The sequence below is a fragment of the Oryza brachyantha genome, chromosome 8 (assembly GCF_000231095.2).
Source record: "Oryza brachyantha chromosome 8, ObraRS2, whole genome shotgun sequence".
Taxonomy (NCBI): domain Eukaryota; kingdom Viridiplantae; phylum Streptophyta; class Magnoliopsida; order Poales; family Poaceae; genus Oryza; species Oryza brachyantha.
Genome location: NC_023170.2, coordinates 8,816,525 through 8,877,472, shown reverse-complemented (window position 1 = coordinate 8,877,472; position 60,948 = coordinate 8,816,525). Strand labels below are relative to the sequence as shown.

General features: G+C 43.4%; 4 long non-coding RNA genes across 8 annotated transcripts; all 4 read left to right on the top strand.

The window, feature by feature from the left end:
* The first annotated feature begins 18,608 nt into the window (after positions 1 to 18,608).
* On the top strand, positions 18,609 to 20,878 carry LOC107304767. The gene is made up of 7 exons (XR_001550800.2): positions 18,609 to 18,671; positions 18,778 to 18,848; positions 18,953 to 19,064; positions 19,146 to 19,388; positions 19,468 to 20,167; positions 20,250 to 20,343; positions 20,616 to 20,878. It is a non-coding gene; the product is annotated as an uncharacterized LOC107304767 (long non-coding RNA).
* A 314-nt stretch (positions 20,879 to 21,192) lies between these two features.
* LOC102708274 lies at positions 21,193 to 23,311 on the top strand. Its single transcript, XR_001550799.2, has 5 exons — positions 21,193 to 21,463; positions 21,548 to 21,650; positions 21,866 to 21,967; positions 22,465 to 23,133; positions 23,232 to 23,311. It is a non-coding gene; the product is annotated as an uncharacterized LOC102708274 (long non-coding RNA).
* A 4,290-nt stretch (positions 23,312 to 27,601) lies between these two features.
* LOC107303449 lies at positions 27,602 to 31,970 on the top strand. 4 transcript variants are annotated; one of them, XR_005812336.1, is made up of 9 exons: positions 27,602 to 27,949; positions 28,033 to 28,078; positions 28,199 to 28,276; positions 28,363 to 28,405; positions 28,505 to 29,062; positions 29,140 to 29,189; positions 29,284 to 29,357; positions 29,444 to 29,879; positions 30,000 to 31,970. It is a non-coding gene; the product is annotated as an uncharacterized LOC107303449 (long non-coding RNA). The 4 variants fall into 4 exon arrangements; XR_005812338.1 differs by having other exon boundaries at positions 29,444 to 30,094; positions 30,525 to 31,970; XR_005812335.1 differs by having other exon boundaries at positions 29,444 to 31,970.
* Positions 31,971 to 31,997: 27 nt separating this feature from the next.
* Positions 31,998 to 33,496, top strand: LOC107304777. Of its 2 annotated transcripts, none has more exons than XR_005812334.1 (4): positions 31,998 to 32,052; positions 32,134 to 32,936; positions 33,055 to 33,157; positions 33,240 to 33,496. It is a non-coding gene; the product is annotated as an uncharacterized LOC107304777 (long non-coding RNA). The 2 variants fall into 2 exon arrangements; XR_001550830.2 differs by having other exon boundaries at positions 33,046 to 33,157.
* Positions 33,497 to 60,948: the final 27,452 nt, after the last annotated feature.

The window sequence follows — 60,948 nt, the reverse complement described above, 5'->3', positions numbered from 1 at the left end:
AAGTCTAATTAATCCATAATTAGCGCATGTTTAACATAGCATCACATAGGCTAATCATGGATTAATTAGGCTCATTTGATTCGTCTCGCGAATTTGTAACATACTCAAGCCTGTAAACCTGAATTTAATTTAAATGCATCTTGTGGTTGTGGAGTGATTTTAATTGTTTTTGATCTTAATCATCTCATCATCACATGCAATGATAGGCCTAGAGTCAAAAAACAATTAATTTGGTAGTTATATGCATCCAAAAATTCTACAAAAATTCCGAAAAATACCTTGATATGTCAGAAATCAACCCTCAAATTTTCAAAATTGTTCTTTAAGGTTTGCTAACTCGTTGATCTATTTTAATCTCTCCAAAAATCTAAAAAACTGCTTAACACATTCAAACTTGCTCTCTCTGTAAAAGTTATTTCAAAACCTCTTTTTGAAGTTTGGTTTCAGCCAAAGTCTTCTACTAACTTTCTTCTAACACCACGAGGAGTGGCACAACCTGGATCGCTCTCTAACCATTTCTTCTCTCCCTCCAAAAATCTAATCAGCTGCTAACTGCACTGTCAACGGCTGCTAACTATGCTGTCAACTCATATTTATCACTTCATTAAGCCTAACCCAGAGACTTCTAACCCAAACCACTACAGCACTTTTACTCTCTACATCACCCCTGACCAAGAGAATCACTAGGCCATGTTCCTTGCTGCACGAAATCTCTCTTCAATCCCCTTAAAAGATCCTTGGCAGACAACCTTACTTGACTTAGCCTCCAAGCCCGTTTCGAATTTCTTTCACTTACAAGTGGGCTCCATGAAAGAGTATATCAAGGCCTAGAGGGGGGTGAATAGGCGATTTAAAAAATAATTCTAAAAAGCGGAAGCTAAGACTTTTAAAAGTTCGGTTAGAGGCTTCAGAACTTCCGGCCTTCGGAAGTTCCGTTGATCTTCGGAACATCCGACAGCACCAGATCTAGAACGAGAAATGAGTAGATCTAGCCAACCAAACCTCAAATAAGCAAACCACCTCCAAGCTTTGCACAAACAGCAACTAGAGTATGCGCGGCAACCAAAAGCAAAGCTCAAATCACAAGTTAGAGAGATTTCACCACAAGTGTAGACGGAGACTTTTTACCGAAGTTTTAATCCTTGAGGAGATTGTACTCTCCGTTGAGGAGCTCAAACTTGAGCCGGGTTCCACAACCCTTTCCTCGGGGTTGCACTCGTGCACTCCCCCTCACTCGAGGTGTCTCTTCCATTTCGGAGGAGAGACCCAACCTTTACAAATCTTTCCCGGCGCACCACAAGAACTTTGGCGGCTCTAGGAACGACGCCTAGCTGTCTAGGTGTCCTCAACCACCAAGAGTAATAAGCTAGCAAAGAGATCTTAGGGATGAATCTAGTGCTCAAGAAATTTCTCACGAAGTCAACACCAAGCACTCAAACCAACCAACTCTCACACACACAAAATCCAAATCACTTAGATCCGTGGAAAGGAGGAGGTGAGAAAGCAAGGCTCAAAGTAAATCTCAAGAAATCAAGCCAAGGGCCAAGAGAATGAACAATAGGAGCAGCAGCCCTAGCTTGAGGGCTTGGGGGTATTTATACCCCCTCTCAAAAGATTCTCGCTTCGGAACTTCCGGAGGTCTCCTTCAGAACTTCCGGTCAGTCAAAAATAATAGCCCCCAAGACTTAGAGAATTCAAAGTCAACTGCGAAAAGTCAAGTCAACGGAAGTTTCGGTCAAGACCTTCGGAACTTCCGTGAATCGTGAATCATACAGAACCGATTCTGACTCCTTCGAAACTTCCGAAGGTCTCCTTCGGAACTTTCGTCAATCATACAGAACCGATTCTGACCCCTTCGGAAGTTTCGACAGTACCTTCGGAACTTCCGTAAATTCTAGCACAACTTCAAAAAGATAGCAAAAGATGCACTTCAAAAATATTTCCGAGCACCGGATTCATTCCTAGATTTCACTTGCGCACCCCTCTTTATAGTACGGCATTCCTAGTTGACTCAAATTCAAGGTAAATACACACGCCAGCACAAATATATCGATTTTACTTCTGTTTTCACGTGGGTGGCGCATCGACAGCTTTTTCATGAGAACTATTTATACCTTCACATTCTCGTACATAGCATTAGTCCTCATCATTTGATTGTCATTAATCACCAAAACAAATTAGGGGCCTAGATGCACTTTCACTCCACACCCCCTAGGGCCCACATGGCAGCCTCCCACTCTCTCCTCAAAGCAACCACCGCCCTCCATGCCTAATGGAAGCCCAAGAAAAACCATGATTGCACCAGCCACCTTCTCTCCCTCTCCCTGTCCTTGTAAGCATTTCGTCGAACACCTGGCGGGCGTCTTCTTTGGAGTAGAGAACAGCAGCCCCTAGCTTCCCACCACGCCAAACTGGGCCTTGTCCGCGAAGCAATGACATTAGTAGTCGTTGCAGGTGGGTCTAAACACCGTGTCCCTGTACCCATCGTCCACCTCGTGCCATTCTCCCCAATCGCCACCTGAGTACCACTCCATTGAGGGTAGACGAAGCCGTTCCGACCAAATCTTCACGTCCAGACCAAATCTCTTCCTCCATTACTCTTCCACGACACGAAGCAAAGCTCCTGACATGGCCAACCGTCCCATTACATCGTCGCACTGCTCAAGAACGGAGGAACAGAGTTAATGCCATAGACCGAGCTCACGGGCACCGCGTCCAAGCTCCACCTTTAAACCTGCCCTTGCACCAACAGGCTCTCCTACCTCGCCTCTTCACGTTCCAAGCGAACTCAGGGAAGGAAGCCCCTTGGGATGGCCGGAACGTGAGCGCCCATATCGGCGCCGGCGAGCTCACACCACCATTAATCTCCCTCTAGTGAGTCTCGCGAGAAACCGTTCATGTCATCTTTCTTATCATCCCTTAGAGAACCTATTTTACCCTTGTGCTCAGACGAAACACCACCGTGCACTGTCGCCTCTCCGACGTCCTTCGCGTTGAGCACAACACCGTCGCCACTACCCTCACCATCGTCGATGCTTTTCCTCCTCGGTTCGCCGTGTTGTAAGCTTCCTGGAACCCCTAGATACCCATTTCATGCATCATACTAGCCGAACCAATCAAAAATAGCGACATGCAGCGCCGCCTAACCAAAAGTCGCCGCTCGCTGCCGTCGTTAGTGCTGCACAGGCCACCGTCGTCGTCACCACGACCACCTATGCATTCGCCTTGACCTCCTCTACATTTTCTCTATTGACCTCGACCTCATCCGAGCTTTGGTTCACCGCTGGCGACCCCTAGATCGAGCCAGGCATGACTGCTCCTTGTTTAAGCCCGACCAATGAACTTTGTGGAGAATTTGACTAAAGCTAGGGCCCATTTTGTAAAAGAACCAAGACTTAGGCTGCTGTAGATTGGACTGTTTTGTAATTTCTAAGAAGTCCTAGGGCTCTTAATGAAAATTGTTTTCGACGTGCTAAAATTGAGCAGAACTTCAACAATTTGTAGAAAATTCATTTTAACTCCAAAAATTGTAAACCAGTTTTGTCAGATCCATAAAACTGTGAACTATTTTTGGAAAATATAAAACTTGGTTCTTTCTATACAAACTTTTCCTTTATTTTTGTTTTGCCTAAATGTTGCCTAGAACTTGTTATATCCATAACAAATTGAATATAACTCTGAAAATTGTGAAACCAATTTTGTTGACTTTGTAAAATCATTCTCTATAACTTTGTAAAAGGAATTTTGTTCACTTCTGTACAAAAATGTTGCTTAATAAAACATAGCCCTTTTAAAACCTTTTTAATTATAAAATGCATATCTCCGTAAAACAAAGTGATAAAATAAAAATTTCTTCACTAGAGACCACCTAAGACCAGCACACACTCATTGCATAAGTTTCATGCATTTTCATGCATTTTTGGTTTTATGCATTTTTGTATTTATCGTATACGTGTATTTTTTTGCATAGAAGAAGAATACGTCAAAGAAGAAGAGGGTGAGTTTGTTGATGACCAGGTTCACGGGTTTGCAGACAAAGGCAAGTCTACTCCTCCTTTGACCATATTGATACTATGTTTTATTGGGCTAAATGATTCTGTTGCAAACATATATACATTAGCTACTATTAATTTTGGTAAAAAGAAATTATATAAATCTGGGAATGGTAGATATGACCTAATTGTTGCATGACCCACCTTGAAATATTGAATCCTTGCTGGTTGTAACCATAGTGTGCATTTGAATACAATTATTGTGTTGTTTGGGATTATGCTATGCTTATATTGTCGCTATATGCTTATTTACCGTCTAGCAAATTACTCATTTTGATAAATGTTATATGTGAAAAATGTTATTTTGATGCTGCTAGACAAAATTTTAAATGTGTGAGTATTGTGAACTGAAAATAGAGATAACTTGTTTTAGACTTGAGCGGCGAGTGGTGTACATATAGTGGTAGTTGTGCATCGATAGGGGGAGCGTTCGCCCGGGTCGATTAAGGACCTCACTCTATGTCATCAACTAATGAAAATAGTATAAACCACTGTGCTAAGTATGGGCTGGACTTAACCTATTAAGTTGTTTAGAGTTTAGCCTTGCATCTTGGTAGACCAAAGAGTATGGGTTACCAGATTTTGGTAACTTATCGAAACTTCCTATGGTTTGTGATATGATGAAATTAATTAATGACATGTGGTATGTGATGATTTGAGAGGACAGTCTATCTAATACCACGGTGTTGTGCCTCGTGAGGGATTCTGGGCTGGGTTCCTTATGGCGCTAGGTTAAAGCGTGGGCCCGCTGTCTAGTGGCGCTACTTTGCTAGTAGCGTGGGTAAAACACATATCGTGCTGATGCAAGGCTAGACAATAAACAATGTAATGGTTTTGTTATGACCTCTAGATCACACTCAATGTGTAGAGTGTGGTGATACCGATGAGTATCGGACCAACTAGAGCGATCCATATTATATGGGCTTAAAATTTGTACAAACTCTGCAGAGTCTAAAACTAATCAATTAGCCGTGCTCACGGTCATGAGCGGCATGGTGAAGTGTCATGAGTATAGTTGTTGATTTTGATAAACTCTTGTGAACTTGAGAAAAGATTGGAATGTTTTGTTGGTGAACTTGGATAAAGTTCGGTGAATGGCGATGAGATGATGGTAAGTAGTGATGATCTACCTTGAGGGGTAGATATGTGTTATTTATTCATTTACATTACAAATTTTACTTACTCTATACTATTGTTATAAAATTCCGTTGCAAAACATGTTGTGAATTAAAACTGATATTTATGCAAATTAACCTATACACAGCTTATCATTGAATATGGCCAACATGTAGTATGCTAGGGTTGTTCCTAACTCACCAGTACATTAATTTGATTAATGTACTGATTCCTTGCTTCCTTTTACTTGTTTTTCTCAGACCCTCCTACAGGTAATGACTGTTTGGATGAGGAGTTTGATGCAGCTTGTGATGTTACAGATTTTCAGGATGGTTCTAACTAGGGATTTACCCTAGCCGATTTGCCTATAGGTTTTTGGGTAGCACGCTTACCGCATGAATCAATATGTATGGCTTGTCGCCAAGTATTACTTAGAACCTTATTAAGACTATTTATGCTTTATACTTAGTACCACTTATTATTTGAATATCATGCTTGAGATGATTTATGTGAGACTATGTTGCATTCCTAAGCGACCAGTGCCACATGAGGATGGTTTTGAAATGGTTGAGATAACCGGGGAATATGCCTTTGTTGAGATCGAGTCGCTGGGGTACGCTTTTGGTCGCCACCATCGAGTGGTTGACGAGCGTATGACGTAGATGACTGGTGTGGCTATTTCAATGATTATGCCTTCTATTTCATATCCGATGGCTTAGAGTCTTTCTAGTGCCCTCTTCAAGACATGTCGGGGTCTACGATGAAGTTAGATAGTTACTGTAACTATTTGGGTTTTATTTGAGACCCATCCATCCAGATATTTCTCGCTGATATGCCTCGGAGCATTGCACCACCTAGGCTTTGGGACGTCCTCACAAATTAGTCTAAGATTATAGATGCGTTTTATTAATAGTCTATGTTTACTATTTGTAATAAGTGTCCAAACATTTGATGTAACTAGGAACTAATCTTTAGTCCCTAGAAACAAACACCCCTTGTTAAGTTCTAACTTATGACTGAAAGATTCGGTTTCAAGTCTGGTTAATTCGGTTCAGTTTTTCCGCCAACCCCGAGACATTAAAAATAAAATTTTACTATCTTTATTTTCTTTTTATTTAATTAGAGTCAACTCAAAGAGTAGGTACGAATACACTAGCATGGAAAACAAAATCAACTAAATCTAAGTGAAAAGATAAACGATTATATTTCGGTATAGAGCCAGAGTGTGTTCTTTTATTAGTGAATAATAACAAATTATCTAATTTTATGATAACTATTTAATAATATAAACTGTAGAATTAAGTACCATATGCTTAATATACCGTTTAACTATTTAGGACATGTAAAATAACGATTATTATGTGACTCTTGTTACTATCACATAAGTGACATAGAGGAAAAAAGTGAGCAAATGCGAGGGTGCACCTGAAATAAACAGAAATCCCACGAGCCACAACTGCCCAGGATGCAGTTGCGCACAGAAAAGGTATAAAAGCACAAGCCTAGCGAAATATACTTACTTAGCAGCGGAAATATGGCACATCGGCCTAACTTTTCAAAAAAACCAACCAGACAGCAAGCAGAAGACCAAACAACACCACAGGCAAGCTCGAGTGAAGGAAGCGACCCTAACACGAACAACCTTGACGAATACCTGTTCTTCTGAACCACATTTTATGCAAGGAGTACAAAAGTACTTACCCAACAAGCCATAACCATAAATAACCATAAATAACCATATATATGCGAGTATAAAGGAGTAGGGTTCATCAAAGGGGGTTTGATAACAAGCTATCATAAATAGTTTTGCCCTACTTTTATAAACATTTAATCATAAAAATGTAAAACGATATTTTAAAACAAGAAATATTAAATCACCATTATTCTCAACATTATCAAATCCTCATTTTAATTATAAAAGAGTACCCATACCATGAGAATAGGAATCACCCTATAACGTATCTCCATTAACCGGGAGCACGGCGTATTTGAATACTTTACAACTCTGCAGCGTCTGCCCAGCTTTACTCACACGATATCCACAGTTTGCAAGGCTATAAATAACATAACGTAATACTGCCCCAAGATCATCTAAGATCCACCTAACGGGTTAAAGGATATGTTGTGGCTATTGGCCCCGTCCCGAACGCGGAGGGGGTGTGTCCCAACCCCGCCACAACTTCCACCCACTATTGAGCGTCTTCAGAGGCACATCAGCTCCTCCTGACCTCATAGACGTTGGGAGGCAAACCAGATCCTCCAGACTTTCATTAGTCATATACAATGCCATAGGTACCTGTAGTACCCTCACTCATACAATTCTCACCAACACTCAGTGGCCAGTACACACCTAAGGCCGATATTGCCATATACACGGATAGGCTGCAGATCATCAACTCACTGGAGCAATATACGCTAAGTTCGAATACCTCGATCATGCGGATGGGCGCAATTACATCATTTCACATGGCATAATAAAATTATCCAAAACATCATGTTTACTCAAAACTAGCCTCCAATTTACTCAAAACGAGCGATTCATATTAAAACATATTTAATTCGAGGTTTTGGTTTTATTACCCACTATAATATTAATCTAATAAAATATACAACCTATACCTAGGCTATCAGGGAACATAATATGGTAGTTTGTGGTATCGGCAATAATAATAAATTAAGTACAGGGCAATAACTAATGTAACAAGATTATTTGAAAATAATGGTATGCCAAAATAACTTTGCAAATAAATAATGCATAAAATAACTAAGTGGTTCTCTACTTAGGTTCTCAAGTTGATCAAGGATAGATTAATGGCTTGCCTTGCGATATGTGGTTTTCTAAGAGCTTCAACGTAGTCGTCTGGATCCACGTTAGCTCCCGCGGTGGCTTGATAGACTTTTCTTTTATACGATCTAACACACGCATACAAGAATAAGCATTAAACAAAACTATAAAACTAAAAGCTAAAAAATAAATGATAAAATAACAACTCAAGTTGGAGCTAGAAAGAGATAATAGTTGAATGGGTGATTGGAGGAATTTGGAAGGCTTTTAGACTGATATAGGATTAAAATCATAATTGTATAGCTAGATGGTTATGTTCTAGAATTAGAGTGGTGGATGATAGATATCAAAAGGGATATCGAAAAATTGTGACATGATTTTATGTGGCTTTGCATAATGCAAGATTAATTTAAATACCACATAATAAAGATCGAGTATAACTCGAGGCAAGGGTTGATTAAGATAAAACAGGGATACAAATAGATAATGGATAAAGGTTACAACTTACTAAACTATTGAATAGAGATGATAGATTGAATAGAGATGACACTTTAAACTATATATGAAACAAGCTATATTAATGTGTCGAAAAAGAAGACGATAAGCCAAATGAGGTTATTTTGTGGTAAATAAAGTAAACTTGGATTCAGGAGGATGTTAGCAATTGGGTTAATATATGAGCTGTAATTACGTGGTCGTACGATAGTTTGAAGCGGTGGTTCAAAAGAATATTGTAACAAATTGAAGAATAGGTGTATCTGCATAGGCTTTAGCTGGTTCAAAGAATAAGATTTAGGTTGGAGGTCCGGATGGATATAGTTTAGGGCTTATTGTAGCATATGATAATAGTGAAATCTAAAATTATGCGGTGGGATGGTCATGCTATGAACATATATGGTTTTATAAGATGAGTGGATGATTTTATATGTTAAACAACGAGAAGACTAGGTGTTTAACCCAAGATATTATCATGGACGTAGAAATTGATATAGATAAAGAAGTATAAATGGGTTCATAGTCGGTAACTGGTCACACATGATTAGATTAGGAATGAGAGTGACCGATTGAATTCTATACGCATTTAAGATTAAATTATGCGTATCGAAAAAGAGTGTAAGGATCAGGTGTGGATAACTTAAATCAAAGGAATGGCTAGATAATGATGGTAGATTACTCAGTTATTGAATTAAATCAATAACTTGAATTGTGTATGGTTTAACGTATAAGAATAAAATAATTTAGGAATTAAATGAGGTCAGGTCGAAAGAAATAATAAGAAATCAATGCTTCAAATATTGTCGATATATTAGAATAAACTCTAGATTTGACTGCATAATTATCCAGTATAGCAGAGTGGCTAACTAAATAATTATACATTGATACATTGAGTCAAAGGTTAAGTTGATTTTCAATGGTTTCGCCGGTATTAGTGAATAGTAAACTCTAATATCAAAATTAGGGCTATGACTTTGGAGTTTCGGATGACGATGAAACCGATGCCATTGGATCCGGAATAATAAGAGAAGCTTGGTATAGGTCTTGGATTTAAAATCGGAGGTCAAATGAATAGTTAAATGGGTTTAAAGTGAAAAAGGGAATTTTTGAATTATTTTTAAAAGGATAATCGTAATTTTCTCTCTCTTCTCTCTTTTGCCGTTCGTTTCTTTCTCTCTCTCGTTTTCTTCTTTCTCTTTCTCGTGCACAGGAGCGGCGGCCATGGAGGATGGGCGCCGGCGGTGAGGAAGGCCGGCTCCGGCCGGGGAGGCGAGATCCGGCGGCAGGAGGCCGAGGGGAACCGATTCCCCTCGGTAGCGGCGGCTAGGAGACAGTAGGCAAAGGCGGCGACGACGGCCATGAGCAGGCGGCGGAGACAGCCGCGGCGGCAGCGCTCCGGCGGACTCCGGCGAGGGCGCGGTGTCCTGGGTGGTTCAGTAGAGGGCGGCGATTTCATGGGCGCCGGCAGCCGGGCGGGAGGAAGCGCAAGGCAGCAGGGCGTCGTGCAAGCAGATGGCGGCTGAACAGAAGAAAAACAGAGCAGTGCGCCGGTGGTGGCTCCGGTACAATTCCGGCAACGATTTCGCCGGGGAAAGAGAGGGGAAAGGAGTATAAAGATGTGAGAGTTCCATTTTTACCTTTAGTTTTAGAGATGGAGTAGAGGAGACAACGAATTTTTGTAGTAGCACGCCGGCGGTGGAAACTCCAACCATGGCTTGGCCAAGCTCGACGGCAGCCAGAATAGTTATTAGAGGCGGTGCAGACTTCACGGGGAATGAAGTAGAGGGCTGCAGCGACCTTCTTCGTGGTCGGCGGCAACAACACCGGCGACGGCTCGGCCGGCAATAACTAACAGATTGAGAGCAACGAGCAGTACTCAGCATTGGCTTGCTTCTGCTAAATTTTTGGTAAGAGTCACGTCAAATCAAACGTCGAAAGGTGGTTTTCGTATACGAATAAAAAAACGAAAATCGCGAGACGAATTTTTGAGCTTAATTAATTCGTCATTAGCATAGGTACTGTAGCATTTATGGCTAATCATAAACTAATTAATTAGACTTAAAAGATTCATCTCAACATTTCTTCCGTAATTGTGTAATTAGTTTTTGGTTTATGTATGTTTAATGTTTTATTTAGGTGTCCCAGGTGATGTTTTTGAAAATTTTTTTCGAAAACTAAGCCGAAGACAATGTCGGCGAAGTCGGTTCGCTGGAAAAGCAGAATCAAAACAACGGCGCGTTGGCTTGTGATAATAACAGAACGAGCAACAATAAGTCGGTTGACTGGATGGACTGCTTGGCTAGCTGTATTAATCTACTTAGAGAAATTAGTGATGTTATGTTTCGGCTAAAAACAAATAATAAGGGTCTTGGGATAATATTTGTGGGAAATTCCAATAGGAATTTGATAAAAGAAAATTTGAATAATGCTTGATGAGCGCATTGAATGAGAGGGTATTTCAGAATTTGGATAGAAGTAATACAAATAGAAATTTGATGTGAAATTTTGGATAAGATTTGAATGGAACTATTTCAAATAAATGAAATTGGGAACTCAAAATGTTGGCATGGCTTGAGAAGATTGCGATGGATAGGAAAAGATAAACAAGATAGAATTGATTTAAGAGCTCCAACTTAAAAAAACAAAGAAACACAACTTAAAATATTTTTATTAACATCCTCGAAATTTTAGGATAAAATTTTTGCGAAAATATTTTAAGGAAAAAATTGCCATGTGAGGTAGATTAAATGAAAAGAAAAGTAATAAAAACAATATTTTTATTAACGAACCAACCAAACCCGACTCTACAAATACTTATAAATTTTTTTAGTGTTGCTAATGTAGAGGAGGATGAATCGAACATGTCCTTAAAGCAAACCCACCCAATAAATCATCTATCTTATCATTTATCCTGAAAATATGATGATGTGAAAGAAAAAAAAGTTACAAGAGATAGTCCATCCTATCATTTAAAAATAAAACGTAGTACCTCCATATATATCAACATTTAATCATAATTAAAGAGAGAAATATTGATATAAATTATAAGATATTAATAAAATATACATGGATGATAAATCATGAATGTTTTATTGAAGTGATATATAATATAATTAGAAAAATGTATTTTAAATAGTTATTTAAATAATATCATAAAATTTGGATGATACTGTACCGATAAACCGCTGCTTAGAACCGAACATGCAGAACGCGAGCAAAAAAGTTAACGCACCCCGCTGTAGCGCTGCTCCCCTGTGCTCTAGTCAAGCGTAGACCATCATGGCCCACGTCAAATCCGTTGCCAGTCTCTGCCACGACGCTCTGGCTGACTGGCGGACTTGACGCCCCCGATCAAATCAAATAAGTGCCTTAAAAACTTTTTTAAGTTTCTGGTTATACGTGTAGACGTTAATTATAAATATTAAATAATAGATTAAAAATAAAAAAAAAACTATTTCATTAAATAAAATTTTTAAGTCTAATTAATCCATAATTAACAAACGTTTACTGTAAAATTACATTTAGATCAGTAGATTTATATTCTAGAATACCAGATAAATTTTATTAATAATATATATTTAATACTTTTTAATATTCAAACATACGAGATAACGTGTATTTAAAAAAAAACCTGGACCAAACACCCCTAAAGTCGAGGACTCAAAGAGGCGGTGCAGAAGCAGCCGCCTTCTTTTCTTCCGTCCCTTCAGCCTCACCTCGCCTTCTCCTTCTCGTGTGAGGGGGGCCCTCCCCGTTGCCTGCTGCTTGCTCCGAGAAGCTGGGTTCCACCGCCGGGTAGGATTCTTGCTCCCTTCTTCTTCTTCTTCTTCTTCTTCTTCTTGTGCTTCGATTCGATAATTCCGCCCCCGATGCCTCTGTTGCATTTCTTTTTTCATCATCATCATCTTCTGTATAATAATCTGCGGGCTGGTACCAATGCAGCGGTGTTCTTGGTTTCGGGATGCGATTCTTGGCTACCTTGTACCGCGGTTCTAGGTAGTGGGAGGGCGGGGGGTGGTTTTGGACTTTTTGCGGTTCTGGTGAGGTTTTGGTTCTCGGCGATCAAATGTAGGAGAAACTTGTTGTGGTGATGCGGTGCTGCTCCTTCCACTGCTTGATTCGTGTAGGGTTCTTCCCGTCGTTCGCTACGATTCTTCTACCACTGGTTGGCTGCCCAATGATTCTTGCGTTGAGGGTTTCGGTGGTTTTGCTGCTGTGTTTCTGCAGCGATTTTGGTTCTGGTTCATGGCTGCCGTGTTTATGTACCGCCGGTAGGGTTCTTGCTCCCTTCTTCTTCTTGTGCTTCGATTCCGCCCCCGATGCCTCCGTTGCATTTATTTTCTCATCATCATCTTCTGTATAATAATCTGCGGGCTGGTACCAATGCAGCGGTGTTCTTGGGTGGAGGTGGGTGGGTTTCGGGATGCGATTCTTGGCTACCTTGTACCGCGGTTCTAGGTAGTCGGAGGGGGGTTTTGGGGACTCTTTCTGGTGAGGTTTTGGCTGCTCGGCGATCAAATGTAGGAGAAACTTGTTGTGATGATACGGTGCTGCTCCTTCCACTGCTTGATTCGTGTAGGGTTCTTCCCGTCGTTCGCTACGATTCTTCTACCACTGGTTGGCTGCCCAATGATTCTTGCGTTGAGGGTTTCGGTGGTTTTGCTACCGTGTTTCTGCAGCGATTTTGGTTCTGGTTCATGGCTGCGGCTCTTGCGCTCCATGCAGGCGAAACGGTTGTTTTTTCCACGAGATTTCTCCCCCCCCCCCCCCAAAACGCTGGAGCGATCCTGGTGGGATTTGTTTTTTATTTCTTGCGCTATTTTTAACATTTGTAAAATCTTTCGTTTTCTTCTGTTTCGAATGCAAGCGGATCGTAAGAGGAATTCGTTCTTGCACGATCTCACCTGCCTTTTAGGAACTCGTTTTCTTCTTCTGATTTGCTTCTTGGGTTCAACGAGCAAGGATTTCAGCCGCTTTGCCTTTTAGGTTTTGACGAGATTTTATCCTTGCATTTTTTTTAATTTCTTCGACAATACATTGCTATGTTCATTGACAGTTTCATCTATATGACTTTAAACAATGGCTTTCATGGGCATAAATTGCAGAAGATGTGTCATTTCTTGGTGCTTTCTTGGACCGTTGGATATATTTGATGCTTCCTCGTTCTTTTATCAGGCATGCATTTTTGTCAGCATTCATTAAGGCTGGAGATTTAAACTTCACTAATCCAGTATTTTTTTTACTGTTGAGGTCCTTTCAATATTTATGATAATCAGGAAATGACGTTGTTTGATGACGATGATGATGTCCTTTCAGTATTTTTTTTTACTTCTTTAAGGCTGGCGATGAATTTGTTTCTTTCAGCATTCTGTCATTTCGGTTTGATGAAAATCATGAGCTACCCAGTTCTGAGGGCGGTGATGAGAAGGGTGTCTACATATTTGGATCTGACCCTGAAGGTCTTCAGCATGTGTGTAAGCATGTCATAGCTTGGAGGGTTCATCTTGACTGTAAGAAGCCTAAGATCTCAGTGCTTCCAAGTGAGGACAAGGACAAATGGATAAGGTTGTTCAAACTACACAAAGGGTATGCAGAAGATATTGCACGGTCAGTATTGATCACAGTGCAGATGATCCACTTTGTTAGAAGCCATCCTGCTCACAATGAGAGAGCTCTTCCGAATAATCTCAGCGGAGTTTTCAGGTATCTGGCCCATATATATCCCTTTGTTCGTCCATTTCCATGGTTATGTATCTCACCCACATCCCTTGTGTTTGTCATTTTCTAAAGTGACTTGACTATCAGGTCATAGGTGACATAAGTTTGACAATCTGGCTGTTTCTGAATAGGTCATTTGTTACTAAACCACCTGAGGTAGATGACTTACGGAAGCAATATCCTGTGATCATGTATTTTGTAGAAAAGGATCCAACGCTATTGAAATCAAAGGTATTAACAATTTCTGGGGGGCAAATCTAGTCTAGACAGATTATATCTTAATATCTAGATTCACTTGGATTTTCCTGGAAATGGACGGGGTATTGATGAGCTCTTCTAGCTGCAATTGTAAAGTCTAAATTATGTTTTCATGCTCTGTTTTACAAATATGAAATTCCATTTTAACAGTGTTATATGGTAATTTAACTGTGGTGTTGAGAGGCCACCTTTTTGTGCTTATGCTGAACTTCTTTATAGAATATTAAGATATGGTCGATCACTTACACCTTGTTTAGAAGTTGGTTGGCTGGCGTAGCCTTGAAAGTTAATAAAGTAATGGGTTCTTAATGCAACTAGTAGCACCATGGTAGTTCATCTTAGCGTATCCCCACTAAATATACTACAAACTGAAAATATTAATACATACGATAATTGTCCCTAAATCTAAAATTTGTATACATGATAATATGAGACAATTGACCACCTATGTTTACTCTTATTATTGAAAGATGCCATCTCACCATTGTCACTTCAGATTTTATAAATTCCCCTCAATATTTTTGAATTTCAATGAAAAGGGGTTTCCATATATATGATCAACGTGGGTACTCCCTCGTAAACATATAATTTTTTGCAAAAAATATATATTTTTAATTCTTGTACTCTTTTTAAAAGACCACATTGGTTGTGTACTTGTGTGTATCTGCCACCCCACCTTTTTGCACTGTAGTTTTTAGAAATTTCACTCTTAACATTTTTAAATATATTACAGAACAATTCAATAAATCTGTTGCAAATGTATGATCAAGTACAACACTCCCTATTGCAAACTATTGGATAACATTTTTTATGGAATTTTTTATTTATTTTAAGCAATATGATGACATAATTCTTTTGCCAATAGTGGCATTTAGCTAGTTTTCTATGGAAGTCCTACAAATAATAAGTGCATGATTTCATATTTGCCACCATAAAACATCTGGGTTGGGTTTGGTGTAAAACCTACCATTAGGATTTCACACTCTTTTATGTCAGTTTTATACTCTAATGAGTAATGAAACCAATGACCAACTTGTAACAAAGATGATATTTTCGTATACAGATTTACTGGAAGCTTGAAAGGCTGAAACAAATAAGCAATGGAGTATTTTTATCATGACCTACACTGGGCATGTCTTTTGTTACTCTATCTAGGTGCCGTCTTCTAGGTCGTGGAGTATGCATGCCGATCATTCCATGGAGGGATACAATATTTTAGCCTTTTGTATGACCAATGGTAAAATAACTAATCCTGCAGGCCATGGAGAACATTACTTCTTTATAGGCCATCGAGGACATACAAGTCCTACAGTGACAACCGAGGTTGATTCCACATTTTTCAGCTGATTCAATTCCCTGCTACCTTGTACTGAATTAAACTGACTCACATAGCTGATTAATTACAAGTTGCCTCACTTTTTTGATTGAATTGGTTGTGCATGCAAGAAGTTAAATCTGATTCACAGTTCTATAGATACCAAACGTTGATCATTGATTTTTTCTTTGCACTTTTCTTCACTTCCTCAGTATGGCAGCAAAATATTGTTGATTTCTTCTATTAATCTGGACCACTATGTGTTACTAGAGGCCTAGAGCCTTATAGTTAGCTTCTATTGGTTAGAATGGTTGATTTGTATGTATGATACTTTGTTGGTATTTTTGCACATTTTATGTTTTCGAAGATGTAGAATGGAGGCATGCATATGGAATACCCTATGGATCCATATCTCAACCCCCTATGGCCATATTTTTGCAGAGGTAGAATAAGTTGAAGGGGGCCTGGCTTAATATTTTTTATGGTTTCTTTGCTGCTACCTCAATTCCCAGCAAGCTCTACCGGGTTAGTACAGTTTGGACCTGCTACTAATACTTATTCTATTTTCTTAATTATGATTTGTGTAAGGGCTCCTCTAGGAGATGTCACAAATTAATTGGTGGCTGCTAAACAAAATACAACCCATGGCAAGGAAAATTATGTCATTTCCTTCGGTGCTACCCAAGCATTTTCAGGAACCACTAAAAGGATATGTAATATTTCTGTCCCTAAAAGTTATGAATGTATACCTCCTTTGGTGCTGCTCAAAAGAAGCCATGTTTACAAACCATGGCATGGGCACTATGTTGTTCACATTCCTAAGGATTAGGGATTGTGCTTGTTTATATCCACCATGTCATGGGCATTATGTTTGTTCAGATTCAGAAATTTTAGGGATCATGTTTGTTTAGAGTCATCATGACAGGGGCATTGTGTTTGTTCAGGATCAGAAGTTTTGAGAATCTTCTTTGTTCAGATTTAGAAATTTTATTGATCATGTTTGTTTATAGTCACCATGACATGGACATTGTGTTTATTTAAAATCAGAAATTTTATGAATCATGCCTGTTTAGATTTAGAAATTTATGGGTTTTAGAAACAAATTGTGGAATTGAGTAGGGATTTTTATATTAAAAATGTCCAGAATATTGATGTACAAATGACCATAATATAATTTATATTAAAAGTTATATTATGCCTTCCTACCATGTAGATGACAACTTTAATTTTTTATGTGTTGGGGACCTTAAACCCGATATTCATTGCGTAGTGTTCAGTTCTCTGACATGCTACAATTAAACTGATGCTCAACTGCTAAATTTAGTTTGTATTTTGTGCCTTAACCTGGTGTTGCAATGGACCAATGTGAACATGGTCTTATTGTCTGAACATTTTCCAAATTAGTGTATGAACGATTCGTAGATTACTAGGCCTGACTTTGGCCATGCTGTTTATTTGTACAAACAGTATATTAGAAAACATTAAGGCGCGCGCTGGGCGCCCGCTCGCGCATGCCACGTCGGCAGTCGGCAGTCTATAGTGTTTTGGCTGATTTTTTTGCCCCTTCCACGTTGCTCCCGCTGCTTGCTCGGGTGGGGGGCCTCGCTTGTTGCGTCACTTGTTTGGGTGGGCCTCGGTTTGGCTCCGCCTTTTTTCCCTCTCGTGGTGTCGCTGCTGCCTGGGGCCCTCCTGCGCGGGTGCTGCTGCCCAGCGATGTGGCGCTTTTTCTTGAAGGCCGCTGGCATAGGCGATTTCACTGTTCCTAGAACAGTGCACTTTTATCTTGTGGCAGTGGTCGTCGTGTCTTCGGATCTCCACTGAGTGGGTGGGGGCTCCTGTGCTACTGTTCTATCTGTTCCTGTGCTTGTCAGTCCCTCAAGGCGTTTCTTTTCTTCTTTCTTGTCGGTTCGCGTTCAGGCTCTCTATGTGCGGTGGCCCCTCCTACCTCTCGATTCTGATATTGTTGCCGCCCTGTGCTGCCTGCCCCCTTTCCGGCGGAGATGGTGAGGCCGCGCCGTGGTTGTGCGGGCTGGCTGTCTCGGTTCGTCCCCCTCCCTCACGACGCGCTCTGCTTTTTCTCTCTACGCAGCGGCCTCTGTCGGTGAGGGGATGGTTGCCTGGTGAGGCCCATCGCGGCGGCCTCGGCAAGGCAGCCCTCTGTCCTTGGGGGTCTCTCTTTGTCTCCCTCCGGTGCGCTGTCTGTCGCCGCAGGATTTGCTGCCGACGTCGGGTTGTACGTGCTTCGGGTCGGCTGGGCCCCGCTGCCGCACGCCACGTTGTCCGATTGCGTTTTCTCGAGTTCCCCCTCTCTGTTCTTCCGCCTCCGACTGCGCTCGCTGCAGTCGTCGGCCTGGTTGCGCTTCGCTTCGCCTAGCCCTCTCCGTCTGCGTCTCTGACGGCTGGGCCCGCTTGGGCTTTGCTATTGCTGGCAGAGGCCGGGGCGACGGAGGCGGCCCTAACGACGACGGCTGATGGCGGCCACAGCAGGCGACGGTTGACGGCAGAGCCTGGGGTGGCGAAGGCAGTGGCGGCAGGTGCCAGCCATGAGGCTCGGGGCGGGGAAGGTGGGCGCTGCGATGGATCCGGCCGAGGCGGCGACGGATCCGGCCTGCCGGGGAGGCTGTGGATCTGGCCGGCGCGGCAGTGGATCTGGGAGCTATCGGTGGTTCCTTGCGTCAATGACCTCGGCTGGAGCTTCCTCACCCAAATCGTTGGTTCATCTTCCTTTTTTGAGTTTGTTTTTAGTTCAACTCAGTTGGAAAAAAAGATGGGTTTCACTCTAAACGAAGCGAAAGCTAATATCATCTCTTTTGTAATTGAGCGATTTATGCATATCTTGGTATATTTGCAATTAATTTTGTTTGATCAGGTGTCGCAATGGGTGGCGGCGGAATGCTGATATCTGTTTGTCCCGTCAAGTTCACTTTCCTATGTAAGTTCAGAGGAGTTCTTCAGATTATCTTAGGTTCTTAGCATTTATGAATGGTTAGCTGTAACCATCTGTGCGGTTCTTCTCTCCGGTAAATTCTCGTGTGTAGTTGAGCTGGATAAACCGTGCTATTGCAATCTCAAGGTGGCGATCAACAGCAAGCATCATGTTGCATTCAAGGTCCATGGCCTTCCATTTTTGGGAGAAAACCTCCAGATTTTCTATCAATGTTTGCTGAAACTTGGCAAGAATGTTTGATGAAAAATTGTTTCTTTTCCTTTCAGGTGAAGACACATCACCGAGGAAGTATTTCGTCCGGCTGAACATGACCATAGTCCAACCATGGAATTCTTGCACTGTAAGAAGTAAACACCTGCTTCCAGTTTGGCCATTATGGTATTTCACGCCATTGTTCTTTTCAGGCTCCTCCTTTCATACTAATGTTTGGGGTATCTGAATTCTTGTTCGGCGATGTAGTTACGCTGCAGGCGCAGAAAGAGTACCCTCCACATATGCCATGCAAAGATAAGTTCTTCATTCAGAGCACTAAGGTAGCTGTCAGTACTAACATGGACGAGATTCCCCTTGGTACAGTGAGCATAAAATGCAAATATATCATCTACAAGCTTTAGTGACGCATTATTGTTGCGAACAGACGACTACTGACCCACCACAATAATTCATTTTGTATTGGCCCAGTTCAACAAAGAAGTTGATAAGGTGATTGAGGAAATAAAGCCTAGGGTTGTTTATACACTACCCAGTGGAAGTTCTGACGACTCTGGTATTACATCTTCAGAAAGCAGGAGCTTCAGATCAGGGTCTGATGATCTTGCGGTGAGAATATATACTATAATGGAAACTTGTGTCACGCTGATTAACCTTCTGCACAGAGGACTCATATGTTTTACACTGTGCTTTGCTGAAAAATGCAAGCATGGAGGAGGTAATGCATTTGATCTTAAAGGCATTTCTCATTCTACTGGGGAACTGCAACAAAATAATACGACAGCAAATAGATCTGTGATAAACTCTGACAAGAAAGTATCATGCTATTTTAGGCATTACCATAATTCATGGCATCGTAAAGTTGCCTTTTGCATAAATATTCTGTTACCCTACATTTTTACTTTTAGTGAGAAAAATAATCATAATTTGCCATTGCTCCATAAGAGTTCAAATGCAACACACCTGCAAAGTGGTATTGAGATACTCCTATTGATTTGTTCATGCAAGTCTTAACACTAGGAAGATAGTGAAGCAACAACATATGGTGGCTAAAATAACTGTTGGACTTGAGAAAAGCTTCCTACACTTACTGAGGTCATAATTGAGGGCAGGAGTGAGGTCCCAGAGGTCTATGAGCAGGTTGCGTTTGCACTTGTTAAGTGTGCACTGGGACCAGAATTTGAATTTATTTTCGTTTTGACCATTGCTGCAAAGGACTCACAAAAGAATCAGTCTATGAATGAAATATTACCTGCAATGGATACAATCAAGTATGCTTACATTAACTTAAGTCTTTAGTACCTGTAATACTCAACTTTTGTTTTAAGCTGTCTCAAACATTTCTGTGCTTAGATGTTGTGGTTGGGAGCAAAGTTTTTAGTCAAAAGTGCAGTACATCCGTGATGATGAGCTTTCATGGTTCCGCAGTGCTCAGCTGTTTGCTGCGGTATGTTTAATTTGTATTTTAACAAGATGTTGTATATAGTTGTATTTCAGTTTTATTATGCTATATGTGTTATTTTCTTTGATTTGAATTCTCTGCATCGATCAATGAGAGTCAGAGTTGCACACTATAGTGTACACTGTATTGGTGCTCTCTGCTCCTATTGAGTTCGTTTACAATAGTGCGGTTATTTAAATTAAGGTATATATGAGAGAGTCGTTATATTTCTTCAAGTTGGCTAATTATCATCTCCTATTTTTTCTTGCCTGTTGCAGCTGACTAGCTTCCTCCTCAACAGTATCCCGACCATTGTTACTGTGGTATCATTTGGCCCTTTTGTTTGGTACTCAATAGTCACTTTACCTGTTTTTTCAATTTAAATTCGACAGGTTGTTAATTGTAAGGTGTTGTTGAAACGTCTGCAAGATCTCCTGGCTGAAGAGAATACTTCTGGCCAATCCACCTATTCATCCCAAGCTTCTGGCAATTTCTATTAAGAACAGATATTTTGCATGTGGAATCACAGCTACATCAGTGTTTCGGGTAGTTCTTGTTATTTAATTGGTATTGAAATATATTCTATGTGAGCTCTTGTATCTCTGGCTCTTACCAGTTATTGGTACTTTAACACATACAGTCCAGAGTACAGAAAATAAAAAAACCAATTAACAGTGTTCATAGGCTAGCTTGCTGAATATTCAATTTGTAGATAGAAGTTGTCTATAACTATATATGAGAGATGTCTCCAGATCATATTGAATTGGTGAGTTGGTGGTAGGTTCAGAATGTTGTTCTGGTCAGTTCTTGTTGTTTCCATTTTCATCACACGATTTTGTTCAGTTGTTAGCATTGTCATGTTTCCTCTAATCTTTAGGTGATGCTTAAAAGGTAATTTCGCAAATATTGCCAGGCTGAGATACCAACTTTATGAAATGTCAATCTCTTGATATACTTATTGGCAATTTGGTTGCAATTGTACAAAGCAGTGGGGAAGGGAAGACTTCTCTTATTTCTACAATGCCGGGTGAAATATATACCACCAGTGTCAGGATCGAATACCGTAGTGGTCCTTCGTGGATCAGTGGCTTATGTTTCTCAAGTTTCATGGACCTTCAATGCTGCTGTGAGACATGATACTCCATCATTGTTGTTTTGCTAGATTAAGCCCTTTGTGTTTTCTGTACATATAATGATGTTATCATTGCAGGTCTGGGACAACATGTATATTGCTTGGTCCTCCCATCCAACCTTCACTCTACCAGAAAGCAATAGGTGTCACTTCATTAGGGCATGACCTTGGCCTACTACCAGTAAGTTCTAATCATTTCAGTCTTTACAGATCAATCTAGAAAATTTTGACCGTATAGCTTTCATTTGATGAAGTGAACTTGGTGGGGAGTGTTTTTTTTTCCCATTTGTCCTGTTGTGAATCTGTTTCCTATGCCATACTATTTTGATTTGGTGTGATTTATTCCTTGTCCCTGCAAAATGACATAACCCCATGACTCCTTGTGCTTGTTGTCAGGGTGGTGCCCTAACAGAGATTGGAGAAAGAGGAGTTAACATTACCAGGGGTCAAAAGCAAAAAGTCTCAATGGCAAGAGCGGATGCCCATGTTGGTCGACAGGTGCATTCATTGCCACCACATTTCTTCATGCTTATTACAACTCTGTACGTGATCAAAACTGCCACATTGGCAGCTGGTAATGCTGCAACTTTTGTGGATATCAGCATTGTTTTGTCCATGTTTCTTTTTACAGACATTACTTGTCCCTATTTTGCCTCCTAGGACTTGCTATATCAGGTTATATGCCATTGTTTTGACATGTGTCAACCATATGCCATTGGTTGCCATTCCTATGCATTTTTTCCTTCTGCCTGTTTACTGCAGACAGGCACATCTTTCTGGTTGTGCTAGAGTAATTGCATCCATATTATATGGTAAACCATTATCATGGTAGATGTTTAAATATGTTGTGTGATCAAACTAATGCGGTGCTCTGTGGATGTCTCTATATATAGTGCTTGAGGAGTTTGGTGCAACTGATGGTATTTCAGTTCGACTAAATCTTATTTCTTTTAGATTCGAGCCCATAGCTGATGATACAACTGATGGTATTTCAGTGGGAGGAACAACCTGAAGGGAACCAGCATGAAAGCGAAACACATGATGGCATAAGACATGCTGAAAGTGGGGATAGCGTAATAATTGATGGTGGTCCACAGAAGAGCCAGGATCCTAACAGAACAAAACCAGGAAAAATCTATTCTTATTAAACAAGAAGAAGACAAACTGGAGTTATAAGTGTGAAGGTCCTTTCATCGTAAGATTATATTGGATCGTAGTGCGATAGTATATTTAATGTATGATGCAGATACAAGGAAGATACAGGATGTGGCGGATAAGGAGCCAGTACTACAAGGGGTTTTAGTAAAATTAATGTTGGGCTGAAATTACTTTGATGCTCTTGGAAGTTTACTTGGTTCAGAAACATCACACCCAACGGTGCAGAAATAGATGTGGAGAATTTGAGGTGTGCTTAGATTGGGAAAGTGGTACTCTAGAAAGGCTTATATTTGTGAACAGAGGGAGTAATGCCTTAACCTTTGCATCTATAAAAATGCATTGGGAAGAATCTGGGTTGTGTTTGTTCTCTTCTTTTGCTACGTACTCATCTATGTTCTTCGCATTTCAAGTAGCACATGGTTGAGTGGCTGAACAGATCAAGGTTCTGTCAAAACCCATGGCGTTGATTACTACAATTTAATATATGGCTTTCTTTGTTTGGGCAGGTGCTTATACCATTATTCTTCTTTTTTTGATGGGTGTTTAAATTTGCTTGTTTGACAACGTTCTGGATGAAAAAAAAACCTCCATATTTATTGTTTAGGTGGCGGCGCCGCTTCGCGGGGAGGAACTCAACCGACACTCAAGCACCGTGCTTACATTAAGCTATAGCCAGGCGGCGCGCCAAGGTGCGCCCCAACCTCTAGTTATTGTTCATTGTTAGGATCTGGTCTTTACAAGTTCATATTGTAGAACATTGTAACCAAACTATTTATATTAATAATGGACTTGAGATGTCTTTATTTAATTTAATATATAGATTAAACATAAACTTGAGTTGTATCTGAATGGCAGTGTGTAAACATGCATGCCCTTGCAATTGCTTGTTGCGAATCTACTACTATAAAAGGGAGTAGGGAGTTTGAAATAAAAAATAACTTAGACATATATATCAAACCATTTTATTAACTCTACTTTAATAACATGCTAATAATATTTTTAATAAGATCCTGTTGCAACGCATGGGTAATATGCTAGTTTAGTTTATGAAGTACAAACCTAGACTAAATTAAAATGTTTTTAGTTTCATTTATTAATGCTCTTTTGGTAAATATTACAAAAACGTGCCTTGCACGTGCACGGTTACTAGTATTTATTGTTATTAGAATCCCTATAGGGGGTATGGGATTATTCAATGTCAAGGATCTGTCTAGCCTTTGCTTATTATTTCGCCTTATGCTACCTTCATTTTCATTAGCACCGGAAGAGGGCGGAGCTGGGGTTCGAGGTGTTGGAGCTGGAGGCTGTGCTTGAGAGGGAGAAGCGCCTCAGCAGGATCCTCCGCTGCCTCTCCACGCTTGTTCCCACCAAGGTATCTCTTGATTTAATTAACCTCTCTTCACCTGAATTTTCTGCACATTTATCATGCATGTATCGTCAGTTCTTTACAGTGTCAACTGCTAGCTTCAAAAGTATTCTTTTGCAGTTTTTGGTGAAATTTTCGAGCGGTTTCTGTTTTTGCTTTTTTTTTTTAATCTTTTCCATTGAGAGATTTTACTGTACTTGACGAGGTATCGGTAAAACAGTGGGAAAATGTCATATTTTTCAACGACAGTAAAATCACTCTTTCATGTTTGAAGAAAAACTTTGCTGTCCATCTCATTACTGGGACTGTTGAGTCTGAAGAAGTCCAATCCGCGCTTGAGAAAACATGATTACAAGTGAAACATTTCAGTACAGTCCAAGAAGGAGTTGTCATTATAAGATTTGGCACCTGATACTGATACTGTCCAGTTTATGCCTGGTACTGTCTGCAATGAGCATTGAGTAGACACCAGGAGAGAAGATCTCTTATCATAACTGTGTGTGACAGATGATTGAAAGCATGGGGAATTTTCATAGGTTTCAGAAATTCAGTCTCAGTGAATGAGGATGTACCCCCCCCCCCCCCAACTATGAATGGCCTAACTTGTCGATCGCTTGCAAGGTGGAGTCATAGATTCATAGTACAATTTTTAGTTTTTTTAATTGTATTCCTTTTAATTCACCTTCTGGTAATAGGCACTGTAAAATTTCTGATGTATTTCATACTCTCCCGAGTAATCTGAGCACGTGAGCAACATATCTATCTGTTGTATTCCTATCAATTGTCACTGCATGTTTGTTCACATGAACTATCAGGGCACGAGAAAGGTATATCACTCAACATTTTGGTAGACCATTATATGATTACACCCTGGTAGGTCAATAATTCGTTACCATTGTTGCAGATCAGGGGCCTCCTTGCAGAGCTAGCAATATTCTACCTCGAGAAGAAGGTGGACGACTTGCGGCTGCGGCTTCACCGGGAGCGCAAGTGGACTGATCAGTGTATCCTTCAGCAGCAACAGCAGAATTGGCCGCAAAATCGCAATCAGAGGCACTCCATCTGCAGTCTGGGTGGCCGGAGGGAGCTCGAGGGAGCTGAATTGATCCCAAGGCTGCCTTGTCCAGGCAGTGATGAAACTATTGAATGTGTAAGCAAGGATTCTGTTGGATCTCTCTGTAGCAAAGGTACACAATTCTCATCATTTGCAATCCAAAAGTTTTCAGGAATATAGGTTCAAACAAAGTTGCAAGTTGGTAGGTTCTTGGTCAAGTATTCAGAGGATTTGAACACATACTGAACCTATCTGTAGGAAGTTGAGTGCCTTTTTAAAAATAAGTTTATGTGCTGATAAATAAAGATCTTTTAGTACGCTGTGCATCAGTTGTACCCAGGCAGCGTGCCAAAGCGTGTCCCTGCCATTAGTGGTTACTATGATTGTAAATATGCATGCTTTACAATTTGGTTAGGGCTTTTGATTCTACCTTCCTGTTCTCATTTGGAATCCTTCTTTTTTCATTCATCTTCTGATAATCCTTTTTATTTGGGCATACATTGAAATTGCTACACATTTCATACTGTACTGTTGTTTTATTGCAGCATTTATGTTGGAGCATTTTCGTTCATGCTTACCTAAGATATTGATGTGGATGAAATGAAGAATGTATTTGTCAAGTTACCTCTTCCTATCCATACCCCCATTCTTTCTTCATGCTTTGCATGTAAACATGTATCATTTGTTAAAGAATCCATTGCATTAGTTGCTTTTGAACTTCCTTTATGCTCCATGGCAACACTATTTGGTATACTGTATAAAATTCTGAGTGCACCCAATCCTCAGCATAGTGGTATCATGCAGCTGTAAAGGTGAATGCAAAAGGTCTTTCCATCCCAAGCGGAAAGATGGTGTGCAATCATTTTGCGAAACTCTTGGCTACACTTCTCATGAAGTAAAAGGTAGATTTCCAAAGTATTCATGACTTAGGCTGCACCTTTTTGTTATTTCCATGTCCTAATTCAAATTATGATAATGGTATTTATGCATATTACTAGGAAATACCTACTTTCATTTGCTTGAACTGCCAGTACAAGCAACACGAGTGTTTCAAATGTGGCAAGCTTGATTCTTCGCATGAGACAAATCCTAAGGTGACATACTGCAGCCTTGCATGACTGTTGAACTGTGTAATTAATATTGAACCTCTTGGGCTCTTGTAGCAAATGCTGTTCCCATTTGGAAGCAGTGCTCGTCTTTCATCCAGGATTTTTAGCCGATTATTTTGTGTTTCCTCTCTTACTACAGTATCCGTTTCTTCATGCCTTGAGGTTCCCTAGATGATATGCGTATTTCCTTAATTCAAATATTAGATCCATCGTTGCCTTGTTAATTAAAAAAGAATTTAAAATCTCATTCCTCCATGACGCTCCATCTTCCCTAGCTTGAGGGGTGGATGTGGCATTTATAGCCCCCTCTAAATCTGTCCATTGGGGGCAAAAGATGCTCTCTTCGGAACTTTCGGTTAGTTTGAATCCAACAACCCCCTGACACTTAGAAATACAAAATTATCTGTGAAAAAAGTCATCTCTTCAGAAGTTTTGGTTACCACCTTTGGAACTTTCTACAATCTTACAAAACCGAAAATCAAGAGCTCAAGTACCTTTGGAACTTCCGGAAATCTTACAAAACACTTACAAAATATTTTAGTGTTAGTGACGTAGAGGAGGGACAAGTCAGACATGTCCTTAGAGCAAACCCAATTGATCATCCATCCTAAAAATAGATGATGTTAAGAAAAAAAGTCCAAACATAACATCTATCCCATCATCCAAAAATAAAGCGTCATGCATATTGGAAAGAGAAACTCTAAATATGGATGTCTACCCTCTGTTGTCCTGTAAGCATTTACTACCTTGCCTTTCTTCTCCGTCGCTCTGCTCGTTTTCTTTCTTTTTTCTCGCTTGCCTTGCCTTGCTCAGCTTCCTGCTTCCGTTCGTTTCTTTTGCATCTCTTTCTGTCGTCGTGGCGTTGGCTGGGTGATGCTCTCGTGTGCTGAGGCTTGTGCGGTCCGATTCGCTTCCGTTCCTCGTTCGCTTTTGCGGGTTATTTCTTCGGCCTCTAATGTGTTTGTTCTTTCCTGCTCATCGGTTGCGACGGTCCCACGGCTCTGCACCGCATCGTCGTCTCTCCCTTGTGCTCTGGTCCGTCCTGGGTGCTCACTTCGTTCCCTGCTCATCGGTTCCCGCTACGGGTGCCGGACGCGAGCGGTGCGGGCGGCGGAGGTCGGCTACCGGCAGAGGTCAGGGTGGTCTTCACTGGACCTCGCGTGAATATGAGTCGACCGACGGGGCCCTCCCCTCCCGGACTGCGCCTCCTCCGTCCCGCACCTTGTGGCTGACGCAGGTGTTTGTTTAATATTTTTAGTATTCTTACTACTATATGTCACATACTCCAAGCAGAACGACAAGTTCCGGTGCACGGCCTACCATGAGGTAAAACCTGCAGCTGACCCAACCCTTTGTTCATTCATTTCCCGCTTGAGCCGCAGCATGTTGTTGCACGATGAGCTGTTGGTGTTGAACTTGCTTGCAAATCACTTTGTGGTTTATGGAAAAAAAATGTTTGACCAAATGGATTGAATAATTAGCCCCTTTTTGTTGTTCGTCATCGTACCTGATTGAATGCTTGGGGGAGAGGACAGATGGTTTGGTGGTGGATTTTGATGCTTTTTCTTGGCTGCACAGATGTCTCTGATGGCGAGCCTCAGCAACCCGTACATTGTCGACTCCAAGGACGGTTTGGTTGATGAGATAAAAAATCTCAACTGCAATTCTGTTTTGGGAATAATTTGGCATTCCTTTAGATGAAAGGTTTTTATGTTCTTTTTCCCTCTCTCTCTTTGATGGTTGCAGGGGACCTCTACCTGCATTGTGACAAGTCACTGTGGAGGAGGTGACATGTAAGGCCCCCACATTTTCACACTTTAACTGCTCCTAAAATTTTACCATTCAATGTTCCAAGTTACTGACACCAAAATCACAGGGCTGAGAGGATCAAGAAGGCAAGGGGTGTCCTTTTCTCTGAAGAGGTAAGAACATAAGTCGCCGTAAGTAGATGAAATGCTGGCAATTACAGCGTCAAGAAGCAATAGAAATAGTAAATGGGTCAGAAACTTACTGCTTCTTTGGTACTTGCTGTGGTCAAACAGGGTGTGCCGATGGTTCACACATTGCTCTTGGCCCTTGACTATCTGCACTGCAACCGTGTGCTTCACCGTGACCTCAAGGTAAATGCAAATTGTCCCTATCCACAAGTCCATTCATCAGATATCATCAATTACCTAACATGTCCTTGACTCCTGTGTTGTTACAGTGTTCAAACATTTTTTTAACGAACGATGATAACATCCGACTTGGTAAGAACATATATATTTCATTACAAATGAAAATGACTGCGTTTGTCCTCATTCTTGGATAGTATAGTGACCTGAATATCCATTGTTTCTTCATAACAGCTGATTTTGGGCTAGCAAAATTGCTCATGGAGGACTTTGCCTCAATGGTATGGCTTAAACCCATGATATTAAGTTGTGTAAATGTAACTCACAAAAACATTTCCAGTTAGCAAAGGACGAAAGGAAACACAACTATCATATTACCTACATACAGTCGCACATGTATAAATACCCTTCATGCAAAGCCTTTTGCTTTTTAATAATAATTCATAACTGAGTTATTTATGACTGATAATCTTTGGCCGCATAAAGGAACATTGTTCTGTACAAAAAGTGATACCATTTCAGTATATTTCAACCAGCTTTGTTTCTTTTCCATCATCTATTTTTAGAACTATATATACACAGTACGGCCCTTCCGTACCATCTCCATTCAAAATATTCTGACATGTCAATGAACTGATAGATCCCATTTCCACTTAATGAATTTTACGTCTATGTTTTTCGGATTGTGGGAACCCCAAACTACATGTGCCCAGAAATACTAGCGTACATACCTCATGGTTACAAATCTGATGTATGGCCACTTGGTGAGGTCTCAGTACTACAGCTTTTGGAGTAAGTTTCACATTTTCTGTTGTTCTGCTAGACAGAATTAAACAGCTGCATAATCCTTTTCCATCTTTTACTGTCAGGTTGCTGTATGTTCGAGATCTTACCACACCGCCCTGCATTCAAAGCTGCAGTAAGTTCTACACTTCTACTACACAATTCAAATTATGCATTACTGTTTACATATAGCATGGAAATTCATGAATTACTCCATCTTGTTTTCAAAGTACATGGCATCATTAGTCAACAAAATAAACATGTCTTCAATATCTCCAATGCCACCAATATATTCATCATCACTGTGAGTACCAATATGATTATTCTTTAATGATTGCCCAATAATATAAATAAGAATTTATTGTTAAACATGATGCCTTTTTTTCGCAGGAAGCAGACAGAACACTTGACATTCAAAGTTGGTTCACTGCCTTTGCTGTTTTGCATTGTCATCATCTGTCATCTGCTTTCCATGTTTTATGAAGCACTTCATGTTTATCAGTAAAAAAACGTGATCATTACTTGACGACAGTTATCATTTCATCGTTTTGTTCTTTTATCTCTATTAACAATAGTCATACTAATTTCTCAGTGTTGCAAAGTTTACCGTGCATTTTATACTTAACAGATGAATCATGTAGGAATGCAATTTCTTTGAAATCTAAGATGTTCTTCCAATGCTCTGCAGCATGCTCTCTCAGAAGCTGAACATGAGCTATGATGACGCAGAATTGTGGATAATGAACTTAGTTAGGAATTCAAAGCTTGATGCCAAGATTGATTCAGTATCTGGAACTATTGTCATGACGACCAATCATGTTATCATGTAAGTTGCTCCAGCCATACATGCTGCAGACTAATTTAAGCAATTGATAGAATACTAATATATTCATATTATCAATTTATGAGCGAGTTTTTCCAATGTTTTCCTAATTGCAACCATCAGCAACTTATCGAAAGCTTGAAGAGTCTTAACCTGCGGACTTTCATGCTAGCAAAGAACATTGTGGAGCCAGCTCAGGCAGTACAGCAGGAAACTCGGTGAGATTGACAGAAAACGACTGTTTTGAGGCGCCCAAAACTATTTTAAGTAGAGACAGCCTTGCAAACTTCTGGACTTCTGTTGTTTACCATTGACTCCGCTCTATCAGTACTTAAGGTTAACCAGGAGTGATCTGTCGTTCGCTACAGCATATGCTGACGTTTTTTTTTTATTTTGTACCTGGAATCCCGTTGCTGAAGTTAATTCCTTTCCCTTTAGTACTACAAGTGAAGCATACCTAATTGATTGTTATGGTATTTCGTGTCTGTCAAGTGGTTATTTTTTAGTAGCTTTATATGTTCTACTATTTTAGTATACCCTACTTTAGATCTGTTTGTTATTTTCCATATTATTATATTGTTGTTGGGCCGCCTGGCCTGTTACTTGCCCCATTCGGTTTACATTATTCTTTTCTGTATGACATAACAGGCGCATTTGCCTCTCCGTTTACTCATGGTACAACTGCTCCCAAGAGGCGCGCCAGGGCACGCCCCGTCCACTAGTATACATAAAGGGTGGCAGAATGTGGCGCCCCTGGGGGTGTCCACGTTGGCAGGCTACAGTGCCCGGTGTTTTTTTTGGCCCCTTTTTGCATTACTTATTTGGGTGGACATTGCCTTCCCAACTTTTACTGTTCTTGTCGTTGTTGCTGTGTCAGCCTCTCTTTAGCCCAGTGTTTTTTTGGCCCCTTTTTTAGTTGCTTGCTCGGGCCGACGCTGTCTTCCGAACTTTTACCGTTCTTATCACTGCTGCTGTGTCAGTCTCTCATTTTTCTTCTGCTTCTCTCTGCCCTACTCATACATTTTTCTTCCTTCTTTCATCGCCTGTTGGCTGTTGCTCTCGGCCTTGGCCGGCGAGGGCGGTGGCGGCCGATGTAGGCGGCAGCTGCCGGCAGGGCCTGGGACGACTGAGGTGGCCCTAACGACGGCGACGGCTGGTGGCAAAACCTAGGGCGGCCAATTCGGTGGTGACCGACGGAGGCGGCAGTTGCCGGCCATGAGGCCCGAGGCGGCGGACGCGGGTGCTGTGACCGATCCCGCCGAGGTGGCGACGGATCCGTCTGGGGAGGCTGCGGATTCCTGGCTTCAACAACCTCAGCCGGAGCTTCCTCACGAAGATTCCTGCCGGCGATGAGGCCCGGGGCAGCGGAGGCGGGCGCTGCGGTGGATCTGGCCTGAGCCGCGATGGATCTGGGAGCTAGCGGAGGTTCCTGGCGCCATGACCTCGGCCATAGCTTCCTCGTGGCGACGACCTTGCCTAGAGGTTACTGCTGCCGACAATCTCAGCATGGGTTTGGCCGAATCGGAAAAGCGGGCGATGACCTCGGCATGGGCCTGGTATGTTGTTTTCGTTTACGGAAAAGCTCCCGTACGGCATGCCGTAGGAACGGGACAGTTAATGACTTATCTCCTCCGCGCGCACGCCTACATGCTGCACACGTTTGGTTCCGACGATGTGGTTTTGGATCGGTTTGGACTTTAACTATCCTGTCCTCCGATGGAATACCATCGTATAGTCGTTCTCTTTCGTTTATGGGGGTGTGCTTGCATGCTGATGGGAGGGGTGGCCACAAAAAAATCCTATGTTTCAGTGAGGCTACGCGTGCCTCTTGCAAGATGTGTGCGCCTTGACAGGATCAAACAACTATCTGAAGGACCAATTCATCAAAGAATTGGGAAACAGGCTGAACAAGATGTACCTTGATATGAACATAACATCTCCCTACCAATTTTATTGGTACAAGTTTTCGTTAGTGGTTTCCGCATAAAACATCATGCTTCTTATGGCACTGTATTATTTTCAACATATTTTATATGTGGATGCGGATATGTTTCTCTGTCAAAAGCCTGAGCAATTATTCATACTTTCTCCAGAATTGCCGCCATGGGAGGGGGGAGGGGGGGGGGGGGGGGAGAGGGAAGGAACTCTGCCTCTCACTGCAGCAGGGAAACCCCATGTCTGCTCCTGCTTCTCTTCCTCATTTCTCTGAATAATTCTTCTTTCAGGTTTTCTTCAGAAGAAGCTGAATATGTTTCAGGTTTTCTGCAAAATGGTGTCTTCTAATTGGACGCAAGGGAACTATGGAAGCTTCTTTCTTGGGTGCAGCAAGGAAAAATCTTCAGCCTTTCAGAGTCTTTTTTTCTCTTCGGCTATTCAGAGTTGACAGGAGATGACCTTTTCTCGTAGGTAACCTCAGAGGCTGGAAATGGATGCAAAGGAGGAGAAGGGTTAGGTAGTGTAGTGTTGTATTGCCAAAGCATAATTCTTTTTTTTGTTGAAATCGTGCAAATTTTGTGCAGACCGAATTATACTAAGCCTTCTATATATGCATGTCTTTTGCGTTTCAGCAACAAATGCTATAGCTTAACATGTGCTTTTGAAGAATGGGAGGGCGATGCACAAAGCAATTACGACCCTGTCTTTTCACTTTTGCTTATGGTTACAAGCCAAGATTTGAATTTTCCAACCTTAGATTTGGAGTTTATTTCCTCTTCCATGTTTAGAGCTAAGAAGGTTTGCGTGCATTTTGCATTCTGTACACCAACTTTTTCCCTGTTTGCTTCCTGCTATTTATACTCATTTAATACCTTTTTCCTGCACCTCGTTATCCCTGTTTATATTCTGATGTGTTCGCCCTCCTTCCTCTCTACTGCATACAATACATCCGTGCCATCAGTTCTTCGCATACTCTACTGTTACTCCGTGATGCTAGTAGTGCATTTAGAGTTGATTTCTGAGAGGTCATTCTGCTTGTTACCTTGTGTTGAACGAATTTACCATGGCTCTTATACTTAACGTGGCCATTATCCTCCGCTGGCTTGTCTGAAGATTTTGTTACAGGTGTTTGCTGTTCTCACGCTACCTCACCATTATGTTTTGTCGTTCAGCAAGCTAACTTGAGGTTGGCTGCATTTAATTCTGGTGTATTTCATTCTCCTTTCATGCTTAGCTGGTCTAGAATATTGAAGATCGAAGTTGTGGAACAACCATGAAATAAGTCTACAATCGCGCCTTCTGAGGTTCATTTTGTACATTACCCACAACCAAATAACTTATGGCAGGTGACAGTTCTGCTGAAGTTGTTTACATTATACTATATACTTTGATTGTGTAATATCTGATATGAATTTTATTTTTTAGCAGTGAATACATCTGTACCCATGTCCTGTACTTCGCAATTATCTCGTCACAACGTTCTGGAAGCGGCTGGTTTGAAACTCTTCTTAACAGCCACATGAATGTTTGTTTGAAAGGTGAAATTTCCTCTTCAAAAGGACATCTATAATAAAGACATTGGATAAAGTGTACAGTTTTGTTTGAAATAGTAGTGCTTCCAAGAATGAATGCTTAATCAGGTGAGAAAAAGTGTGTGCAATCCATCAACTTTTGTGTTTTCTTAATTCACAGAGCTTGCCCTTCAATGTTTTTCATTTTTACTTGAAAGTTGAGAAGGAAAAGCCTACCTCATGATCTAAATGTTAGATCACATTTTTGCTCCATTTATGAAACTATGAATAGCTTGCTGTAGCTCGGTTCTATACCGTTGGATTTCGATGGCCATATCTATTGGGCACTGAATTTACCCCACACATATGCACGTTCCATTCTAGATGCACTGAATTTACCCCACACATACCGTACGGCCTCGCTTGTGATTTAGAAGCTGTCAGTTTGCCCCCCTTGAATAAACTCTTTTGTGCAATCATGAATATGATCGATCTATTCATTTATGAATCATGTTATTCTCAAGGAGATAGTGTAGGTATTACGCTTGGTCCCCCCATAGTAATAATTCTCCTTGCACACCTGCTAATAATTCTCCTTGCACACCTGCTAGAGTAGTACCCCCTTTTCTCTTACGGTTTACCTTAATTGTGCCTTAATTGTGCCTTAATTGTGCCTTTTCTGCACACCTATGATTTTATGGTACTTTTAGCACGTTGGTCAAATTGACATGCTAGATTCCCTGCCATAGTGAAATGTAAGATTAGTCTTAGTATTGGCATGGATAGAAGATAAGTTAAGATTAGAGGCAATCGATTCTCTTCGAAAGAAATGTGGTGACTAGCCTAACCACTAAAACTTTTATAAGAGTTTCTAATTATATCGAGTTTCTAATAGGCCACATTGACTCCACATGCATCCATCAACGCCAACACTCTATCCTTCGCTAACCTTAACACTCTCTCTAAGACATGATCCAACGATTAATCTCTCTAGGAGGTGTTTTGGGTTAGTGGGGAGGCTTGAGAGGTGCTAAACTTGCCTGCTAAACTTGCCCTAGCAACCAGAGAACTCGAACGGAAAACCTCACCAACGGCTAGATCTCAAGAGCCCCTTTTATAGGCTGGCAGACGTCACTTAGCCGTTGGAAAAGAAATCTAACCAGACTGTCCGGTTAGGGGGCCGAACCGTTTGGCCAGCACTTAACTCACTCACTCAGAGCAGGGGCCGGACCAAGGACCGGACCGTCCTGTCACCGGACAAAGGGCCGGACCAAGCAGAAACCGGACCAAGGACCGGACCGTCCTATCATCGGACCAAGGGCCGGACCGTCCTGTCCCTGCTTCAGGAAAAACAGCATAAGCTACAACTGGACCTCAACTTACTCCGCTTGGTTTAGGCTTACTCCAGGATGCATGCAGAGATTCCAGTGACCCTCTAAGTAGTACGGAGTTCCTACGACTCAAAAAGAAAAAAATAAAATACGCCTTCGAGCACCTTCGTCTTCGTAGAGTCGTCGCTTCGGGTCACACATGCTCTAAGTTTGATCAAGTAATCTTTCAATCAAAATGATCTCTCATCTTCTCTGCAATCACAACTCATTAGCGCACACATGCTTGGCTAGCATTGTTATTAATCATCCAAAACTTCGTTTAGGGGCTAGATGCACTTTCAGTAATGACCGTGGTTGTGCTGGTGTTCCTCGGTAAGATTTGAGGAGGCCAAGATGGAAGACGTCATGGATGCAGGCGGATGGTGGAAGTTGTAAACAATAGGCCATGTCGCTGACCCCAAGAGATAATCTTGTATGGCCCATAAAAGCATGGTACAAGTTTGCTAGAGTGGAATTCGGGAAGTGATGTAGCTTAACGGTGAGGAGGCACACCCAAACCCAGTCTCCGATTTGATACTCGATGTCGTGATGTTTGCCATCGTAGAACAACTTGGAATCGTCTTGAGCTTGTAGTAGCCGTTTTTGAATTTTTGCCAAAAGTCATCCCGTTACACAGAAGCTTGATCCATTGCGCGTACGCGTGCCAAACCTCGATCGTAAGTGCGTAGCGATGGAGGAGCGTGCTCGTAAACCACTTGGAATGGTCTTGGGCGGAGAGAAGTTTGTAATGCCGTGTTGAAACAGTATTCGGCCCATGGTAGCCAGCATAGCCAATGTCGTGGTCGATCTCACGTCAAGCAGTGAAGGTACATGCCAATCACATGCGATTGGTCTCCTCAGACTGGCCATCGCTCTAACTCTCGGAGATAAAGGGAAAAAAAATCCTAAACCAACTCTTAACTAATAGACAAAATTATACCGTCATGTATCGATCCTCACGATTCCCTGTTGAATTCGAACTCTAATGGATAAAATTTCCATCTGTGATTGCATTGCGCCTTTCCTTATGCGAATCCAATAATGAATTTTTACCAAATTTGGTATTTATACATGCCCCTAGTTTTGGAGTATGAGAACACATGCTTCAAAATTATCTTCTCTTCTCTGGCTTTGATGATGACTCCAAAACTTTTTTCTTTTGCCTCTTGCAATCGACTTTCATGAACTGACACTGTCTGTAATTAGATGTGACAAACTTTCAAACTCATGGCAAAATAATTTGTAGTTGGTATGTTCTAACAATCCACCGAATGCGAGATCGGTTAACTATTTATCATTTAGGTCCAGACTATAGCATTGACTGTGAACATTACGAAATCATTGTATATATTCCATAGTCGATTCTCCTTTCTACTGATTAACTAGAATTAAATCGTTAAGTCTCATCTCATCCATACCAGCAAATAAGTATTTATGAAATTGTTTTTCTAGATCAGTCCAAATTTTGATCGAAATTGGAGATAATGATGAAAACCATGTGAACGTCAATCTAGAAAGTGATAGCGGGAACAACCTAACCTTCAAAGTGTCGTGAGCTGATGCGTCTCCACATTGTGCTAGGAATCGGTTGACATCTTCAATTGTAGAAACAAAAGCTTGCCGGAAAATAACGAGAATTCTAGGATCCTATCTCGGCAAGGCAACGGAACCCTATCAAGCTACTCAGGGTATGGTCGCCGATACATATATATTTGTTTCTTTGGTCTGATCCCAAATTATTCTCTCTTGACCCCAATTCTATCGGTCCACTCATCATCCCTTCTATTGTCATTATGCCAACACTAATGAGGTTCTGGCCAATATTGCCCCCCTAGTTGAATTGCTTGAGCAATGTTTTCATCAACCATTGTCTTGATCAAAGTTTGGAATGTATTCATCAAAACGCCATATCGAATTCAAAGTTTGCAATGTATTCATAAAAACTCTAGATCGAATAAAGCATGATGAACTGATTCATTAACCGCATGTTGAAGTGCTTCATCCATCGGCTTCGAAAGTTGAGTCTTTTGAATTGGTCCTTTTGGTGTCATGATCACACATTTAAGACAACACCTTTGTAAATTCGCCATGGATTGCTTCACTGGTTGTTGTTGCTCTTTTGTCAAATCTTCCATTGTGACCAAGTTTTTGGCATTAACTTCTTCAGAAGACATCTCTGACTCCTGATGACGATCGCTTGCGAGTAAAATTAGAGCGTGTCCCACTAGGCGTGCCTTAATCGTGTTAACGTCAAAAGGTGACCCGACGACGTGTGTCGTTAACGTGTCACACACGTAGGCCTGGTAATCACTACTCAGAACGTTCCAGTGTAGGACCTAAACTACACTAAATCTTAAGAAACTAGGGTTGTCAATCAGTTTGATCTTATAACTAACAAGATATGAAAAAACAGGAAAAACAGCTAATCCTAAAGCCTATGTCTGCCTATCAGCTGATATGGCTTTAGAACCGTAGCCGTTAGGTTAGACAATCGGCTTGACAAGAATTTCATGATAATCACTAAAGTAATCCAATCGGCTGATTATGAGTAGGATAATCACTAAATAATCCAACTTATCTTAAAAGATCAGACATAACCGAGATAGTTTTAAGATCAATCAGTTGATCGAACCGATTTAGCACTCATCGCATATGCAGTCAGCAACCAATAGGACACTAAACGTGCAAATTAAAGTAAAACTAGATTGTTATGCTAATTACTAGCATAAAACATAACCATGCATGAAATCAGTGTAATATTGCAATCTACAAGTAATTAAATACCAAACTAGCGTTATCCATCAACTTGTCTGCTAAACTTAGCAGATCAGACAAGCTTTTATAGGCAGATCGGACCAAAACTAAGACAGTATGCAGTTGGATTCGATATAACTATAGAGAAAATGAAGCCCACATGAGTACTCGATCTAATCTGTGAATACAAACCCAGCCGACTAGATTGACCGGACTAAACCAAGTTAGAATCAAAGTGACCATACTCATATTTACAAGCCGAATAATGCACTCGTGAGGTCTTGATCGAGAACCTAACACTACTTCAAATCAAGAGCAGATCAAAAGCAGCAATAAGCCTTAGATAAATCATCGAACAACTAGGCAGGAGATCGAACTAAATCAAGACAATCTTGTTCTAGCCGATTGACAAGATGACAAGCACGAACTACATTGAGAAGCTGACAAACCTCGCACTGAGAACTCGCTCTTGTCGAAAAGGTTGGCAATGCGCCGAAGATGTCTGTATTGAAATTGCTGATTGTCTTTACAAAGCTATAGGATGCCCTATTTATGTCCTGGGAAACAACTAGCCTAATCGGATATGGATCCATATCTAATAACAAATATTATTACATATAGACTCTAATTAGATATAAAATCCTAAACAAACTCTAACATATAGCTAAACTACTTTACACGGACTCTTATTAATGTCGAATCTATCCGCAACCTTTCCAGGGCCAACTAGACTCCGTTTCTCGTTCGAGTCGGACTCCATCAGTTGAATTTGAGTTGTACTCCACTTGTTCGTTGTCCGATTGACTTGTTTCCTGTTTGACTCGGTCTTTAATCACGGTTTAACCCATAACGGCAATTTTTCAAAATCTAGTGTTAACGTCTTACACACGAGATCGCTCCATCCCAAGACCTAAATTCTTAGAATGCGTCGGCGTGCTAGTCAGTTTGATCCTGCAACTGACAAGATGAAGAATAAAACCAGTTGATCGGCTATCGAGCCGATAGATGACAAAAAATCCAGTCGATCAGATGTTGATGTAGTAGCATTTTGCCGATAGGCTAAATAATTAGCTGTTGAAAGCTTGAATCGACTAGAAATTCGATACGAATATACTTGAGTAATAATTAAACAATGAATCATGTGCTACCATCGGCCAAAATCAACTTGCATGTAATATGTAATACTCATAAGGCGATGCAACATAAATAACTACCGATGCATAAATAAAGCTGATATATGTAAACATAATGCAATAATGCAATTGGCTTTACAATAACTAATCTATCTGCTAGAATTAACTAAATCCTATTCTATGTGCTATTACTAACATGAATAGCACTCTATTATGTGTCACACCCGGAGTTTCGTCCTAAGCCTAAATCGTAAAAGGAAATCCGTAAATAACAATTGGCTTAATTAACTCAGGAAAAATCCCTCTAAAAGGAATTAATTCAATTAAATCGAGGCTCGCAAATCGACTAACAGGATTTAAATTCAAATTGCAGAAGTATAAAATTTGGCCAAACAAATTAATTTAAAACTCGGCAAAAGTGGGGTTTCCTTTTTCCCTCCTTTTTCCTTTCTTTTTCCCTTCCTTCTCAAATTGGGCCGAAGTCCAATTTTCCTCCCTCTCTCTTTTTCCTTTTTCTTTTTCTTCTTCTTTTCCTTCCCGGGCCGGCCCAGCCGAGCCGGCCCGTCTTCCCGCTCGGCCGGCCCAGCCCTAGCCGGTCGCCGCCACCCTATAAATCCCCTCCGCCGTCGCGCCGTCGCCCACTTTCCGCCGTCGCTCGTGTCGCCGCCGCGCTGCTGCCTCTCGCCGCCGCTGCGCAATCTCGTCGCCCGTCGGCGGTCGTCGCCGCTCTGTTGCGTCACCACCTCCGTCCCACTGTCGCCGACTTGTTGCCGCCCTCGCCGTCGCCAGGGAGCCTCCTCGGCGCCGCGCGTTCCCTCGTCGCCCGGCCGCCGCCGCGTCTCGCCCGTCGCCGCCGTCGATCGATCTCCACCGCCATCGCCGATCTCCCGCGCCCGCCCGCGTCGCCACCTTCGCCTCGGTTTCGCCGACCCGTCCGCGCTCTCGCCGCCGCCGGTGAGCCCCCGCACCCTCCTCCCCTCTTTCTTCCCCTTTCCGGCCGACCGCCGCCGAGTCGCGTGCCGTCGGCGGACGAGGCCGAAGCCCGCCGCTCCCGCCGGCCGCCGTGGTTGTCGTCGCCTCCGCGTCGCCGACGTCTGGCCGCCATCGCTTGCGCCGCGCGTGCCGCGTCGTCGCCGCTTGCCAGTCGCCGTCGCCGCTGTTCTTCCACCGCCGCCCGTGCGTCACCGTCGCCGCTCGCCGGTCGTCGCCGTCGCGCCGTCGCCGTCGCGTCACCGTCGCCGTGCGCCGCCGCCGCCGCGTCGCCCGCCGCTCCCGCCGGTCGCCGCCGTCCGCCCGACCGCGCGTTCGGTCCCCATCTCTCTGTTCCCTCTCGCTGACGAGTGGGTCCCACTCGTCAGTCGCTCCCCGCGCCCGCCTTCTCTCTCCTCCCGGGCCCAGCTGTCAGCGCCTCTCTCCCTCTCTCTCTCACCGACAGGTGGTCCCCACCTGTCAGCCGTCAGTACCTCTCTCCTCGTTGACGTCAGCAGCCCCATTAATTGCGCAATAATTGATTTAGGACTTTTCTGTTTAGTTAAAAACCCAGAAAACTTCTAAAATTCATAAGTAATTCATCTAGTCTCCGTTTAGGTCCATTCAAATTTCATTAAATTCATAAAATTATCAAGAATCCATTAAAAATAGTTTCTTTTGCTGTTTCAGTAGAGTTTGTGCCTGTTTTATTTATTTTTGTGCTTTGTCGCTTAGATTCGGACCCCGCCGAAGAGCCGGTTTACTTCGAGATCGTCGCCGAAGTTCCCCAAGGGCCAGAGCAAGGCAAGTAACACTCATCCTTGAACATATTGAACCCATTATTGCAAATTCCCCGCTTTATGACTTCAAATATGCATTGTTTTAATCAAAGTACTTACTTTATGCTATTTTCGGGTAAACCTTATTATTATGCCGTTGTTTATCCAACTTTATTCGTTGCTGGACCAGGGGTAACTTGATTAGAGTCAGGCCTAGGTTAATGCTTAGCCATGCTTAGAACAAATAGCTCATGGGATCACATTTAATTATGCTTAGTTCTGAATAGCTCAGATGTTGATTCACTACCCGGTTCGGGTTAATGTCAACTAAAATATTGATAATGGTGGGCTATGGGTGCATGGTTTTGAGAGTCGCACCCATGGCAATTAAGGACCGGTTCACGGGAAACCCTGGAAGTCGTTAAGTGCTAACCACATGCCGAAATGGGTAAGGTGGGATTTGGAGCATGACTTCGAACTATTTGACGTACCCAGGCAAGGGTAGGCGTGATGGAGTATGGACGGGCAATCGTGGTGTAAGGAAAGCTTCTCCTGCTTCCGGATCTACCGAGGCACAAGAGGGGACTGCCCGACTTGGTGTAAAGGAGGGGGTGAAACCTAAAGTGTGGTACGATTAAATAGGGAGGGTTGTGTAACGGGTCCTATCACGGTCTCCTTTCCGGTATGCCGTGGTGGTATGTCGGCGCACGTTCAAGTGTAGTGGAGTCGTGTCTTGTGGGTACAGTAGTACACCTCTGATCAGAGTATAAACTATTCGAATAGCCGTGCCCACGGTTACGGGCGAACTCCCAGCTTCACTGTGATTAGTGAACCCTAATAACTTGAGTAAAATCTGTTATCACTTGAGACTACTGCAACGTGGTGTAACGTTGAGTAGTGGTTGGGCCTGTTGCAACGTGGTGTAACGTTGGACAGTGTTGTGGTATTTTACAACTGTTTACCTATTTATGCTTTACTGTATTTAAATTACCTTTATTCTTGCAATCTCTGTTATTTATTTAAACTGCTGCTTTGTCGCAACTAACCCTAGCCTGTCCTTGTTAATCCCATTGCATCATTTATTTATTTATTTTTTTCCCCTTGTCCGTGTTACTTGTTGAGTACGGTGGTTTGTACTCAGCCTTGCTTAACTTTCCCAACCCAGAGCTAGAAGCAGAGTCCGATGGAGGTGCCTCTCAGGAGTGAGCTGTTCCGCCGTCGAAGTGTTGCCTGTGGACTGGAGCCGTACCCGCTGGAGCTAGTCTACCCCTTTGTTTTTCTTTCCGCTGCATTTCCGATAGAATAAGTGTAATTTTCAGTTGTTTCTAAGAACGATGGTTATGAAATCAACATTGTCTTTTTGTGTACCCTGGCTGGTCCTGGACAGGGATTTAATACACAATTAAGTTCAGAAATTCGTGTGAGGAATTTCTGGGCGTGACAGGTTGGTATCAGAGCCTCCTTTGACCGTAGGATCAGCCCAATGGAAACCCTAAGAGCCCTCTACTTTTCATGTTTGTGCATAGTTTGCGAAAGTGAGAGTGTTTTGAAAATGGGTTAGTGCTTTTCAAAAGCGTGAGTGTTTTAAAAAGACAAAACCCCTTTGGTTCAAAAGCGTGAGTAAATCGATTTACGGGTAAAACTTTATTTACTTTCTTTCTTTTATGATTTATTTATCTTGAAATAAAATTTTGCATCTATTGATTCCAAATCCTTGTGCTCTTTAGATGGCTGACCACCCCTTGTGCCATCGTGGAAACGGAATGACTGGATTCGTGGCAGAGTTGGCAAGAGTCTCGTTCACCGCAGGATACCCCTATGAGCCGGAGTACACCACGATCCATCCTCTGGAAGACGAGGAAGAAGATCCATCTCCCGTCGTCGATTGTCGCTCTCCTTCTGTGCCCTAGACGCCGCCCTTAGCTTCGTTTTAGTCGTTGTGTGCTAGTTTTGGTGTGTTAGGTTTGCTTCGCTTGGGGCTAGTGGTGAACCATAGCAGTAGTGGGGTTATGGTTGTGCCGCCAGAAGTTGTGTGGTTTTTAAGTGTGTTTGTTAAGCAAGATAATTACAGTTCACTAATTAAATAAAGCCCCTGTTTGCTTAGCCGTTTCTTTTTCTTCTTTCTCTTTCTGTTCCTCCCGCCCCGCAGATGGTAAACACCCGCCACGGCAACCGCGACACCGACCAGTCCAGCACCGGAGGACCGCCCCCGCCGCCCCCGCCGCCCCCACCAGAGAACCCGTCGCTTGCCCAGGTTCTTGCTAACCAGACGCAGATGCTCTCTTGGATGATGCAGCAGATGCAACAGCAACAGCAGCAGCACCAACAACTGCTACAGCAGCTTCTAAATCAAAGTCAGAATAACCAGCAACAGCAGGGACCACCCCCAGTTCAGTCCAAGTTGCCGGAGTTTCTCCGCGTCCGTCCCCCAACTTTCTCAAGCACCACCAACCCCATGGAGGCAAGTGATTGGCTCCATGCCATTGAGAAGAAGCTCAATCTACTGCAGTGCACTGACCAAGAGAAAATCTCTTTCGCCGCACATCAACTGATGGGTCCCGCCTCTGATTGGTGGGATAATTTCCTGGCTACCCGCACCGCTACCACGGAAGTGACTTGGGCAGAGTTCTGCCTTAACTTTCGCAAGGCCCATATCCCCGATGGGATAGTCACCCAGAAGAAGCGTGAGTTCCGCGCTCTGCAGCAAGGTACCAAGACAGTGACAGAGTACCTTCATGAGTTCAATCGCCTAGCGCGATACGCTCCCGAGGACGTCCGTACCGACGCCGAAAGACAAGAAAAGTTCCTCGGAGGCTTGGATGATGAGCTGAAGAAGCAGTTGCTTTCGGGCGACTATGCTGATTTTGAGAAACTAGTAGACAAGGCCATCCGCCAAGAGGACCAGCACCTCCAGATGGACAAGAAGAGGAAGGCTCCGCAGTTCAGGTCTAACTAGCCGCCTCCTCAGAAGCCCCGATTCCACACCGGCCCCTATCCTCAGAATCAGCAACACGGGCAATCAACCTTCATTGTCCGCCAGCATCGTCCTTACAATCCCAACAACTTCTCCAGTGCTTCGTCCCAGCGTGCTCCACCTCAGCGTGCTCTTCCTGCACCAGCTCCCCGGCAACAGAATGCTCCTCCACCGACAGCTCAACCTCCTCCAGCCAGGAAGGATGCAGGTGCAAAGCCTGGGGTGTGCTACAACTGTGGCGACCCAGGTCACTTTGCTGACAAGTGCCCGAAGCCGAAGCGCAGTGGGCAAAGGTTCGTGCAAGCTCGCGTGAATCACGTCACCGCCGAAGAAGCACAGGCTGCGCCAGAAGTAATACTGGGTACGTTTCCTGTCAACTCCGTACCTGCTACAGTACTTTTTGATTCTGGTGCTACACACTCTTTTATTTCAAGGAAGTTTGTGGGAATGCTTGGGTTAAAAAGGGAAAAGTTAAGAGACCCGATGCGGGTTAACACTCCAGGGCATAGTATGTTCTCGGACCTTTATAGCCCTGATGCGCCCATAGAAATCCAAGGGACACCCTTTCTAGCCAATCTCATCCTTCTCGAATCTAAAGACCTAGATGTCATTTTGGGAATGGACTGGCTTACCAAGCATCAAGGAGTGATTGATTGTGCCAAGCGTACAATCACCTTGACCAGTGAAGAAGGTAAAGTGGTGACTTATCAGTCGCTGGAGTCAGTGTCAACCAGGACTTGTTTGAATCAGATGGAAGCCGAAGAACAGCCCTCGGAAAAAGACAAAGACCCAAAGAAGTTGGAAGACATACCAGTGGTCTGTGAGTATCCGGAGGTGTTTCCAGATGATCTCACAACGATGCCACTAGAAAGAGAGATCGAGTTCCGTATCGACTTGGTACCCGGAACCGCACCGATCTATAAGAGACCTTACAGGATGGCCGCCAATGAGATGGCAGAAGTGAAGAAGCAAGTGGATGAACAGCTTCAGAAAGGTTATATCCGACCGAGTACCTCGCCTTGGGGTGCCCCGGTTATTTTTGTTGAGAAGAAGGACAAAACTAAGAGAATGTGTGTGGACTATCGTGCTTTGAACGATGTTACCATCAAGAATAAGTATCCCCTGCCAAGGATTGATGACCTATTTGATCAGTTGAAGGGAGCCAGAGTTTTCTCCAAGATCGATTTGAGATCAGGGTATCACCAGTTGAGAATTCGGGAAGAAGATATCCCTAAGACGGTATTCACTACTCGCTATGGCTTGTATGAGTGTACGGTAATGTCGTTTGGACTTACTAATGCCCTGGCATTCTTCATGAATCTCATGAATAAGGTGTTCATGGAATACCTGGATAAATTTGTGGTTGTCTTCATCGACGACATTCTTATCTACTCCAAGTCAGAAGAAGAGCACGAGCAACATTTGCGGATTGTGCTAGAGAAGCTAAGAGAACACCAGTTGTATGCCAAGTTCAGCAAGTGTGATTTTTGGCTGCATGAAGTGAAGTTCCTTGGCCATGTGATCAATGCCCAAGGTGTAGCAGTGGACCCCAGTAATGTGGAGTCAGTGATCAAGTGGACCCCGCCTAAAACGGTTTCCCAAATCAGGAGTTTCTTAGGACTTGCGGGCTATTACCGCCGGTTCATTGAGAATTTCTCAAAGATAGCCAAGCCAATGACACAGTTGTTGAAAAAGGAAGAGAAGTTCAAGTGGTCAAGTGAGTGCGATAGGAGTTTTGAAGAGCTCAAGCAAAGGTTGGTTTGGCACCCGTGTTGGTTTTGCCGGATCAAACGAAGGACTTCCAGGTTTACTGTGACGCATCCAGATCAGGACTAAGATGTGTGCTAATGCAAGGAGGAAAAGTGGTTGCTTACGCCTCTCGTCAGTTGAGACCTCATGAGGGTAACTACCCGACTCACGATTTGGAATTAGCCGCTGTAGTGCATGCCCTAAAGATCTGGCGACACTACTTGATCGGTAACAAGTGTGAAGTATATACGGATCATAAGAGTTTAAAGTATATCTTTACACAACTGGATTTGAATCTCCGTCAGCGAAGATGGTTGGAATTGATCAAGGATTATGATCTAAGTATCCATTACCATCCAGGAAAAGCAAATGCAGTTGCAGATGCCTTGAGCCGGAAGAATTACTGCAACGCTGCGATGTCAACAGAAGTTTGCGAGCAGTTGCAACAGGAGTTTGAACGACTAAATTTGGGTTTAGTCGAAGAAGGTTTTGTGGCAGCCCTAGAAGCGCAGCCCACTTTGGTGGATCAAGTACGCCAATCCCAAGCAAATGATCCGGAGATAGCCGAACTAAAGAAAAATATGCGAGTTGGTAAAGCTCGAGATTTTTCAGAAGATGAACATGGAACAATCTGGATGGGAAACAGGTTGTGCGTACCAGATAACAAGGAGTTGAAGGAGTTGATACTCCAAGAAGCTCATCAAACCCAGTACTCTATTCATCCTGGGAGTACTAAGATGTATCAGGACCTCAAAGAAAAGTTTTGGTGGGTTAGTATGAAGAGAGAGATTGCAGAATACGTCGCCTTGTGCGATGTTTGTCAACGAGTCAAAGCAGAACACCAAAGGCCAGCAGGACTATTGCAACCTCTCCAGATTCCAGAATGGAAATGGGAAGAAATCGGGATGGATTTCATCACTGGTTTACCAAGGACTGCTGCTGGTCATGACTCGGTTTGGGTAATTGTTGATCGACTGACGAAGGTCGCTCATTTCATACCAGTTCACACTACCTACTCAGGGAAAAGATTAGCCGAGATTTACTTGGCTAGGATCATGTGTTTACATGGAGTACCGAAGAAGATCGTTTCTGACCGTGGGAGTCAGTTTACTTCAAAGTTTTGGCAGAAGCTACAGGAAGAATTGGGAACCCGACTGAACTTCAGTACAGCCTATCATCCCCAGACAGATGGTCAGATAGAGAGGGTAAACCAGATTCTTGAAGATATGCTCAGAGCTTGCGCTCTCGACTTTGGTGGAACGTGGGGTAAGAATCTACCGTATGCAGAGTTCTCATACAACAACAGTTACCAAGCCAGTCTGCAAATGACACCTTTTGAAGCATTGTATGGGCGAAAGTGTCGCACACCCCTCTTCTGGGATCAAACAGGAGAACGTCAAGTTTTTGGGAGTGAAGTTCTAAGCCAGGCCGAAGAGAAGGTCAGAATAATACGTGAAAGGTTGAAAACAGCTCAAACCCGACAGAAGAGTTATGTAGATAATCGTCGAAGGGACTTAGCCTTCGAAGCAGTAGACTATGTGTACCTCGTCGTCACACCTTTGCGAGGAGTACACCGGTTTCAGACCAAAGGAAAATTGGCACCACGTTCCGTGGGACCATACCGGATAATGGAACGCTGGGGAGAAGTTGCATATCAGTTGGAACTCCCCGCTAACATGGCCGGAATCCATGACGTGTTCCATGTGTCGCAGCTCAAGAAGTGTCTCCGTGTGCCTGAGGAACAGACCAACTCCGAGCACATCGACCTGCAGGAAGATCTAACTTATGTAGAGAAGCCAGCACGGATTCTAGAAACCAGTGAAAGGAAGACTCGGAACCGTGTGATCAGATTCTGCAGAGTTCAGTGGAGTCACCACTCAGAAGAAGAAGCGACCTGGGAAAGAGAAGATAAGCTCAAGGCCGCCCATCCGCACCTCTTCGCCAGTGCCTCCGAATCTCGGGGTCGAGATTCCGTTAAGGGGGGTAGGTTTGTCACACCCGGAGTTTCGTCCTAAGCCTAAATCGTAAAAGGAAATCCGTAAATAACAATTGGCTTAATTAACTCAGGAAAAATCCCTCTAAAAGGAATTAATTCAAGGTAAATCGAGGCTCGCAAATCGACTAACAGGATTTAAATTCAAATTGCAGAAGTATAAAATTTGGCCAAACAAATTAATTTAAAACTCGGCAAAAGTGGGGTTTCCTTTTTTCCTCCTTTTTCCTTTCTTTTTCCCTTCCTTCTCAAATTGGGCCGAAGTCCAATTTTCCTCCCTCTCTCTTTTTCCTTTTTCTTTTTCTTCTTCTTTTCCTTCCCGGGCCGGCCCAGCCGAGCCGGCCCGTCTTCCCGCTCGGCCGGCCCAGCCGCGCCGGCCGCTTCTCGCCCTTCGCGCGCGCTCCCGCCTGGGCCGCGGCTCCGGCCCAGCTCGCCCGCTCGCCCGTCGCCCGCGCCACGAAGTACATCGCCGCTCCCTCCCCTCTCGCGCCACTGACAGGTGGGGCCCACCTGTCAGTGACTGCTTCGCCGCTCGCCCGCGCCGCGCCGCGTCCGAGCCGGACTCCGCACCGCCGCGCCGCAACCGCCGTCGCCGCAACCGCCGCCGCCGAGACCGCGTCGTCGCCGACTCGGTCTCCAACCTCCGCCCGCCCTAGCCGGTCGCCGCCACCCTATAAATCCCCTCCGCCGCCGCGCCGTCGCCCACTTTCCGCCGTCGCTCGTGTCGCCGCCGCGCTGCTGCCTCTCGCCGCCGCTGCGCAATCTCGTCGCCCGTCGGCGGTCGTCGCCGCTCTGTTGCGTCACCACCTCCGTCCCACTGTCGCCGACTTGTTGCCGCCCTCGCCGTCGCCAGGGAGCCTCCTCGGCGCCGCGCGTTCCCTCGTCGCCCGGCCGCCGCCGCGTCTCGCCCGTCGCCGCCGCCGATCGATCTCCACCGCCACCGCCGATCTCCCGCGCCCGCCCGCGTCGCCACCTTCGCCTCGGTTTCGCCGACCCGTCCGCGCTCTCGCCGCCGCCGGTGAGCCCCCGCACCCTCCTCCCCTCTTTCTTCCCCTTTACGGCCGACCGCCGTCGAGTCGCGTGCCGTCGCCGGACGAGGCCGAAGCCCGCCGCTCCCGCCGGCCGCCATGGTTGTCGTCGCCTCCGCGTCGCCGACGTCTGGCCGCCGTCGCTTGCGCCGCGCGTGCCGCGTCGTCGCCGCTTGCCAGTCGCCGTCGCCGCTGTTCTTCCACCGCCGCCCGTGCGTCGCCGTCGCCGCTCGCCGGTCGTCGCCGTCGCGCCGTCGCCGTCGCGCCGTCGCCGTCGCGTCACCGTCGCCGTGCGCCGCCGCCGCCGCGTCGCCCGCCGCTCCCGCCGGTCGCCGCCGTCCGCCCGACCGCGCGTTCGGTCCCCATCTCTCTGTTCCCTCTCGCTGACGAGTGGGTCCCACTCGTCAGTCGCTCCCCGCGCCCGCCTTCTCTCTCCTCCCGGGCCCAGCTGTCAGCGCCTCTCTCCCTCTCTCTCTCACCGACAGGTGGTCCCCACCTGTCAGCCGTCAGTACCTCTCTCCTCGTTGACGTCAGCAGCCCCATTAATTGCGCAATAATTGATTTAGGACTTTTCTGTTTAGTTAAAAACCCAGAAAACTTCTAAAATTCATAAGTAATTCATCTAGTCTCCGTTTAGGTCCATTCAAATTTCATTAAATTCATAAAATTATCAAGAATCCATTAAAAATAGTTTCTTTTGCTGTTTCAGTAGAGTTTGTGCCTGTTTTATTTATTTTTGTGCTTTGTCGCTTAGATTCGGACCCCGCCGAAGAGCCGGTTTACTTCGAGATCGTCGCCGAAGTTCCCCAAGGGCCAGAGCAAGGCAAGTAACACTCATCCTTGAACATATTGAACCCATTATTGCAAATTCCCCGCTTTATGACTTCAAATATGCATTGTTTTAATCAAAGTACTTACTTTATGCTATTTTCGGGTAAACCTTATTATTATGCCGTTGTTTATCCAACTTTATTCGTTGCTGGACCAGGGGTAACTTGATTAGAGTCAGGCCTAGGTTAATGCTTAGCCATGCTTAGAACAAATAGCTCATGGGATCACATTTAATTATGCTTAGTTCTGAATAGCTCAGATGTTGATTCACTACCCGGTTCGGGTTAATGTCAACTAAAATATTGATAATGGTGGGCTATGGGTGCATGGTTTTGAGAGTCGCACCCATGGCAATTAAGGACCGGTTCACGGGAAACCCTGGAAGTCGTTAAGTGCTAACCACATGCCGAAATGGGTAAGGTGGGATTTGGAGCATGACTTCGAACTATTTGACGTACCCAGGCAAGGGTAGGCGTGATGGAGTATGGACGGGCAATCGTGGTGTAAGGAAAGCTTCTCCTGCTTCCGGATCTACCGAGGCACAAGAGGGGACTGCCCGACTTGGTGTAAAGGAGGGGGTGAAACCTAAAGTGTGGTACGATTAAATAGGGAGGGTTGTGTAACGGGTCCTATCACGGTCTCCTTTCCGGTATGCCGTGGTGGTATGTCGGCGCACGTTCAAGTGTAGTGGAGTCGTGTCTTGTGGGTACAGTAGTACACCTCTGATCAGAGTATAAACTATTCGAATAGCCGTGCCCACGGTTATGGGCGAACTCCCAGCTTCACTGTGATTAGTGAACCCTAATAACTTGAGTAAAATCTGTTATCACTTGAGACTACTGCAACGTGGTGTAACGTTGAGTAGTGGTTGGGCCTGTTGCAACGTGGTGTAACGTTGGACAGTGTTGTGGTATTTTACAACTGTTTACCTATTTATGCTTTACTGTATTTAAATTACCTTTATTCTTGCAATCTCTGTTATTTATTTAAACTGCTGCTTTGTCGCAACTAACCCTAGCCTGTCCTTGTTAATCCCATTGCATCATTTATTTATTTATTTTTTTCCCCTTGTCCGTGTTACTTGTTGAGTACGGTGGTTTGTACTCAGCCTTGCTTAACTTTCCCAACCCAGAGCTAGAAGCAGAGTCCGATGGAGGTGCCTCTCAGGAGTGAGCTGTTCCGCCGTCGAAGTGTTGCCTGTGGACTGGAGCCGTACCCGCTGGAGCTAGTCTACCCCTTTGTTTTTCTTTCCGCTGCATTTCCGATAGAATAAGTGTAATTTTCAGTTGTTTCTAAGAACGATGGTTATGAAATCAACATTGTCTTTTTGTGTACCCTGGCTGGTCCTGGACAGGGATTTAATACACAATTAAGTTCAGAAATTCGTGTGAGGAATTTCTGGGCGTGACATTATGCCTGCTACAGTACAATACTGTTATAGTGCCGTGTGAGATTAGGACTCCTATCTGCTACAGTATTTCTATAGTACCATGGTTGGATGTTGCTGGGCTGGCGCTGACCTGGAATCCTCTCTGCCCTCTCTGCTCACAACTCCTAGAGTAGTGTAATCCGATTATGACACAGGATGTTTCATTAACCTTATGTCTGGGCTAGCACCTGGTTGGCCACCCCATTTGTCTAGTTAGTTGTGGAAAGGATTCTATCTAGCCCTATCATTAGGCTGAGGTTGGCTCGGTGCTCAATATCATGGTGGGCACCCATTGAACTAGGGTTCAGCTAGGTATTATGACATGTTACAAACTATATTTTGAGGTTGTTGTGGCTAAAATCTCATGGCCCTGTAGATGGCGCAAGTTTTGCTCGCGATTGGGAGGTGATTGTCGGTTGGTTAAGAAAGAGAAAGAAGTGCGCTCAAGACACATGAGGAAACGTATGATTATAATCCTTTATATATAACATAAATCATTTTACAAGCTATACTAATATCTTAATTATAATATCTAAAGATAATGCCTCGCTTGGGGTGTAGTCTCTGTCACTCATGTGTTGTGTCAAATGTTGTGCCATTACCCCGTTTTGCTTGATTGGTGCCCTAGGCTTCTTGGAGCCTCAACGGGTTATTCCCCTCGTGACTATGTCGGTTGTTGGTGTGTGCACACCTATAACTTGTACAAAGAGAGACTAGTAGTGGTATGGTGAGTGTAGGCCCAACGTGAGCATGGGCATGAAGGTGCATGCTATCAAAAGATGGAGACGTCATCTAAAATGAGGCCTAGCATGAGCAACGGAGAGTTTGGGGCGAGTCAACTTTACCTCCATAATCTATACACTTGAATCTAAAAATGTTGGCTCGCACCAATTTCCACCTTATGCATGGTCCATCTAATGGATTAGCTATTGATTAAAATTAGCTAGTAGGATCAACTTTGTCCTCTTAATTGGTGAAATTGACTAGCCCTTGACTAGATAAGTAGATAATGTTGAATTTATAATTAAACAAAAAAGTTCCAATGGGTACCATGGATAGCATTTGCAGTGTATGTTGATTGAATGATCAAAGCAAGGCATCTTGGCAATGATATATTGATATTGTGATTTATTTTGGCAATTTCGAACAAAATATTCAAAAACATTTATTTATTATTAAATTTTGATTGTATATTGTGAAAATTTAATTTTAATTAATAATCCATCAACTTCGTAAATTAATGATAACAACAAATAACATATGGATTCATAAAGTGCACAAAAAAAAGGAAAGTATAGGTTTCAATAGTCCAACTGATATTTTGGCCAAAATACACTAGCTATCGGGACCTACCGATCAACCTGAAATTTCAGAAATTTTGGTTTGAAATTTTGAACACTTGCAACGATATATTTCTCATAAGCAATCCAACTACTCGGACATGCTTACATTTTGGACCAGAGGGAGTAGCTATTTGGTTAAATAGATTAGTGGCAATCATAACATTTCCCGATAATCGTAAATATGGGAAGTTAAATTTTTGAACCCAACAATAAAATGCAAAGTTTTGGATAAAGAAGGTTCAAGAAGAATTTACCAAAAGTGAGAGGAATGACTATCTTTATACAATGGAATCATATTGTACTAGTGTGCCGCAGGTGTAAACCTGATAAGAATTAACTGGGATTACTTCATGATTACCAGGAATTCTCGATGATTACTAGGAATCTAAGTAACATTTCGCAATTGGAGTGCTCCCTTAATGATGGGAGGTTTATGGCTAGATGTCAACAATCTTGGAACCCTTCAATTTCATTCCTCCATAGTACTAAGTTGTATTTGATGATTCGTCGTGATGCAGAGAACTAGGAATGCTCCTTTTCCTAAAAGGGAAATTATCAAGACTCGAAAGTTTTCTATGGATCTGAGTTGACAATGCCAATCGAGACCAAACGCGCATCACAAGCAGACAATGTCATGCCATTGTCTTGTACTAGACTAGAGAATACGTAAGGCAAGAGTAGCCTTGGCAAGCATGAGATCGTCCTTGTGATGGATAATGAATTAATGAGAAGATGGTGGCCTCATAAAGTTGGAAGGAAAAAAAAAGAAAGGCTATGTTGTATGATTCCTCCAATAAAAGTGTTGAGAGGTTGATACTATGATGGCTTTAATAAATGAGGTTTGCATTCAATGCTTTATTTTGGTTTCTAGGTTTTGCCTTGGATTTATACTCACTCATTGCCTTTGGATAGTTCCTTGACCGTAGCGTTGAAATCTTTCATGAGCTCGCTTCACAATTTTTGGAATTGAAGCGAGAACGAGATCTGTTGTAGCAAGAAGATTTACCTTCTAATGTTGCTTCCTTAGACCTCGAACACTTCACAAGTCGAGGACGATGATAAAGCTGCCGAGCCGGATATACAGAGTGAAGGTAAACCTGAAGGAGTTCTTACTTCTGATGGATGATTTACCATAGCAACAACAAGTCTTTGGGTTAGTAGCAAGACATAGCAAGTTACCTTCTAATGTTGCTTCCTGTGACCGATAACCTCACCAAGGTCAATAAGTCCCTTTCTCAGACCATGACTACTTCACAAGTCAAGGACGATAATAAACCTCCGAGCCGGATATACAGAGTGAAAATCAGCCACGTCTTATCAAAGCCCGGCAAACTGCTCTTGAGGCCGTTGTTGAAGAGCAATCCTCAGCCATCAATGCTCAAGAGCAGTTGGCTACTAATGAAATCGCTGCCCCTGCCCCTACCCCTGCCCCACCATCGACTGAAGTGCCAGCTGAAGTCGCTTTTGCTCAAGAAATATCTGACGCTGATCCGGCTGCCACTGCTGCCAAGCCAATGGCTAAGGAAAGCACTTGTTACTAGAAACCCACAGAGCGAGCCCTAGGAGTCTGATGCTCAACGCCCCAACTTCCGAGAAATCGAGATCTTAGGGGATGATAAAGGTAAAGCCACGACAGAACCTTCCTCTTCTCTTGCTAATGAAGTGGATGATGACAAACAGACCGACTCGGATGGTACCATCCAAACAACTATCTTTGACACAGGCGAAGATATCAAGGAAATGTCAAAAGTGTTGTCCACTATGGATGACTCTGTCTCCTTGATAGCGATAACCCTATCTTTTCTTTACTCTTTCTCTCGCCTATCACACATCTTGCTTTGGCTAAGCCTTGCACTTGTTTGCCTAGAAAATCATTCGTAGATGCACTGCGAAGAATGTCATGCTGAAAAAGTTGGCTTACTTTTAAGAGGCAAGTTAAATGAAGAATGAGAGAGATGTATCATCCTTACAGATGCCAATTTGAATCTAAATGATTCTCTTAAAAGTAAGTCTTATATTTCTCTATTACTCCCAATCTTCATAGTCTCTAACATCTTGCATTATAACCCAGATTGCTGTGAAGAAAATTCCAATCTCAAAAAGGCTAGGTCTGACACAGAAGACAAGGCCAAATCTTTAGAGGATGGGCTTGGTCGTCTTCAGTTGGACGTCAATGGTAATTTCTTTTACTTTTTGCTCAAATAATTCTTCCATTTGGGGTGTGCATAAATTTATGGTGTCCGGAACTCTTTGGTTGAACTTGAATGTTAGGTGTCGATATAGGCATTTAGGGTGTGTTTGGTTACCTGAAAGATTGCTCGTATGTGCGGATTCAAGCGACCGTTGTTTGGTTGCTCGCACCATTGTCAGAGCCTGGTTCCACTAATGCAAAACAACCTCCCAAGCCAGACTCGCTAGAAACGCTAGTTGCGAGCTAGGCTCATCATCTAGGCTACGCTGGTGCAGACGTGAGGACGCGTGCATGCAACGATAGGTTGTGCAGATGCAGGACGTGAGAGGGTTCTGCGCATCCCTTGCCTTCCTCGTCGCCGGATACATCCCCATACGCGGTCGTCGTCTGCCATACACCCTTGCTGCCATCGAATCAGGGGAACCGAGTTACCAGATATGATGGCCTCTTCCTTGTCTCATTGTCCACCATCGAATCCGGCGAGGATGGGCTTTACGCTGCCAGATCCAAAGGCGAAGAGGTCATGGCCATCGGATCTACATTCAGCAGCTACGTCGGCGGCTTGCGGGGTTCTGGCCGGGTAATGATGAGCTCTTCTTGGCAAAGCATTGGTAGTACTGTTAAATGTTTTATATATTTATTTTGTACCAGAAGGGTTAAGGTTGTCAGAGCATCGTTGAACCGGCAATGATAGTTTTAAGTGCCTAGCTAGGGGAAGTATATTTGGGGGTACGATGATGTTAAAGGTGTACAACTATAGCTGCTTGGATTTAAATCTTGGTGCAGACAATGAAATAGCTTTATGCATTTATAATTGATTAAGGACAAATTTTCACACTTGTACCTTAATTTCTGATCAACTCATTTCATAACCATGAATTTTGTTCCGTCCATCAACTAAGATTAAGTTTTTATATTAATCCCTTATATACCTCATATTGTGAGTTGACTAGTAAATTACCTTTTTTTCATAACACAATGTTAGAACTAGTTCTATTATGAACCAAAACCTCACCAAGGAACAATGTATCAGTTAATGAAAAATTGTAAGTGAGGAAATATTATCAAAATTAACAAAAAATTGAAATATAACCAAATTTGGAAACTGTTGACGCTGAAAATAACAATCAACGGTCACACACGTAGGCCTGGGAATTAATCTTAGACCATTCTAGTGCAAGACCTAATTCTTAGAAATACTATGCGTGCCAGTCAGTTTGATCCTATAACTGACAAGATATAACATAGAAAACGGTTAACCCTGAAATCGCTATCGGCTGAACAGCCGATACCGTTCCAGGACCCTAGCCGATAGCGATTTCAAGGTTAACCGTTTCCATGTTATGTCTTGTCAGATACAGGATCAAACTGACTGGCACGTCCAGTACTTCTAAGAATTAGGTAGATTGATTCCCAGCCTACGTGTGTGATCGTTGATTGTTATTTTCAGCGTCAACACATTTTTGGCATGCCTGGTGGGACCCCGTGTTAAGAACCCAACTCAACCACGAATCAGTCAAACATCCATCAGGTTAAGACTGCAGCAATGGCCACAAAAGAAGTCAGTGTCAAGAACATCCTCCCCGTCACCTGGGAGAATCTCACCGACGAGCAACGGGCCTCGGTTCAATGACATATGGATAAATTCCAGAAACTGTGCCTTGAGTCCTTCAGCATGACTCGAGGCGGTCCGGTACAGAAGTCCTGGCTTCCAATGCCCAACTCAGAGCCAGGAAAAGGCGGTGACCCGGGAAAAGGCGGTGATCCTCCCTTGGAGAACCAGCCAAATCTACAAGACATGGTGGATTCAGTGGTGCGTCATGCACTCATTAACTAATCAGGGGTGCTGGTCAATACCCTGTCAGGGCCAATTCGGCAGGTGGCCGATGGAGCTCCTGACGGAGAATCACACCAGAGGGGGCCTAGGTACTTCCCAGACAGGGAGAGGCCCAGGTATCGGCAATATAGAGATGAGAGAGATCCGAGGGACGAGCAGCCGATACCACAACATCCCCGTGTGCACTTGGAAGAGATCCCAGAGAGGCCAAGGCAACCCTACCGGGAGAGGACTTAGCCAAGGAACGCTCGACATGCCGACTCGTACTATCGAGATAACCAGCAATACCAACCACCTCCAGCATGGCCGCATCGGCCAAAGCCGATGTACGAGATCCAATTCCGTTAGCTCGACCCAGTGCCTAGGGGGCAGTTTAGGGATGAAGATTGGATGGACCGGATAGCGGAGGTCATGCAGGAGCGCTTCAGCCTAAGGCCGAGGGACCAAACGACCATGTATCGGCGCCCATACCTAGAGTGGTTCGAGAGGGTGCTGTTACCGCACCGGTACAGGGTACCGGATTTCTCCAAGTTCTCGGGACAAGACAGCACATCAACTATCGAGCATGTCAGCCGATTCCTGGCCTAGTGTGGTGAAGCATCAGCTGAACATGCGCTAAAAGAGCGATTTTTCCCACTCATTGTCCGGATCGGCCTTCACATGGTTCTCGCCCTTGCCTCCGAACTCGGTCAGGAGCTAGGCCGATCTCGCCACTGTCAGACAAAAAATAGACGAATCGGTCCATGACTACGTCGAGAGATTCCGTAACGTGAAAAGCCGATGCTATTGGCTAAACTTAAGCGACCAACAGTTGGTAGAACTGGCCTTCAAGGGCTTGCTCGGCCAGATCAGGGAGAAATTTTTGGCCCAAGAATTCGAGAGTTTGGCTCACCTCGAACAAAAGGTCTCAGCCCACGAGGTCCGATACCAGGAAGCCAGAAAGGACAAGTTTTAACACCGGATAGCGTACCCGGCTGAAGAATCATCGGACTCAGAGGTTGATGAGTCAGACATTGGTCAAAGAGGGAAAAGAGATAGAAAAGTTTGACTTCGATGTCAACAAGGTCGACAAGATCTTCGACCTCCTGCTGCAAGAAAAGCACATCCAGCTACCAGCAAGACATGTTATACCATCGGCTGAAGAACTGAAGAAGAAGAAGTACTGCAACTGACATAATTCTGTCTCTCACCACACAAACGACTGCCAGATCTAACGGCGTCAAATTCAAATGGCGGTCGAGCAAGGCCGCATCAAGTTTGAAGAAACCAAGAAGCCGATGAAGATTGACGGACATTCGTTCCCCGTCAACATGGTCCAACCTGACATCGGCTATGGCTCGAGCAGCAGTTCGAGGAGGCGTCCAGGTACAAACAACATCACCTCCACTTCAGTGATGAACATGTATCATCGGCGCTTTGAGATGATTAAGTAAAAGAGGCAACAGCTCAGCTCGTACTGCCATCACAACCAGCGTCTTCGAGAAGTCGGCAGGAAAGGACTATCGGCACCTTCGACCGCTCTATATCCAGGGGCATGTAAATGGAAAGCCGATGGCGAAGATGCTAGTCGATGGCGGCGCAGCAGTGAACCTAATGTCGTACTCTTCCTACAGAAAGTTGGGCAAGACCCCCGAAGATCTTATCAAGACTAACATGATGCTCAAGAACTTCGGGGGCAACTCTTCGGAAGCCAAGGGGTGCCGTAACGTTGAACTTACAGATGGAAGCAAAACGCTGCCGACTACGTTCTTCGTCATCGACGAGAAAGGGTCCTACAGTCTGCTGCTCGGGCGAGACTGGATCCACGCCAACTGTTGCATTTCCTCTACCATGCACCAAAGTCCGATACAATGGCATGGGGATCAAGTGGAAGTGGTCACAGCCGACCGATCGGTGAACATAGCCACAACAGACCTTCCCACGTGGGAAGCAGAAGGCTATGAATGCATCTCCGGGAAGCCCTAGTCGGGGGAATTACTGAGTGTATCGGACACTGGGATCCAGCCGATACGCGATCAGGAGTCCCGGTGAATACCTTAACAGGAGCAGTTGATGACTTAGACGGGAAGCTAGGTCAAGGATTTATGTCAGCCGATAAGTTAGAAGAGATAGACATAGGACCTGGAGACAGGCCAAGACCGACATACATAAGTGCAAACTTGACCACGTAATTCCGGGAAGAATTAATAAAATTATTGAAAGAGTACGTTGATTGTTTTGTATGGGAATATCACGAGATGCCAGGTCTAAGCCGATCGATCGTCGAACATCGGCTGCCGATTAAACCAGGTTATCGGCCCTTCAAACAACCACCGAGAAGGTTTAAACCCGACATGTATGAACCGATCAAGGTAGAAATTACTAGGCTATACGGCGCCAAATTCATCCGCCCTATCGGTATGCAGAATGGGTGTCCAACATCGTCCCAGTACTCAAGAAAAACGGCAAACTACGGGTCTGCGTGGATCTCAGAGATCTGAACAAGGCAACTCCGAAGGATGAATACTCAATGCCAGTAGCCGACCAGCTGGTGTGCGCGGCCTCAGGGCACAAGATGATAAGCTTCATGGATGGCAACGCCGGTTACAACCAGATATTCATGGCGGAAGAAGATATCCACAAGACAGCTTTCAGATGCCCGAGGGCAATTGGCTTATTCGAATGGGTCGTTATGATGTTCGAACTTAAGAGCGTCGGAGCATCCTACCAAAGAGCCATGAACTACATCTTCCATGATCTAATCGGCTCCCTGGTGGAAATCTACATGGACGATGTGGTCGTCAAATCCGGGACAGTGGAAGAACAACTGGGAACCTTCGGCGTGTACTAGAAAGAACAAGGCAATACGGACTGAAGATGAATCTAACCAAGTGTGCCTTTGTTGTCTCGGTCGGAGAATTCTTATGGTTCATGGTACACGAGAAAGGAATCGAAATAACCCAGGGATGTCTCCAAGGGATCAACAACACTCAACCCCTAGAAGACAAAACAAAATTACAATCCTTGATCGGCAAAATTAATTTCATCCGGAGATTCATATCAAATCTGTCTGGAAGAATCAAACTCTTCTCTCCGTTACTAAAATTAGGACCCTGTTAACGCCATATTTTAGCCAATGGACGTTATGTATTGAAACATGGGTGGACCGAATCGGATGGGAAGGCTCGAATCGGCTGGAGATTGGAAAGCTGGGTGCGATATGGTTGTAGCTGATAGAGTCCAGATCGGACAAGGATGGGAGTCCGATTGGGCCCAAAGTTTGGAGATAGGTTCGGTATTTAACTATGAGTCCATGTAGATTAATTAGGATTTATCTCGAGGTTTGTTTAGGATTCTGTTTTAAAGTCCGAACAATGTAAAGTTAGTAGCGGATTCTTATCCGGTTAGTTGTTTCCTGGGGCTATAAATATAAGTGCCTAGGGTCCTTGTAAATTATCTTCAGATCAATCTAGCTTTGCGCATCTCCTCAAATCTTCGACTTGCTTGAGCTTTTGGCGCGGAGTTTGTCAGCTCCGCAATGTAAGTTCTAGTTTGTCAGAACCCGTCGACCAACTAGGACAGAACTGTCTCGGTTAAGTCTGATCTTCTGCTTGGTTGATCGGCGGGTTGAGCTCTACTACTGCTTTGATTTACTTTAGTTTGAAGTAGTATTAGTGCTCGTTCAAGTCTCTACGAGTTCTTCTTTTCAATCTGGTGACATTGTTCTAGTTGGCCTTGTTCTGTCTCGGTTTAGTACGATCAATTTTGTTTACTGCATCCACGTTGTCGGATTGGATTGGGGATTCGTAGAGGCTTATCGCAGGAATTTTAGCCAGCATTATCTTGAGTAATTCACTGACTAGTTGGTTAAACTCACTAATTTTCATGTTTCTATGGTTGCATCATGCGAAACTACGTACTGTCTTGGTTAGGTCTGATCTACGTATGTTCAATATGATCTGTCCATAGAAGTCTGTCCGATTGGCTGAGTTTAATGGATTAATTGATGGATTACGTTGGTTTGCTATCTCGTTATTTGTATGCTATAATATTCCGCTGATATCATGTATGATTGTGCCTAGATCTATACTGTCTCGATTAGATTCGATCTTCTAGGTCTGGTATGAGTATGCATGTCACTAGTCGTTATTGTTTCATGTTAATACTTAGCATAGCACCTCGGTTTATATCCAATTCCATGTTTAGTCTCGTATCGGCTGTTAATCTCATGTGTGATAAGCTCCGCGATGGTCTGATCGGCCGATTAATCTGAAGACTGTCTCGGTTCAGTCCGATCTTTTAAGATTAGTTGACTGATTGGGCTGCTCAGTGTTTATCCTACTTCCGGCTAGGGTCCTGGGATAGTATTGGCTGTCCGACTGATAGCGATTTCAAGGTTAACTGTTTCCATGTTATGTCTTGTCAGATACAGGATCAAACTGACTGGCACGCCCAATACTTCTAAGAATTAGGTCCTGCATTGGAATGGTCTAAGATTGATGCCCAGGCATACGTGTGTGACCGTTGATTATTATTTTCAGTGTCATGTGATGGGCCCACTCGTTGAAAGAACAAAATATAATGGTGCTGACGTAAAATCCGCATTGTTGTGATGCAAAAATCACGCTAAAACATGACGGCCTGGGAGGCCTGCTTAATTATAGTGCAGGTTCTCTCAAATTAGGTTTGAGTCGTGCTTGTGAATTTGATCATTGTAATTGATAAGGAAGATAGAATTAAATCACAAAACCAATCAACCAATGGGCTAATAGGACCAGCCCATTAACCCATAAGCACTGTAGTAAGAGAAGCGACCATGTTATTGATATAAATGCCATTTGTGCAGACTAGCAAAGATTATCAGCTATAGCCAACTAATAACCAGTTGAGATCTATGAAATATATAACCTAGCTTAGTAGGACTAATTTATGTAAGTCAAACCAAACTGATGCAACATTAGATTAGATACCAAACAAATCAAAATTGATTATCAATAAGGAGCCCATTAGACGATGGTTGTCACTAGGCAACAAGCATAGATGTACCAACACGATCTATCTAATCTTTCTTATTAACAAGAGTGTTGATAGGTCATAATGAAAAGATGGAGCATAAGATCATGTTTAATAAGAGTTAGATTGATCAGCTAGCAAAGCTAGGTAGACTATCGATCTGATGATCCGATGAGTGATAACTTTTTACAAGCTATTTGATAAATGAAATCTATTAGATCAGACCTACCTGGGACAATACGAGATTGAATGTT